The sequence below is a fragment of the Microcaecilia unicolor genome, chromosome 2, assembly GCF_901765095.1.
Source record: "Microcaecilia unicolor chromosome 2, aMicUni1.1, whole genome shotgun sequence".
NCBI lineage: Eukaryota > Metazoa > Chordata > Amphibia > Gymnophiona > Siphonopidae > Microcaecilia > Microcaecilia unicolor.
In genome coordinates this window covers 13,881,007-13,953,095 of record NC_044032.1, presented here as the reverse complement: position 1 = coordinate 13,953,095, position 72,089 = coordinate 13,881,007, and the positions used below count along the sequence as shown (strand labels likewise).

General features: G+C 43.3%; 1 long non-coding RNA gene across 1 annotated transcript; it reads left to right on the top strand.

Moving 5' to 3' along the window:
* The first annotated feature begins 37,538 nt into the window (after nucleotides 1–37,538).
* On the top strand, nucleotides 37,539–51,834 carry LOC115461816. Its single transcript, XR_003940775.1, has 3 exons — nucleotides 37,539–37,548; nucleotides 38,344–38,346; nucleotides 51,735–51,834. It is a non-coding gene; the product is annotated as an uncharacterized LOC115461816 (long non-coding RNA).
* The last annotated feature ends 20,255 nt before the right edge of the window (nucleotides 51,835–72,089 follow it).

Here is a 72,089-nt window from a genome sequence, read left to right as displayed (position 1 = left end):
ACCATGCGTGGTAACAGCCAAGGTAGGCCCATGGACATATCGGGTAAGGCATGAGAAAGGTAGGATTCAGACATACCATGTAAATATATTAAAACCTTGGATAGAAAGAGAAGGGTTTGTTGTAGTCCCTGAAGAGGAGTTGGGTCCTCAACTGAATGATGTACAGGAGGGGGGGAACCCGTTATTGGAGGGTCTCTATCCCCTGGGCAGATGCAATGAGTAAGGGAAATGATAGGAGAGTTTCAGGATGTTATCAACCCCCTACCTGGGGAAACCCATTTGGTTTCCCATGATATCATCACTGAGCCTGGTAGGGTTGTAAGGCAGAGGCCCTATAGAACACCCGAATTTAAGAGGAAGGAAATTATAAGGCAGGTACAGGAAATGCTGGACTTAGGTATCATAGAGGAATCGGTTAGTCCCTGGTCCAGTCCGGTGGTGTTGGTACCAAAGATTGATGGGTCCCAGAGTTTTTGTATAGATTTCAGAAGGGTGAATGCCATATCCCGGTTTGATGCCTATCCCATGCCCCGGATAGATGACTTACTTGACAAACTGGGGCGTGCCCAGTATTTAACTATCTTAGATCTTACAAAAGGGTATTGGCAAGTGCCGCTGACAGAGGAGGCTAAGCCCAAAACAGCCTTTGGCACCCCCATAGGGTTATTCCAATTTAGACGAATGCCATTTGGGTTAAATGGGGCGGCGGCGTGCTGCCAACGATTGGCTGATCAGTTGCTGAGGTGGCATTCTGACTACGCAGCCGCGTACATGGATGATATTGCCATTTTTAGTTCAGATTGGGAGTCCCATTTTCCCAAAGTCAAAGCGGTTCTAGAATCCCTCAGGCGGGCAGGCCTAACAGTGAACCCAAAGAAATGCGTGTTTGCTAGTGAAGAGGTAAAATGCTTGGGATACATTGTGGGAGGGGGAGTTATCAAACCCCTAAGGGATAAAGTGCAGGGAGTGCGTGATTTTCTGCTGTCCCACACCAAAAAACAACTGAAGCCCTGTCCCGAATTGCAAACTCCCCAGTAAGTAGCCTGGAGGAAGCAGGGAGTCACAATTATTTGAAGGGGGGGGGGGGGTGTAAGGAGGTTGGAGGGTCTAAGCAGGCCAGGAGGAGGTATAGGGCCAGACTACATTCCCCACAAGGCCCTGAGAGAAGGAATCGGGGGGGGAGGGGGGGTAGGTTCCAAAACCCGGTAGGGACACCACGTGGAAGGGAGGGGGAAAAGGACTGGAAAGAGCAGCTGCTATGGCAGACGAGGGCCAGAAGGGGATGCCGTGATGACAAAGCTCAATTCCCTTGGGTCAGAAATCAGTACAAGATTCCTTCCACCTGGGAGGGGGAGGAGGTCTCTAACCAACAACCTAGCAGGGAAGCAGAGTTAATGGAGTGTTTGGAGGAAGGAGAGTCTGGAGGGCCCAGCACCAGGTTTGGAGGAACCAGTTGACATGGACTGTAATTGTACTCTGGGGCAGAGTTGCAGGGACTGAAGGCAGTGGGTGGTCACAGGAGTCAAGTAGCTGTGTTGTGGGAGGTGTACTGCCATTCTGCAACCACCCAAGCGGAAAGACTTTTAAAAACTGAAACCCAGGCGGTTGGAACTGGGAGAACTTGGATTTAAATGGAAGGTTTTTTGCTTTGTTTTGAAACTGAATGGGACCTTAACCCCTTTGAACTGAGATTTGTGGAGGAGGGGAAATAAACTGCTTTGAACTAAAAGCTGTGTTGTCTGGAAGGACTTTGTTTTTGGACTGCTGAAGTGAGCCTACCACCCCCTGAGGATTTGCTACCGGGATTACAGATATTGGAGTCCTTTGGCAGTTCTGTGACAAACATGTCCTTGTTACTGTATTTATCACTATGAATTTTCCTTATATTTCCCGTACCTGGATGTCCGCAACTACACGCACTGTACTTGCGGAACAACCAGGTACATCAAGAAGTCCAAAGTATAGTTATAAGGACGTCTTTCTCGTAGAACCAGCGAAGGGTGTTGAGTAAATGTTTTATTTAATGAATTACATTTGTACCCCACGCTTTCCCACACACAGCAGGTTCAATGCGGCTTACATAGTAAATAGGGATATCCTTTTGCGGTTCTGGAAGATGGGCATCCTTTTTACTATACTTTGGGCGTCCCTGGTTTGGGCGTTTTGCACTGCGATAATGGAATGTCTAAGGACGTCCATACTGTTTTTTCGATTATACCTACCAGATTTTGGCTGACTTCGCGAGGGTGTCATACTTGAACGACCTTCCGAAAATGCCCCTCCGTGCCACCATCATAGCACCAATAACCATCCTCTTTCAACCCTATAGCATAAAGAGCAGTATGTAAAATGTAAAGGATGTTGGTCCTTATCTTAAGGTGCTGTGGTGATCTGCATACAAAAGGTGTAGTTTCTTATTGGCAACAGTCCAGGGCGTGTAATGCTTTTTCTGATGCGTGTTGAATCAGTGCAAAAACTCCAGAAGATCCAAAAGGATCAAAATTCAAAATGTTCCTAAAAGCTCAATTTCAGCATTTGAGTGCACAGTTCATATTTTCAGCAAACTTTATCCCCTACTTCTGTTATATCATGCCTAAAGTCCATAATTACAAACAATAGACCAAATATTTCAATGTAACTTCACTGTAAGGCTAACCTGAGGGTAGAGCTGCAATTCCCATCGGGCCCCAACAAAACGTCAGTGCTTGCGCAGTGGCTCTATATATACGTCATAAAATAGTCCAAAAATGCGGGAAACTTCTTAACAGGGTTGTCCACGCAATTTCCCTGTTTAAACCACAAGGGGTCACTGTGTTCCATTTGAAAATATATTGTTCCTTTCGCAGCAGAGCCATCTAAACATCACCACCATGCAAAAGAATGACACGGGTCAAAACAACAAATTTTAACTCTCATTCGTTATGCTTCAACTCCTCCCAGTGTGCCACTAGAGGAGCTTCTTTCTTCCAAGTCTTTAAATTGCTGAGATGTTCAGTGATCCTCTGTTTTATGCATCTTTTAGTGTGGCCAATGTACCATTTGTAATTTAAATGGTCTCTCAGTTACAGGATGAGGTACAGAATCAGTAGTAGTAGTAGTCTGCCAAGCATACTTGCAGTATACATATTGGTTGCAGATAGAGTGACCCTTAATGTGCAGTTGATCCATCATGTGACTGGTCCCAGAAGATGACAATATCTTTCCCAGGTTATGCGCCCTAGTATAGGCAAACCTGGGGGGCGGAGAGGAAACACCAGTGTTTTCTGATGATATTTCTAATTGCTGTATTTTGACAAGAGAATGCAAGTAAACTGGTCATCCCCTTTCTCAATTTTTGGTGTTGGCTTTAATGGCCATTGTCGTTAATGGCCATTGTCGATTGACATTAAGTCTTATGTGCTCTCCTAATGACTTTATTAGGGTAACCCTGCATTGAAATCTTTTTTATTTTTTTTATTTTTATAAATTTATATTCTTTACAAGCATTACAACTTGAACAGGAAAAATCAGACAAGCATAATATTAAAAGGCAAATCTGAAAAAGGTATTATTTATACATCTTATATTAGACCACCTTAGTGAGGGTAGGGAGCCGTTATAAACTCAGGAGATGAGGTTTAAACATAAATTTTATATGTATAAGAAAAGGTTTAACATATTATCCACCAAAATATATATAATATTCCTCTTTCATAGGTCATGATCATGTTGTTCCTATAGGTCTCAAGACTTTTTTTAATCAATAAACTGTCTTAAGTGCTCTGGCATAAGAAAAACATACTTTGTTCTCATAAATTTAATATTATATTTACAGGGGTAATTTAAGTTAATGCTCCAAGAGCTATAGTCTCAGTCCTTAATGCCAAAAAAGCTTTTCTTCTCTCTTGTGCTTGCTTAGTGACGTCAGGAAAGACCCATATTTTTCCTCCATAAAATAATGTTTGCAAAATTTTTAAAGCTAGTTTTCTCACAGATTCTTTCTTGATCTTGTTGAAAAATAAATGAAACAAGTAAAGTTTGTCTCTCAGTTACTGATGTTAAAGATGTTTCAAGAATATCTGAAATGTTTAACTCTCCTTGTATTTGTGGTAAAGTCTGTAAGTTCTCTTTATTTTCTTTTGTAGGCAAATAGTATATCTTGTTCAACGGGGGAATTGTTTCAGGGGAAATTTTTAAATTCTCAATCAGGTAGCATTTAAATATTTCAAGAGGAGTATATACAGGCGTTAGAGGAAAATTAAGTAAACGGAGATTCAACCTTCGGTTGTAATTCTCAAATTGTTCGATTTTACGATGTAATAAAGTGTTATTCTTTATCAGTTGTACTGAGGTTTCTTTGATTTTATCCACTTCTAAATTCATGGAGCCTACTTTTTTCATTTACTTCAGTTTTCATCGTTACAAATGCTGTAGACAAATTTTGAACAGTACTCACTAGCGTCTGTATTCGGCCCACAGAATTCATCATGGTCTGATCCAGATGCTGGAGTTTATCCCAAATGGACTCCAGCGTAACCGCCGTAATAATGGGCTTTGCTGTTGAGAGTCCTGTCGAAAGAACCAAAGTTCTTTGGAACTCAGCTGCAACCTCAACCCTGGGTCCCCGACGCGGTGTACCGCCTTCCTCTACATGGGCGGAAGTTCTGCCCCGATGGTCAAGTTCCACTGGATGCGGCGGTGGGAAAAGAGTCGGGGGGGACAAAGTTATGTCTAGTCCCAGGGTCTCGGCTTTTCCTTTAGCCAGAGGCACAGCGGGAATCTCTCCGACTTCAGGTATGGTGAATTGCCTCGTGGAAAATCTTTCTATGCTTTGTTGCGTGGGCGATGAAGTTCTGGTCGATGGGGTCCCGACCTTCACAGAACCTTTTCTTTCCGTATGAGGCATAATGTTTTGAAGAAAAAAGCAGAATATGCATTCAAAATGCAACAAGCTCAGAAAGGTCGTTCACGAGGATCTCAAGGTGCCGCTACCTTGATCCGCCCCCTGCCGTCCCATTGAAATCTTTTAAATAAATTGCTACAATACACAAATATCAAACTAATTTGTTACCACTTAATTTACTGTGTTACAAAAATATTTATTCATAACCCCCTTCATACAAACACATCAAATCTCACGTTTTCTTCAACATTTCATCCAGTCCAAGCTCAGTTGGTTCTCCTTATTGTTGTTCAAAGTCAAATGAAATGCAACAAGATATCAAAGTTTGCTACTTGGAGATCATTCAGCCATAACTAGTGCTCCATATATTGTCCAAAGTCCAGATTGACTCAATCCATCAAACAAGATTATTAGGATGAAAGTGCAATGCTCCAAGATGTAATATCAGTGCATTACCATTGAATATACCACTCCTTCCATTGTTAAATCCAAAAAACTTCCATGGAGATCATCTGATGTTTATTGATTTCCTCCTACATCATTACTCCAAACAGGTCTCGGTCTCAACACTGGCCGTGTTTCCTTTTTACTTCATCAGGAGCCTTACACAAACAACATCCCACATTAGTCTCATACTTCTACATTCATCCTAACATTATTTAAACGTCTGGTGCACCAAGGACTACTTCCGTATCTGGTACAACAGGCTACACAAATCACATGGCTTCTCACCACACTTCCTCACTCTTTTATGTTGCTATTAATAGAGGCCAATCTACTTCCTTATTCATACCATGTGGTTCCACAGTCTTCCAATTATAAATCATACGTTGTTCTCTACGAACTAATTCCCTCTCAGGGTTTCCCACTTCACCTTGCAGCTGAAACAAAACTACAAACTTTAAATCATCAATCGTATGATTCAATTGTAGCCAGTGACTAACAAGCGGAGTCTCCACTTTATTCAACCTGATATTACTTAGATGTTGAGCTACACGCATCTTAATTCTACGTGTAGTTTCGCCAATATACCACAATTGGCAAGGGCAGCATATACCATAAATTACATTCTGGGTATTGCAATCTGTCCTAGTCCTTAAATAAATCGCTGGCGCAGGCATCGAACATCACTTGTGACCCACATAATTTTCTCAGTCTTAACTGTCCTGTTGAAATTTATTTATTTAACATATCTATACCCCACATTTTCCCACTAGTTGCAGGCTCAATATGGCTTGCATAGTACCATCGGGCTTATTACAGTTCATTAAGATACAATTAATGTAATAATAGGATAGGATCATATAGATAACGTATTAAACAACAAGGTAATAAAGGATAATAGAAGGTCAATAATGACCAGGAGAAGGGGAGTAAGCCGCCTTGAACAGGGAGGTCTTCAGAAGTTTTCTAAAGTTGAGATAGTTCTGAGTTGACTTTAAAATTTTGGGCAGTGCATTCCAAAGCTGTGTGGCTATGAAGGAGAAGCTGAATGCGTAGATAGATTTGTATTTGAGGCCGTTGCAATCTGGATAATGTAGGTTAAGATAGGAATGGGAAAAACTGGAGCTATTTCTGGGAGGTAGATCTATTAGATTTAACACGTATCCAGGGACTTCTCCGTAAATTTTATTTATTTATTTATTGCATTTGTACCCCACATTATCCCACCTATTTGCAGGCTCAATGTGAATCAAGGTACAAACCTTAAAATGGGAAGCCAGTGTAATTTTTTGCGAAGGGGTTTGGCAGATTCAAATTTTGCTTTGCCAAAGATCAATCTCGCTGCTGTGTTCTGGGTGGTCTGAAGTTTCTTAATTAGTTGTACTTTATAGCTTACATAGATTCCGTTGCAGTAATCCAAATGGCTTAATACCAATGATTGACCCAAGTTGCAAGAAACATCTCGGGGGAAAAAAAGGTTTTAAACGTTTAAGATTCCACATTGAGTAAAACATTTTCTTTGTGGTGCAATTCACTTGGGTTTCCAATGTCAGGTTCCGATCAGTTGTGACACCAACCAGCTTATAATCGAAAGACAAAAACGCCTATATTGCGACCTAAATCGGGAGATAGACGTTTATCTCCCAAAAACGATTAAATCAATATAATGGAAACAAAAGTTTCAGTCAGTGCGTCCATGTCGCTCCTACGTTCACTTAAAAACGCCCAAATAAGGGGCGTGTTAGGGGCGGTGATACGACGTGGTCGTGTACAACGTATAACGGATAGCGAAATGAAATGGCTCTGGTTGGGCGGGAACACGGGCGTAATATGTTGGACCCGAAATAAAAGCGACCAGAGCAAGGGGGAAATCGTCTTTAGACCCATTAGCGATTGTGTGTAGTTGGAGAGTGGCGAGATCGTTGGTGGAAGAGCTGAATTGGTGGTTGCAGAGAGAAAGCCGAGCGTGTTGAGTACCTGTTACGTTCGTCTGTGTGCCCTGCCTCTTTTGTGTCTTACCCTTTCCCTACTCCTACTCCTTTGCTCCATCGCCCCTTCCCCTCCCCATTCACTGTTCCCACGTGTATACTCTATTCCCTGACCTCCATTTGTCTCTGTGTTCTTGTACTGTTTGGCGAGTGAGTGGCCAGAGGGCATGGTGGGTGGAAGTGAGAGATCTGTGTGTGTTGGTGTTTGACTACTAATACTTGCACTGGTGGTGGGGATATGGATGCAGTTAATGCACTTGTGGCATGCATGCTACAGGAAGAGGCCACCCACCGCAGGAGGTATTCACGGCCCCGAGTGTTTAGGTCCCGCACCACCTTCCTACAACTCACTGACCAGCAGTGTCTAACAAGGTTCAGGTTTGATAGGGCCACCATTCTTCAGCTGTGTGAGCAGCTGAAACCCCTCCTTCAGCCCCAGACACGTAGGAATAACCCCATCCCTGCCCACCTCAAAATCACTTCCTCTCTCTCTGTCCTGGCCACTGGGAGTTTTCAATCAGTATTAGCTGCTAACACAGGGCTCACCCAGGTTTCTATTTCACACTGTCTCACCCAGTTCCTGGATGCCTTTCTAACTCACACCTCACACTACATCACTTTCCCCACCACCCCCCAGGCCCTGCACAACAACATGGCTGCCTTCTATGCTCTTGCTAGATTCCCCTCGGTCATCGGTGTGATAGACTGCACACACGTAGCCCTCAGACCCCCCCGGACACATGAAGCCACCTACATAAATAGGAAGGCATTTCATTCTATGAACATGCAAGTTGTATGTGATGCCCAGGGGGAGATATTAGACGTGTGTGGCAGGTACCCCGGGTCCACTCACGATGCCTACATCCTACAGCACTTGGGCATCTTCCGCAGGTTTGAGCGAGGGGAGTTCATTGGTGGATGGGTACTAGGTAAGTGCAACATGCATGTACCCATACTATACCTCCTCCACTGGCCAACCCTCCGCCCTGGCTTCCTCCACCTCACTCCACAACCCACTATCCAAATCCCCCCCTCCCCCCCCGTATCTGTTCCAAGCAATACACACTCATCTATTTCATTCTGCTTTTCTCCAAAGGTGACCAAGGCTACCCGCAGAGGACATGGCCCATGACCCCCCTGATCTACCCACAACTAGGGGCAGAAGAAACCTACAACAGTAGACATCGCAGCACCTGGGGGATCATTGAACGGACCTTTGGTTTGTTGAAAAACCGGTTCCGCTGTCTGGACCGGTCTGGAGGAGAGCTGCTCTACAGTCCAGAAAAGGTGGCCAAGATCTTTGTGGTGTGCTGCATGTTGCACAATTTGGCCCAGCGCAGAGGACAGCCTCTCCCAGAGGAGCCACAGCCACCACCAGAAGAGGCCCCTGATGAGCAGGAAGAGGAGCCCCATCCACCCCCAGCCCACAGAGCAGAGCTCAATGCTTACCAGCTTGGCGTAAAAGCAAGACAAAGACTCATTGAAACAAGTTTTCGGTGAAAGTAATTGCACATTTATTTATATTAATTGCATGTGTTCCTGTGTTCACCCCCACCACCCCCCCTCCCACCAACCCTCACCCTACAGCATGTGCCATCACTTTCCCCTTCCCTTCCCTCGTCCCCTCCCACCCCTCCCACGGCCTTCCTTTGCAGCTGGTGCTGCACGGGAAGTCTGTTCACACTCTTCTGAGGTGCTGCTCCCACTGTCCTCTGTATCCCCACAACAGCCTGCGGCTTCGGCTGCGCTGTGGAAATCCGGCCACCTTGTTGGCTGTAGGCTGGCCGCAGGACCCAGAATGGGAGCTGGATTGGTGGGTGCTGCAGGAGTGGGTGCGGAGGTGGACGATCGCAACACCCACCTCTTGGCTGGTGGTCAGTGGAGGAGGAAGTGGATGGCAGGCCCTGCTCCAGCAGCACGGCTGGAGTAGGTGCTGTGACCTGAGGGCGCAGGCGTTCGATGCTCTGCTCCAGCCGTTTGAGTTGCTGGAGCACCTCCTGGTGGGCTAAGTGTTGTGCCTCCAGTGCTTGCCGCTGCAGGTCTAGTTTCTGCTGCCGGTACTCCTCCAAGCGCACGTTGTGGCATAGCAACTCTGTGGCCAGCCGCAGGAGTTGCCTCCTTTGGCTGGATGGCCTCTGGCCTCTGGCCCTCTATGTGCGGCCTCTGTTGGTGGTGCTGGTGGAGGATGAGCCTCTACTGCAGGTTCTGGAGGCAGAGGCTGGACTGGTGCAGGTGGTGGAGGCAGAGGCTGGACTGCTGGTGCTGCAGGGGGTGGAGGCAGAGGCTGGACTACTGGTGCTGCAGGGGGTGGAGGCAGAGGCTGGACTGCTGCTACAGGCGGTGGAGGTTGAGGCAGTCCTGCTGGTGTAGGGCGTTGGCCTTGCAGGCCACTAGGGCCAGCCTCCTCTGAGTCATCACCTGTATAGCACAAGAGTGAGGAACTGTGTTAGTGCAAATAACCCACTTTTGTCTGTCAGCATTCATATACATTGGCATGTCCCCCAATCTGATGACCCAGCAAAGAGATGGTGAGGAGGAATGGAATTGACACCGGTGCGAAAGAGAGAGCCCCACAGGCAGCTGGGTAGAGGTGGTGGACGATCAGCCAAGAGAAGGACACCGCTCACAACTTTGTGGACAAGCTGTTTGTTGTATAATTGTTAAATTGAAGAACATTTCAGCATGTGTTGTGTTACTACTGACTTGCTAGACTGCGTAGAACTGCTTTATGACCCCCATTACAGGCTCCTTCAGTTGAATGCATGTGGCCCACACTCACTAGAGCACAGAGGTGACAGAAGGAAATAGGCACAGTTTGGTGATGGGAAAATAGGAGGGAATAGGCACAGTTTGGTGATGGGGAAAATAGGAGGGAGTAGTAGGGAAGGAAGGCCCCCAAAGTTGTGCCACAGTAGTAACCTACACACACCCATAGGAGCCAACTGTAAAGTATTATTGGGGGTGCTAAGCCCAGTGCATAAAACTCCTCCCTGGACAGCTACAGGATCTTTCCTCAATATTGGGGGTGCTCAAACACCCACAGCACCCACCGAGTCTGCTCCTAGAACACACATGAACACAACCACTACTCAAATAGAGTTTACAATTAAATTAAGATGCGCACACAGGACAAGTAAGAGGAAAGCCAATGACAACGGTAGGTATAGGGAGTAAGGGTACAGAGCAAGTGAGTAGGGGTTAGCAGGTCACAACACCATCATAAAGGTGGCCTGTTATTGTACATAAAGACAGCCAGAGACACTCCCCCCCACTCCTCACCTCCCTCCCCCTGGCCCCAACTTCTATAACACAAGTGTACTGCAGCACAACAGATACCCCAACTTCATAATGAAAAACCTACCTGAGTCCTCAGGCTGGGCCGAGGTGTCAAGGGAGCCAATCCCGTGGATGCCCTCCTGGGGTAGGAGGGAGTGAACCATCAGCTCCATGGGGGTGAGGTTGGCTGTGTCATGTCCTGTGGGATTCGCCCCCACCTTCCTCCTGACATCCCTCCTCAGCTTCCGCCACTTTCTCTTACAGTCCTCCACGTCTCTCCCACAATGGTACACAGCATTCAGGCTGTCATGTACTGTCTCCCATTCCCGCTGCTTGGTGGTTGTAGCCAGCCTCTGCCCTGTGGGAGCAAACAGATTTTCATCGCGCCTCACACCACCCCAGCTGACAGGCTCCGGTAGCTACAAGAATGCAAGCCCAACCTCCGGAAGCTCCTGATCGCCCCCGGGGAGGAAGATGATGGTTTTTTTTGTTTGCTTTATGTTATTTTATTTTCAATGTAGCCCCTCCAGAACTTCAGCCCCGAGATGGAATCCCTTCTTTAGTGGATCTCGGATGAAAACTCCGATAATACAGAATAGTGTTCGCATCAGTAGGCTTGCGGAATACCGTGGTATTAAATCTACCATCCCTAAGGCTTATATGTACATCCAGATAGGTTAGTCATAGTTCCTGCTTCAGAGGACTCAAAGGTGATATTGCCATCACATGAATTAAGATATTGGAGGAACTGATCTAGCAGTTCCCTATAACCACTCCATAAGATGATCACGTCATCTATAAATCTTTTCCAGAGGACAACGTGTGGCAGAAACTGTTCTTCAAAGTCAGCCATGTAGAGGCATGCAATTGTTGGTGCCACCGTTGCTCCCATGGTGACTCCCTGGGTTTGTAAGTAAAAAAGATCCTTCAAATTGGAAAAAGTTTTGATGAACTACTACTTTCATCATGTAGTTAAGTAAATTAATTTTATCCATAGAAATGTCTAGTTGATTTAGGTGATGATCTACTAGACTACATGCCGCATGTTGAGGGATTTTAGTATACAGGGAAACCACATCCAGAGATAGTAGTAATATTGGCTTATTGTCAATATCTGTAGAAGATGAGCAGAATCCCGCAGATAGGAGGGTGTCTGGGTCACACAGGGTTGTAGGTAGAAATCAAGGTACTGCGAAAGAGGTTCATTCAGAGAGTTTCTCCCAGATACTATAGGTCTACCCGGGGACTGCACAAGAGACTTGTGAATTTTAGGCAAAAAGTAAACAAATATTGGTATTCTTTGTTGGTAATAGTTTCTGCATGAACTGCAGAAATCAAATGTGCCTGAAGATCCTCCTGAAAAGCCTATCCCAGGTTGTATTCAAGTGCTCTGTAGAACTCTTCATCGTGCAATTGACGATTAGCCTCATTCCGATAGTCAATTATGTTCTGTATAACCACGCTACCTCCTTTATCTGCTCGATGGATAATTATGTCCCTATCCTTTTTCAGGTCGTCTAATGCCATTCTGTGGGCTTTGGATAAATTTGAGGGTACATAATTCAAGTGTTTTTCCATAGTCTCTAAATCTCTCAGGACCCACCACTAGAAAGTCTCCAGCACGGGATCCGGGGGCCCAGGGGATAAACAGATGGATGGCAACTGGTGAGTTGACAAAAAGGTACGGAAATTTTCTTCAGTGGATGTTTGATCTTGCTGATCAAAATGCAATTTTAGTCGTAATTTGCGAAAAAATCTATAAAGAAAGTGACGATTAGCAAAAGCGTTATACCACCCCGTAGGAACAAATGATAGCCCAAACTGTAATAATTCCATTTGTTGTGGAGATAGGATTTTTGAAGACAAGTTGTAAATTATTCTTTTTGACCACGTGCTTGCCGTCTGCTCCTGTTTGATTCGGGCTGGGGTTGAAGTGTCACTGGTTGGCTGGCTATTGGTTGGCTGGCTATTGCTCCTTGTGATAAAAAAAACTTTCGGCTGATGCGTTGTCACATACCGATATTCCACGTCATGGTATTGGTCGGAAGTACTGGACCTGCTTCTCTTGCAGTGGTGTTGAAACCCTCAACTCCCGAAGAGTCACTGGATGTATTGACAAATCCGATTTTCTTCATTTTGTCATACCTTTTGGACCTTCTGTTGGCATCCATCCAAGGGTAAACATATCCCCTTGTATAGTCCGCTTCATGCAACCCTCTAAGTATTTGTTGTACATGACAATATTCTATTAGCATCTTCATATGGTATTCAGTCCGAATTATTAACTTATGTGTACGTGCTATTTCAGACCAATACAGTCCCAGGCGTTCTTCCCCAGATGAGAACTGTCTCTCCCTGGCCAGCAGTTCTTGGATGCGTTCTGTTGGCAAACCCGATTTTGTGCTCAACCTCATAGCCATTAAAACCCTCCATATTGAAAATCTCAAACAAACACTGGGTTAATTCTGTGATCGTTTTCTACAGGTATGAGACTACAAATACTCCATAAACCTCAATAATAAAGAACAAGAATAAAAAATGAAAATACAAAAATATGGACACAGAAAAATAAACTAAATATCCAAAATAATATGTTATATAAAGTGTAAAGGGTGCTCTGTTTTTGTAGCGCATTACACAGACCAAGGTCTCATGTGACTGTAATGCCACATGTCACCATCATAGCACCAATAACCATCCTCTTTCAACCCTATAGCATAAAGAGCAGTATGTAAAATGTAAAGGATGTTGGTCCTTATCTTAAGGTGCTGTGGTGATCTGCATACAAAAGGTGTAGTTTCTTATTGGCAACAGTCCAGGGTGTGTAATGCTTTTTCTGATGCTTGTTGAATCAGTGCAACAAAAAATCCAAAAGGTCAAAATACAAAATGTTCCTAAAAGCTCAATTTCAGCATTTGAGTGCACAGTTCATATTTTCAGCAAACTTTATTATTATTTATTATTTGTTACATTTGTATCCCACATTTCCCCACATATTTGCAGGCTCAATGTGGCTTAGATAATACCGTGAAGGCATTCGCCAAATCCGGTTGTATTGGGATAGGGAAGATATGTTGTATTGGGATAGGGAAGATAAGATTCGATCAAGTTGGGTTGAGGTAAAAGAGTTCATTAATGTCCAATATGATCTTTAATAGTGAGGTGTTGCAGGGTTGAGTTATTTAAGTTGGGTCTTTCGGATATGCCCTTCCGAATAGGTGATTCTTTAATGACTTTCTGAATTTTAGGTAATCATAAGTTGTTTTCACCAGTTGTGGCAATGCGTTCCACAGGCGCGTGCCTATGTAAGAGAAGTTGGACGCATGGGTTGTCTTGTATTTTAGTCCTTTGCAATTTGGGTAATGGAGATTCAGGTAAGACCGTGACGAACTGGTACTATTTCTGATTGAGAGATTGACTAGGTCAATCATGTAATCTGGGACTACTCCATAGATAATCTTATGGACTAAGGTGCATATTTTGAAAGAGATGCGTTCTTTGATAGGAAGCCAGTGCAATTGTTCACGGAGTGGTGTGGCACTTTGGAATCGTGTCTTACCAAATATCAATCTGGCTGCTGTGTTTTGTGCCGTTTGGAGTTTCCTTGTGAGTTGTTCCTTACATCCTGCATAGATTCCATTGCAGTAATCAACGTGGCTTAATACCATTGATTGAATTAGATTGTGGAAAACACCTCTTGTGAAGAAAGGTTTTATCCCCTACATGGTCCATGTTTCGCATGTGAAGGCATCATCAGGAGGACATAGTAATCGCTCAAAATAGCTGCAGTCAATAAGATTCGTTTAGCAGGATTTTCCTTTGGTAAAGCCACGTTGCCTCGGGTCCTGTAGCCCGTTGGCTTCTAGAAAGTTAACTATCCTTTCTTTCAGCAGCGACTCCATTATTTTTCCTACTACTGATGTGCGACTTACTGGTCTGTAGTTTCCCACTTCTTCCCTGTCTCTACTTTGTGAAGAGGGACCACATCCGCTCATCTCCAATCTCGCGGAACCTCTCCCTTCTCTAGAGATCTATTAAATAAATCTTTGCGAGGTCCCGGCAGGACCTCTCTGAGCTCCCTCAGTATCCTGGGATGTATCCTATCCGGCCACATAGCTTTTTCCACCTTCCACCTTTTTTTTTTGTTACATTTGTACCCCGCGCTTTCCCACTCATGGCAGGCTCAATGCGGCTACTCAGATTATAAACTTTCTTTTGTAAACGGTGCAGTATCCACTCCATTCCCAGATGTTCCCTTGGCAGCCAACCACGCGCCTTCTCCAGGGTTTTCATCCGTGAACACCCACGAGAAGTAATTGTTTTGCACATTCCTTTATCCTCATCACTCTCCAAGAGAATCTGCAACTGTGGATAACTCAAAAGTCCCAAGGGAAGCAGCACTTAAAATGAATATTTTACCTCGGTTGCTATATTTATTTCAGGTACTCCCTCTCAGATTGCCGAGACATTTTTTGTCTGGGCTCCAGGACAGTTTGGTCCGATTTATCTGGAATAATAAAAGACCACGTTTACCTAGAGCCTTTTTATATAAAAGTAAGAGGGAGGGGGGTTTGGGAGTTCCCAACCTATTTGGATATTATTGCGCAGCGCAGTCGAGGGCAGCGGTGGAATGGTTCCGTAAGGAAGACCACAAAATATGGGTGAGCATAGAACAAACATTGGTTGGGTCTCGTGCCTTAGGGCATTTAATGTGGCTACCTGGTAAACATAGAGGGCAGGTGGATAAATTTCCACCAACGGTTCAAGCCACATTCCATTACTGGGATTGTATGTTTGGGGAGCGCCAGCCCTTAGTGTCTGGGTTGACACCCATAGTTGACAACCCGAGGTTCGAGCCGGGATTGGGGAGCACTACATTTCGACGATGGGCTACACTGGGGTTGGAATTGTGTGGGCAACTGCATGTAGGTACAGACATAATACCATTCGACAGACTGGTAGAAGATTACGGACTTAGGCTTGATGACAGATACGCATACCTACAAATACAACACTTTTTGCAGGGACCTAATTATGTAGAATGTATGAAAAGAGAAACACACCCCCTGGAAGAGATATGTGTACAGACACGGACCACGCGGGGTATGATTACTTACCTGTATGAATTTTTCGGGACACGAATTAAGCCATATACACTGCACAGACAGAGGTGGGAACAGGAACTTAGTTTTAATATGCCGGAGCAAGACTGGCTCAGGTTGGAGAGGACGATTTTGAGATCCTCCCGGGCAGTAGCTGTGAAGGAAAATGCCATTAAAGTATTTTATAGATGGTACCTCACTCCACAGAGATTACACCATATGTTTGCACATGTCTCGAAAGATTGTTGGAGAAAGTGTGGAGGCGTGGGAACTATGGGACACATTTGGTGGACCTGTCCAAAGGCGCAGGCTTACTGGAAGAGCGTGCGATCCCGACTTCAGGCCTGGACGGGAAGAGCTGTACAGTGGCATCCTTCGATTTTCATTCTGGGTCGGAGGCCTGATGGTCTTACGGCTAGTCAGTGGGCACTTGTGAGGGGCTCCTTGCATGCTGCTCGAATGAATTTGGCTCAACAGTGGAAGGTGGAGCGGGTTCCCTCACTGGTGTCTTGGATTACGAAAGTAAGATATATTTGTGATATGGAGAGGTTGACAGCTGTCAAGCGCCATTCCTTGCCCAAATGGGAAAAAGTTTGGAAATCCTTTTTGAAAGTATGTGCTTGATGGAGGGTATAAGAGTGAAAGAGAGACGAGGGATGAGGGAGGGAGGGATAGGGGGTAAGAGGGAGGTTTCTTTTGGGTTAGGGGGATAGATATTCAATAAGAAAATTAAAAATTTTTGAAGTGTCAATATAATTCAATTATAATGGCTACAGGACCTTATTTTTTGTGTAAAAAGTGAAAAATTTGATATTTGTTTAAATGTGTGTTGAGTTGACTTGCATAATGTTCTTGCTTAAGTGTTCTGTAACACCATTATTCAATAAAAACTTCTATAAATCAAAAAAAAAAAAGTCCCAAGGGAAAGCACTCAAAAAAAGGCAAACAAAAGCGGGACTTTAACCACAGCAATCAGAGACCGGAGAACGAAGGACTCGACACAATGTTATGTTTCGGCCACTGGGCCTGCATCAGGAGTCTAAAAACAATAATACATTTGTATGTTGCAATATGAAAAAACAATGGAAGAATAATAATAACATAACAATTATAACTTGTATGAATGAATAACAATAAAATGTTGTATTTTATGATATATGCCAATCATAAAAAGTGTAAAAGGTATTAATACATACGTAAAGGCAATGCATTGAAAAGTAACTACAAAAGAAATATGTTTTGCATAAGAAACTGGTGACTACGTACACAAAAAATAAATAAATAAATAAAAATCTACTAGCGACCTATGTGAATAGAGGGATGAATAAATGTCTATTATCTTGATGTGGTTTGATAAAAGGTGGTCTGTGAGAGAAATGTAGGTGGACATAAAATAAGAAATAATTCTCAAAAATATGCTAATGTATGACATATGCAATCGTGTGGGAGAATGGTCCTATAGACTAAGTAAAACTGTAGGACATACTTCATGACCACGTGGGCAAAAGAGTGAGTGATGTGATGTAGTTAACAAAATAAATGTAAAAATTATAAAAAAGTGTGAAAGAATGACGAGAAACTGCCAACTGTAAAGACAAGGAGCCAATATGGTGCTATAGCTCATAGATTAAAATCAGTGAAAAGACAAAAACCCACCAAGGAAATAGTATACATCTAAAATATGGAAAGCAAACTGGTATGTGGTGTGGAATAAAATGCAAACCAAAAGATGTAAAACTCGAAGGGCATGGTAGAAAGCAAATATGAAACAAAAAGTACCTTGAACTGTATTGCAATGTGTGAAAAGAGGAAGGGTTTAAATGTTGAAGTTGAAAAATGAGTGATGTAGAGTTATGTCTGAAATTTTTAAATATATGTACACTTGTAAGAGAGATGAGGTGACATAAAACAAAAATTGATAATGAGTAGTGAGGCCAGTGAAATAAAAGAAGATGAAAAACTCCACTTAAAGAAAATCAAACGCATGATTAGTTCATGGTGTAATATTTAAAATAAATGCTTCAGAAGCATTAGCTAATTAAAAACATTTACTAATAAAAAGATACCATGTATGACTTAACTGTCAACAAACCATAAAATATAAAGACAGACATTATATGGGATTATTGTTGCTGAAAGAACCACCATCATTCAATTGGAAAGATGTATTGAATTGATGATGTATGGTGTTTATAAAAATTTTAAGATGTAATAAATTAATGATGTATGATAGTTATAAAAAAGGCCGACAATCAGTTTTGTTGTTTATTTATTTATTTGTAACATTTGTATCCCGCATTTTCCCACTTATTAGCAGGCTCAATGTGGCTTACAAAATACCGTAATGGTGAACGTCAAGTAAGGTAGGTAGTAAACAAATACAATTAGAAAAGGGTCAGGTAAGGTAGGGGCAGTTGGGTACAATACGGGACAAGGAAATAAGAAATAAAATGTCAATTGCAATGTATGTATAGATACATTGAAGAGTTGAGGCATTTAAGTAGAATCAGTAGGGTAGGCCTTGCAAAACAGGTCTTTAAAGTTTGCTTGAAGTTTAGATGGTTGTGCATCATTTTCACGCTCTTTGGTAATGCATTCCACATTTGCATACTTAAAAAAGAAAATTTGGATGCATAGGTTGATTTGTATCTGAGTCCAATGCAGCTTGGATAGTGAAGGTTCAGATAAGTGCATGATGAACTGATTCTGTTTCTGGCTGGGAGATCTATTAAATCAATCATATATCCTGGGGCTTACCGTAGATTATCTTGTGGACTAGACAGCAAAATTTGAAAATAATGCGGTCCTTGATAGGGAGCCAGTGTAGTTTCAATTGAAGAGGTTTAGCGCTATCAAATCTTTTTTTGTTGAATATCAGTCTGGCAGCTGTGTTTTGGGCGGTTTGGAGTTTTTTTCAAAAGCTGTACTTTACAACCTGTATATATTCCATTGCAATAATCTGTGGGGCTCAATACCATTGATTGTGTCAAGTTACGGAATATATCCCTCAGAAAGTACATAAGTACATAAGTACATAAGTAGTGCCATACTGGGAAAGACCAAAGGTCCATCTAGCCCAGCATCCTGTCACCGACAGTGGCCAATCCAGGTCAAGGGCACCTGGCACGCTCCCCAAACGTAAAAACATTCCATACAAGTTATACCTAAAAATGAGGAATTTTTCCAGTCCATTTAATAGCGGTCTATGGACTTGTCCTTTAGGAATCTATCTAACCCCTTTTTAAACTCCGTCAAGCTAACCGCCCGTACCACGTTCTCCGGCAATGAATTCCAGAGTCTAATTACACGTTGGGTGAAGAAAAATTTTCTCCGATTCGTTTTAAATTTACCACACTGTAGCTTCAACTCATGCCCTCTAGTCCTAGTATTTTTGGATAGCGTGAACAGTCGCTTCACATCCACCCGATCCATTCCACTCATTATTTTATACACTTCTATCATATCTCCCCTCAGCCGTCTCTTCTCCAAGCTGAAAAGCCCTAGCCTTCTCAGCCTCTCTTCATAGGAAAGTCGTCCCATCCCCACTATCATTTTCGTCGCCCTTCGCTGTACCTTTTCCAATTCTACTATATCTTTTTTGAGATACGGAGACCAGTACTGAACACAATACTCCAGGTGCGGTCGCACCATGGAGCGATACAACGGCATTATAACATCCGCACACCTGGACTCCATACCCTTCCTAATAACACCCAACATTCTATTCGCTTTCCTAGCCGCAGCAGCACACTGAGCAGAAGGTTTCAGCGTATCATCGACGACGACACCCAGATCCCTTTCTTGATCCGTAACTCCTAACGCGGAACCTTGCAAGACGTAGCTATAATTCGGGTTCCTCTTACCCACATGCATCACTTTGCACTTGTCAACATTGAACTTCATCTGCCACTTGCACGCCCATTCTCCCAGTCTCGCAAGGTCCTCCTGTAATCGTTCACATTCCTCCTGCGACTTGACGACCCTGAATAATTTTGTGTCATCGGCGAATTTAATTACCTCACTAGTTATTCCCATCTCTAGGTCATTTATAAATACATTAAAAAGCAACGGACCCAGCACAGACCCCTGCGGGACCCCACTAACTACCCTCCTCCACTGAGAATACTGGCCACGCAATCCTACTCTCTGCTTCCTATCTTTCAACCAGTTCTTAATCCATAATAATACCCTACCTCCGATTCCATGACTCTGCAATTTCTTCAGGAGTCTTTCGTGTGGCACTTTGTCAAACGCCTTCTGAAAATCCGTTTAAGTTTCCACATAGCCTTAAAATATTAGGAGTTATTATTGATAGCCATCTTACACTAGAGAGCCAAGTTAACGCCAGTATAAAGAAGATGTTTTATTCTATCAGAAATAGGGAGAGAATAAGCTGGGATGTTTAGGGTTGTAGGCTTGTAATTTTTGTATGCTGATGAGAGGATAAGACAATGTGTTATTTTCTGTGTTTAATTTCAATTGAAATGCGTTAGCCCATAAATCCATGACGTTCAAGCAATGAGCGATGTCATTGGAGATATCAGAGAGATCATGTCTGAAGGGGATATAAATTGTGACATCAGCATAAATGAACGATTGGAAGCTCTTGTCTGGATAAAAAGTTGGCCAATGGGGACATCATTATATTGAAGAGAATTGGTGATAATGGCGAACCTTGGGGTACGCCACAAGGTGCCTTCCATGGTGATGAAATATTTTCATTTGATTTAACTTGGTATGTTCTTTTGGTTAAGAAACCCTTGATCCACTTACTTTACCTCCAATCCCGAGGTGATCAAGTAAACATAAGAGTATACTGTGGTTTATCATATCAAATGCGCTCGACATGTCGAATTGGAGGAGGAAAACACTTTTACCTATTGCAATTTCATGTTTGAATTTAGCTAGAAGAGTGACTAGTACAGTTTCCATACTGTGTAAGGGGTGGAATCCTGACTGTGATTCATGCAGTAATGAGAATTTGTCCATGTAATCCATTAGTTGTTTGGACACCATACTCTCCATCAATTTAACTACTAGTGGAATGGATGCAACAGGACGATAATTAGTAAGGTCGTTCGTTTTTTTTCTTTATGTCTTTAGGTACTGGGGTGAGTAAAATGCCATGATCCTCGGGGAAGAGGTCTTGTTGGAGCATGTAATTTATGTAAGATGTAAGGTCTTCAATGAAGCTTTTGGGTACAGATTTAAGTAGGTAGCTGGGAGAGGCATCCAATTTACAGTGTTTATTGGAGAATTTCTGAATAGCTTTGGTGACAACTTCAACAGTGATCTGTGCAAATTTAGACCAGTAGCGGTCAGCTGGATATTCTTCATTTATTTATTATTTATTCATTGCATTTGTATCCCACATTTTCCCACCTATTTGCAGGCTCAATGTGGCTTACAGAGTTTTGTTATGACATAGTCATTCCAGGATATCAGATAAAATTGATAGTGTACAGAGATTAAGTAAGGGAAGAGAGAAGGAAGGTGTTAGGCAGGATAGTATAGAAGGTGGACTTTAATAACTGGATGGGTTGGTGAGGTAGTTTTGTAAGGCTATGGGTTATCTTTGTAGGCCTTGTTGAAGAAATACGTCTTCAGAGATTTGCGAAAGTTAGTTATTTCATCAATAGTTTTTAGGGCTGTAAGTAATGCATTCCACAACTGCGTGCTCATGTAAGAGAAGGTGGTGGTGTGTATCAGCTTGTATTTCAGTCCTTTACAGCTGGGGAAGTGCAGATTGAGAAATTTGTGGGCTGATCTTATGGCATTTCTGGGAGGCAGGTCCACGAGGTTTAGCATGTAGATTGGGGCATCTGCTTGAATGATTTTGTGTACAATCGTGCAGATCTTGAACGCAATGCATTCCTTGAGTGGGAGCCAGTGAAGTTTCTCTCTTAGGGGTTTTGCACTTTCATATTTAGTTTTTCCAAATATTAGTCTGGCTGCGGTATTCTGGGCTGTTTGGAGTTTTTTTGGTTGGATTCATACCATTGATGAAGTTATCAAAATCAGTGTTGCGTTGAGGAAGTGTATTACGTAAATTTACTATTTTTTCCCTGAAGTAGTTGGCCATTTCATCTGCAGGAGGGATGTCTGAATTGTTTGCTGTGATTTGAGAAGTATCTAGTAATGTACTTACTAGATGGAATAATTTCTTCAGAGCTTTGTAGTCTAGTCCTATTTTAGATTTGTAATAGGATCTTTTACATAGTAACATAGTAGATGAGGGCAGAAAAAGACCTGCACAGTCCATCCACTCTGCCCAAGAAGATAAATTCATATGTGCTACTTTTTTTATTTGTACTGTCCTCTTCAGTGCACAGACCGTATAAGTCTGGCCAGCCCTATCCCCGCCTCCCAACCACCAGCTCTGGCACAGACCGTATAAGTCTGCCCAACACTATCCCCGCCTCCCAACCACCAGCTCTGGCACAGACCGTATAAGTCTGCCCAGCACTATCCCTGCCACCCACCACCGGCTCTGGCACAGACCGTATAAGTCTGCCCAGCACTATCCCTGCCACCCACCACCGGCTCTGGCACAGACTGTATAAGTCTGCCCAGCACTATCCCCGCCGCCCAACCACCAGCCCCGGCACAGACCGTATAAGTCTGCCCAGCACTAGTCCCGCCTCCCAACCACCAGCTCTGCCACCCATTCTAGGCTAAGCTCCTGAGGATCCCTTTCTTCTGCACAGGATTCCTTTGTTTATCCCACGCATGTTTGAATTCCGTTACCGTTTTCATCTCCACCTCCTCCCGCGGGAGGGCATTCCAAGCATCCACCACCCTCTCCGTGAAAAAATACATCCTGACATTCTTCTTGAGTCTGCCCCCCTTCAATCTCATTTCATGCCCTCTCGTTCTACCGCCTTCCCATCTCCGGAAAAGGTTCATTTGCGGATTAATACCTTTCAAATATTTGAATGTCTGTAGCATATCACCCCTGTTCCTCCTTTCCTCCAGGGTATACATGTTCAGGTCCGCAAGTCTCTCCTCATACGTCTTGTAACGCAAATCCCATACCATCCTTGTAGCTTTTCTTTGCACCGCTTCAATTCTTTTTACATCCTTAGCAAGATACGGCCTCCAAAACTGAACACAATACTCCAGGTGGGGCCTCACCAACGACTTGTACAGGGGCATCAACACCTCTTTTCTTCTGCTGGTCACACCTCTCTCTATAGAAGAAAAGAGGTGTTGATGCCCCTGTACAAGTCGTTGGTGAGGTCAGTTTGTCTTATTGTATATTTGTATTTTCTTTGTGTTTCCATGCATTAAACATATTCTTGTCCTTAGACTTTTTTCATTCTCATTCCAGTTTTCTCGTAAGTGTTTTGAGTTTTTTAAGTTCATCATTGAACCAGTGGAAAACATTAAGTCTTTGTGAAATTCTCGTACTAAGGGGAGCAATTTCGTCTAATACGCTACTACATCTATCATCTCAGTCAGAGAGGTAATGTGCGGAATCAGGCCGAGCCTTCCATTCATTGCCATATATCTGTTGCCAAAATTCCAGTGGGTCGATTTGGCTCCTTGTGCTGTAGGTTCTTTGTACTGGTGTACAACATAGTCCCTTCTTCTGCCAATTTAATGAGAGGTTTAATTTGTGATGATCAGGCCATGGAATTTCAAACCACATAAAATCTGTCATTAATTTGTTGTTATTAGTGGATAGTTTGTGAGAGAAGAGGTCTAGTGTATGCCCTTTGATATGGGTAGGATACAGTTGCAGTAGTATTGTAAACCCCCTGGTGGCAGAGCAAGGTATTACAATGATGGTACCAAATATGTCACAGTGTTTCCCCGAAATGACTCAACACCAACCAGGGAGTTTAACAATAAAAAGAAAATATTTTTTTTATTAGTATTATATTTAAATGTTAATTAAATTTTACCAACTTGCACATTCAACATATGTATTTCAATTACAGGTTTAAACATTGGGAGCATTTTCAGATAACTATAAATATTAGGTACATAAATCATGTAAGCACATTCAATTTTACAAAACACTAGAATCTTTAACATTTCTTTTCTCCTGTCTTTCAGATTTCCATAGACCCTCAAGGATCTCAACATGTAACGCTACTCTTTTTTTCCTTAGTTATCTCTCACTTATTGTTCAGGTTTCCTTTACTATTTTCTCTTATGTGCTCTTTTTAAAATAGTCTCAGTCACTTAGCTGCTCTCTCTCTTGAACGGTGGGTGCCTTTTCTTTCAGGTGATGATCTCCAGCATCAACTTTCTTCCAGTCTTTTCCTAGTAACATCTTCTCATCAATACAGCTCCATCCCAATTGCCAGCCTGAGCCGTTTTGTCACTCTCCTGAAAGTTCCATCAGCATGCGGAACACTCAGTTTAACTGCACTGCTCACTGTCTCCACACCAGATTCAGAATGAGCCAGGTAATCTTTTAAAATTTAACCCATAGGGTTACAGTATGAGATCCCAAGTGTAGAGGAAATCCATGCAATCTCGTGTGTTAGTAGACCTGACGTCTTCTAGATGCAGATTTATGTCACCTAGAATTGGATACATAGATGTTTGAAATAAAGTCCATAAGTTTAGATTGACAATCATTCCAGTTGCCGGGCGGTCTGTAGAATAAGATACAATTTAACTGATCGACCAGTAGTGTACTTTGAATTCTGATTGCGGCAATTTCTAATTAGGGTGTTATGGACTCAGCAATAGTATCAATGGTGAAATAGGAGCGATAAATTAGAGACAGGCCTCCGCCTCTCTTTTCCTTTCTGGTCCAATGAATAATTTTGTAACCTGGGGGACAAAGGTCAAGGATTATGGGGTCATTCTGAATATGGATTCATGTTTCATTGATAACTAGTAAAAAAGGCCCGTTTCTGTTTTAAAGGAAACAGGCGCTAGCAAGGTTTTCCTCGGAGTGTGTATGTTTGAGTGAGTCTGTGTGTGTGTGACAGAGAGAGAGAGTGAGACTGGGTGCGAGTGTGTGAGAATGAGAGTATGTGCCAGGGTCCCCCCTTTCTCCCAGTTCCAGGGTCGTCCCCCCCAGTATGTCTCCCATTTGCAGGGGTGTCCCCCCTCCATCCGTTCCTCCTTTTTTCCCAGGTGCAGGGTCCCCCTCCCCCCCCTCCTTTTGTCCAGTGGAAACAAGCTGTAAAAACAGCAATGAGAAGCAGCTCCTAGGTTTCTTTTTTTTTTTTTTTTTTTGAGTGTATAGGAATGACGGCTGCTTTGGGGAGTGGAATCAGAGATTAACCAATGGGCTTCCTTGCTTACCATAGACTTGCTTTGTTCAGTTCCACTCCTGTCTATTGAAGGTCCTGCAGCATGTCATAGCAGCCAATAGTGGCACTTCAGGAATTACATCACTTATCTGCTCCACTTTCCTTTTCCACGGTTCCAGGCAGCCTCAGAATGTTGGAGTGAAAATTATTATATAGGAAGAGTAAGTTGAGGTTTTCAGAGGTGATCCAACGAGGAGCTAAAGTGTGTAATTCGAAAATAAGTTTTTGTTCTTCCAGGAGGATATACTTGTCAAGGTTGCCTCCTCTCCATTTTTTTGTAAAAGTTTTAAAAACAAGAAATTTCAAATCTGTTGCTGAACGATTGGCAATCTGCTAATGATGGACCAACAGTACGGATTCCACTCTCCTGTTGATGCAGCTCCTGTGTTCTATGATACGTGTTGTAACCAGGTGCCTCTCTTGTGCAGCCAAGGATAGAACAATCTCCTCCAGCCACAGGCTCCCGGCACAATGAAGAAACAGATGTCCACCAGTAACTTCAATCTTAAGAACTTTTATTCCATGCAGGTTTCTAGTACACAGTTCCAACAGCAGCAGAGCACATACCAGGATTCAATACAGGCTTACAGGCTTCCGTCTGGGCTCTTTATCCAGTGCACAATAAACAGTAATTCAATTCAGTTGATAACACCCTCATCCTCCCCGTCTCATCTGCCCGCAACCTCGGAGTCATCTTTGACTCCTCTCTCTCCTTCTCTGCACATATCCAGCAGAAAGCCAAGACCTGTCGCTTCTTCCTCTTTAACATCAGCAAAATTTGCCCTTTCCTCTCTGAACACACCACCCGAACTCTCGTCCACGCTCTCATTACCTTTCGCCTGGACTACTGCAACTTACTCCTCACCGGCCTCCCACTTAGCCATCTATCCCCCCTTCAATCTGTTCAGAACTCTGCTGCACGTCTCATATTCCGCCAGAACCGATATACTCATATCACCCCTCTCCTCGAGTCACTTCACTGGCTTCCGATCAGATACCGCATTCAATTCAAGCTTCTCCTTCTTACCTACAAATGCACTCAGTCTGCTGCCCCTCACTATCTTTCAACTTCATCTCCCCTTACGTTCCCGCCCGTAACCTCCGTTCACAGGATAAATCCCTCCTCTCAGTACCCTTCTCCACCACCGCCAACTCCAGGCTCTGCTCATTCTGCCTCGCCTCACCCTATGCTTGGAACAACCTTCCTGAGCCCTTACGCCAAGCCCCCTCCCTGCCTGTCTTCAAGTCTTTGCTTAAAGCCCACCTCTTCAATGCTGCGTTCGGCACCTAACCCTTACCGTTCAGTGAATCCAGACTGCCCCAATTTGACTGCCCCTATCGGACCGACCGTTCACTTGTCTATTAGATTGTAAGCTCTTTGAGCAGGGACTGTCTCTCTTTGTTAAATTGTACAGCGCTGCGTAACCCTAGTAGCGCTCTAGAAATGTTAAGTAGTAGTAGTAGTAATTCAAACAGTACTTTCAGTGCATCATCACAGTTCAGTCACCCAGCAGCATTTTCTACCTTCTATCCTCTTTACCTTCAGGAGAGTTCAATATTTTAGGGACTCCTTCTACCCAAGGGTTTTCCCCTGCATCAGCTTCACAATGAATTCAATACTTTTGGGACTTCCTCTCACCCAAGGAATCTCAGCCTGCTTCAGTACTTTAGGGACCTCTCTGCCCAAGGGTTTTCAGCCTGCAACTGCTTCTCACCTTCCTTGCTGCTCTCCCTGAATTGAACTCAACTCCTTCCCATCTGCCTAATCAATCCCTGGCTTCTGCCTTCACAACCAATCATTCTCCACTCATTAGCTTCTCTACACACCCATACCAGCTGAGCTGAGCATGAGCCTAATGAGGAGCTCCTGCACACAGTGTTTCCTATCTCTCTTTCCCCCTAGTGGCAGCCAATCTACACCTCCTATTAGCTTACACCCATGTCCTCCCTTCTTGCAGCTAGGAGTCCAGTCCGGGTTTTCCATCTCACCCCCTTGCTCCTTGCCTGCAATGCCTTCTGGGACTTGTAGTACAGACTGAAGCTGCCTTAACCCAACTATCCTGGAGGTGACTTTATCACAGTGTCTTAGCCCTTGTTGTTTTGCCCACATACACCAGTGGACATGGGCATATGATGATATAAATGACGGAAGATGTATTGCAGTCTGAAGTGTGTTGCAAGCTATATGATTTTGTGGTGGTAGAGTGAATAAAGACAGTTGTCTCTAAGCTCAGATTACACACACTGCAATGGCCACATTTGCGGTGTCCAAATGCCATACTGTAGTCAACCCAGTAATGTTGAGGAGACAAGATGTTCTCTGAGGTTCTTATTTCTAGAATATGCGATCACCAACTCTTTGTTCTTGAAACATTCCAAGCCTTCTAATATATGCCAATGTTTACGAATGAATTGAGAAATGTGCTTGGCCAAAAAGGAATACTTAAGTGTGCATACAATGTCCGATGTCTTCTTGATGTGTACAGGTTGTAATAAGTCACCACGGTCCTTTTCTAGAGCTTTGGTGTATCCACTTGATATATGCCTCGACAGATATCCTCTTGCAGAAAATCTTTTGCTCATGATTTTTGCTTGGTGGTTCAATTCTTCAAAGTCCGAGCAAATACGACGGAGGCGGAGACATTGGCAAAGAGGAAGATTGCTTTTGAGTTTAGGATTATGATAACTTGATTAATGTAAGAAAGTATTCCAGTCTGTTGGTTTTCTATAAATGGTGGTCTTGAAAAAATAATCATTCTTTGTAACCGAAATATCCAAAAAATGGATTTTGTCCGTGTTGTATTCCATTTGGAATTTAAGATTAGGGTCTCTTGTGTTAGCCACTGGTGATGTCACGTCTGTGGTCGTGACCACCCTCAGACTTACCCTATTTCTGGGAATCAGTGTCTGTGCTGGTTTCTGTCTACTGAGTTGGCTCTGTTTCTGTCTCTGGGTGCTGGCCACTTCCAGCATGGTGCTGATTGCCTCAGTATACTGCACCTGTGTGGGTTTAACCTCTCTGTGCTTCAGTATACTGTTTCTGAGTTAGTTCTATCTCTATCTCTATCTCTGTGGGCTGGCTGCTCTAATTGCTTCACTTCTCTACACTTGTGTGTATTGGGCCTCTCTGTACTTCAGTGGGCTGTTCCTGAGGTAGCTCTGTCTCAGGCTGGGTGGGCTGGCTGCTTCCAGCCTGACACTAATTACCTCACTAGACTACACCTGTGTGGGTTAGGTCTCTCTAGGCTTCTGTATGCTCCATGCCTGTGGCCTGAAGGGGTGACCTCATCTGTCAGGGCCTTCTTAAGGAACTGGTGTTCTAGTCTTCAGTGCCTTTGCATTGCCAATGCCTCCGCAGTGCCTTAGGTCCCGAGGTTAGTGTGCTGTTTGCACAGTTAGCTTTCCTTGTCTTTTCTTGTGGGCTTCCATCCCTTCTGCTTTGCTAGTTACTATCACCTGTGGGCCTTGCCTTCTGGCTCAGGGTATTATTGCTTGTAGGCTTTCTGCCTAGTCTACTACTTACCTGTGGGCTTCTTGCTTTCCTGCTCAGGGTATTTGCTCTGTGGGCTTTCGGCCCTTCTGTGTCTATTGCTCTATGGGCTTCCAGCCCTTCTGTGTCTATTGCTCTGAGGGCCTCCAGTCTTTCTGTGTATATTATTCTCTGTGGGCTTCTTGCCTTTCTGTTAACTCTGTTCAGTGGCTCTGCTCCCTGTCTGAGGTTGGTTTGCGGCTGATGCTGCAGCCATTTCTCTCCTTTCTATCTGTTAGCTACTGTAGCTCCAGTCTAACCCTTCCTCTGGCAAGCGTAGCTGTCATTCCCAATCTTGTATGTAGCTCCTGTGTCCTCTTCCCTGCCAAGCTTAAGCTTCTATTGACACCCTGCCTACCTAGTGTTTGGGTGAACCCGGATCCAGTCAAGCTGTGCCAGTTTCTCAAATCCAGAGAAGGGAAATGAAGAGAAACTAAACCCAGCACAGACACACAGCAAGGGAACACAGAAGAGAGAGAGAAAGGGCAACACAGAATACCCCTCCTCCACAGCACAAGCTCTCAAACACAGATATCTAACAGGCTAAAGGCAAGCACATAACTCAAACGCCAAAGCACCGTACCCTGGGCTAGAAGGTAACAAATAGACCCTGGATACTGACGTCAGCTACACCTCGAGCTGACCAATTGCAGGTAAGTCCCTCCCAGCTACTCTAGCAGAGACATTCCCACCCCTCCCCAGCCTGCTAGCAGAAACATAACAGGATAAAGGTTTTAAAATGGACCCATTACCAGAAATAATGGGTCTGCCAGGTGAGTTCTCCAGAGACTTGTGCATTTTTGGTCATATGTAAATGGTGGGGACAACTTGACATGTAACCTGTAAACTTTCCTTTACTTTGTGAGTGAGGAAACAAGGGTTCGGCTTTAATTGACATCTAAAAGCACAACAAACAGTAATGTTTAACGCAGGGTTCAATGAGTCCAAACAGAAATAACAATTGTGGCACCATTTAACCAACCATGGAATGGTGACTTTAAAAGAATGCAACAGTATATCAACCGCACAGGAATAAATGAAGTGTAAAACAGAGACCTGCACGGGAACGGGATTCCCGCGGGGATGGAAGCAGGTCTGTGGGGAACCCGTGGGGACAGAAGCAGTTCCTGCGGGGTTCCCGTGGGGATGGAAGCAGTTCTTGTGGGGTTCTCATGGAAGTGTACGCTGCACTTGCACCAGCCTCTCACCTACCGAGTACCAAGTTCCTTTGAGTGCTGTATCCTCCTCCTCCTCGCTTTAACAGCACAGATGCAGAAAGTCTCCATTAAGGAGGTGGTAGAGACACAAATGGTGACAGAATTCAGAAAAGCATGGGATGAACACAGAGAATCTCTAATTAGAAAATGGAAGTTATAAAAAACCTAAACTTTAAATGTGTCACGTGACACTTAGATGGTGACTGTGGTGTGATGAACTAGAGCCGATACTGGGAGACCTGTACGGTCTGTGTCTCATATATGGCAATCTGGTTTAGGATGGGCTGGAAAGGATTAGACAGCAACTTTAGTGGCTAGAACACAAGGACAGTGCTGGACAGACTTTTACGATCTGTGTCCTGCAAATGAGAAGGTGAATAGGTTGGAGTGGGCTTCAAGGGCAACTCCAGCAGTTGGAACATAAGGATAGGGGCAGGCGGACTTCTATGGTCTATGTCCCAGAAACGCCACAGAAAGACCATAATCAAGTATATAATATCACATTCATTGTTGATTTAATCATGAATTGATAATGATTGTGACTATTGGGCAGACTGGATGGACCGATCCGGTTTTTATCTGTTGTCATTTACTATGTTACTATTAATCCTCTCTGCTCCCGGGCTGATGCGCAGACCTCGGCTCTAACATAGGCACGAGTATCAGATGTCACCTGACCTACTGCTGCGTGCATGTGGCGATGTCTTAGCACACAGTGCCAGTGAATCAGAGAATTCTCAAATGTGTGCACTAGAGTGTTCCAACTTCCGTTCCTTCCTTGCCTGCAGTGCTGCAACTCAAACCCAGAGAGAGACTGAGAGCCGACAGCAATTAAATTCCTGCGGGGATGGGTTATATTCCCTGTGGGGATGAATGGGGATGGTTTGGATTTCTGTCCCCGTGCAACTCTCTAGTGTAAAACCTCTTACAACTATAAAAGCAGCAAAACTGCAAAAAGCTGACAAGCAGCTGTATTGCGTGTACCGTATAACAGACCATTGCAGTGGTCCCCAAACCTGGTCCTTACTCCTGCAGGCACCCGCATTCCAGCCAGATTTTCAGGATACCCACAATAAATATTCATGAAAGATTTGCAAAGTTTGCATGCAGTGGTCCTGGAGGCTCCCCAGCCAGATTTCCAGGATACCCACATGCAGTGAAAACTTCGCTCATGACACTGCAGCAGCAGTAGACAATCTACTTTTCAAAGGTTTCTGAATTTGACTGAGTCTGAGCTCTAGAATACTTATCAGAAGAGCGGATATTCTGCACTTGATATACATATGAAAGTCTTTTGCATGTCATATGCTTAAAGTTGTGCTGCACAAAGAGAATTCCCTTTACAGATTCAACCAGAAGCTTGTTTCTCTCCTTTGTCCATTGGCTCTGCATTAAGGAAAATCTCGTTCAGTGTTAGCATTATGTGATGGAATCGCAAAGAAAAACTCTGCAATGATAAGAAGTTCTGAGAAACATTCCTCAGTCTTGCATCTGTTGAAGTACTTCACCCATTTCTCATGCGACAATAACTTTACAAAATCTTCAGTTCTGCAACTTGATTTCTTGAGTCAAACCAAAATGATCAAAACATTTGCTATCGTCAGTGTCTATTTCCTTTTCTTTGAGATATGCCACAGTTGCAAGAACTTCATCCCAGCTTGGAATTTTAGCGAAAGCCATCCATGCAAATGCAGTGAACTCCTCCAGTGGCACGGTCCACATTTCCAAATATTCCAAACATGTGGTGTACAGCGAGGCTACTTGTGAACAAATGCATCACAGTGGTCATCCAGTCCATTTTGACGCAACTTCTTTAACAACTCCTTCACCTTTAGTGACATGAAACTCTGTTGTGCTCGACATGTGAGAACAGACTGGACAGATTTAAGGCAGTTCATAACCTCCCAGTAGTGAGTTACTTTCATGTTCAATTTTTTCAATGTCTGAATGGAACACATTCATCAGCGAATGCATATGCCAAAGGTAAATCTCACTCAGATCATTTTCAAAGAAATTTCGGATCACAGCAGGTGGCTTTTCTTGAGACAAAAAGAAAGCCTTCAAGACTGGAAACATCTGCAACATGCGATGGATGCGAGGAAACAAAGACATAAGTACATAAGTAATGGCACACTGGGAAAAGACCAAGGGTTCATCGAGCCCAGCATCCTGTCCATGACAGCGGCCAATCCAGGCTAAGGGCACCTGGCAAGCTTCCCAAATGTACAAACATTCTATACATGTTATTCCTGGAATTTTGGATTTTTCCAAGTCCGTTTAGTAGCGGTTTATGGACTTGTCCTTTAGGAAACCGTCCAACCCCTTTTTAAACTCTGCTAAGCTAACCGCCTTCACCACTTTCTCCGACAACAAATTCCAGAGTTTAATTATGCGTTGGGTGAAGAAAACTTTTCTCCAATTTGTTTTAAATTTACTACACTGTAGTTTCATCGCATGCCCCCTAGTCCTAGTATTTTTGGAAAGCGTGAACAGACGCTTCACATCCACCTGTTCCACTCCACTCATTATTTTATATACCTCTATCATGTACATAAGTAATGCCATACTGGGAAAAGACCAAGGGTCCATCAAGTCCAGCATCCTGTCCACGACAGCGGCCAATCCAGGCCAAGGGCGCCTGGCAAGCTTCCCAAACGTACATTCTGTACATGTTATTCCTGGAATTGTGGATTTTTCCCAAGTCCATTAAGTAGCGGTTTATGGACTTGTCCTTTAGGAAACCGTCTAACCCCTTTTTAAAGTCTGCCAAGCTAACCGCCTTCACCACTTTCTCTGACAACAAATTCCAGAGTTTAATTATGCGTTGGGTGAAGAAAACTTTTCTCCAATTTGTTTTAAATTTACTACACTAGTTTCATCGCATGCCCCCTAGTCCTAGTATTTTTGGAAAGCGTGAACAGACGCTTCACATCCACCTGTTCCACTCCACTCATTATTTTATATACCTCTATCATGTACATAAGTAATGCCATACTGGGAAAAGACCAAGGGTCCATCAAGTCCAGCATCCTGTCCACGACAGCGGCCAATCCAGGCCAAGGGCGCCTGGCAAGCTTCCCAAACGTACATTCTGTACATGTTATTCCTGGAATTGTGGATTTTTCCCAAGTCCATTAAGTAGTGGTTTATGGACTTGTCCTTTAGGAAACCATCGAGTCTTGCAGTGATGAAGTAGCTGACGATATTCCACTTCAACAAATTTGCAGTACTCTTTTTTTTTTAATTTCTTTATTTATATATTTCTTATTTACAATACCAAGAACAAATCTTGTACAGATAAGAAGATTATATTCACAATTCTTTTAGAAAGAAAAAAGAAAAAAAAACATATTTATCTAATAAAGAACACAATTTATAATCGTCTTTATTAGTCCACTAATTAGGAGAGAGATACCAAGCACAATACACAAGGAAAAATTACCTATACTTTTTTCTATTCATTATCGGGGACTATGAAGGGAGATTTACGAGATATATTTAATTACAGTTGAGGTGTAGTTGTAATTACGAAGCTCAGATGTGGAGTAACTGCTTTCTTAGAATCTAAGAAAGTTTTCAAATGTAATGGTTCAGAGAAAATATATTCACTGAGTTTAGTTTCACAACACATTTACAGGGATAATTCAACCAAAATAATCCTCCCAATTGTTGCACGATGGAGAAAAGTTTGACGCTAGAATTAAGGAATATTTCTTTTCTATGCCTGAAAAATAATTTCAAAATCCAGTCCCTGTCTGGCTGTAACAATAAGAGTTGCTAATTCCAATCCCTTCTTCTATTACTTGTGTAAGATTCAGAGTCTCAAATATCAGTTCATTCTCTTTAGAATCAAGTTGTCCATCTTTGTTTGATTTTTTAAATGGTTGTATTTGAAATAGGCAGACAAGCGTGTTCTGAAACTTTTAAAATTTCAAACATATACTTTTTAAATGTCAGTAAAGGTGCAACCATTTCTTGTTTTGGAAAGTTTATATCCCTCAAAGTTCTTGACCTCTGTTGGTTTTCCAAATTCTCAATTTTCCTTTATAGCCATTTATTTTCCTTTATAATATTTTCTTGGACCGTTTGTACTGTTTCTATAGCTGTAGTATTTTTCTCGGATATTTCTTCAACACTTTTAATTTGTTTCTCCATATTTAACATAGTTTCTTTAGGAATTCATGAGGTCTGGGATAGTGACACCATTTTTTGGGACAGGGAAGTTTCCAAAGTTAAAAGGGCATCCCAAATTGTTTCCAATGTGATTGTTGAAGGTTTAGGAACTAACGAAGACTTGCTCAGGACTGAAGAAATATTCTCAGATTCCACCGAAGCAGCCTCCTCCTTCCCGGCAGTTCTCCCCACCGAAACGCTGTCGCCATGCTGGTTAGAGTTCTTCCCCATCAGGGTACTCTGCAATCGATTGCAGGAGTCTGGCCCTGTTGCAGGGATCACTACCCCCACTTCGGAGGGTGTGAAACCCTGTACTATGACATCCTGCACGACTGCAGGCATAGGCGGCGGTTCTCTCAACTCCGGGCTGAGAGAGATGTCAGTCTCAAGCAGGAGGGACGCTTCTCCTTTCTCCGTCTCCTCTGGCAGCGAGACCTCACAGCCTTTCTGCTGTCCCGCAACAACGACAAAGCGGTTCATCATTCCAGTTGCGGAAGAGGCGGCTGCCACAGGACCTGGTCTTTGCCTGCCAGTGATAAAGTAGCTGACGATATTCCACTTCAACAAATTCGCAGTACTCTTTTAAATGTTCGGTTTGAACAGTGTAGATTGAGAAATAGTTGTAAATTTTTAAAACTATTGACTCAATATCAAGATCAAGTGTATCAGCGCCATGCTGCATGCAGTTATTCAAAACATGTGCTGGACAACCAATTCCAACTGATGTACCATTGCCACTGCTTTTTCCTTTCATCTTCTTTAAATTAGCAAACACATTCTTGCCAGCAGCTCTACGCTGGCCACCTCCAAAATTAGTATTACAATTATCTCCTGCAAAGGCTATACACTTCTGAAATAAGCTGTCTGTCCAAGGTGTTCTTAATGCACGTTGAAATTCTTTCTGCAGTTTCATCTGGAGTGCTATGCACATCAATACGTTTTGACTGTAAACCACCATTTTTCCAATCGAAGTAGTAAATAAGAATTGGAAACAACTTCTGAGATCCATGATTACTACCATCTGTCGCGACCCCACAGTAGCGTACACAGCTTAGTGCATTTACAACCACATCAACGGAATGCGGAGCCAGCACACTATTAACAATTGCTTCGGCTTTTGTTAGTGCACATGATATTTTTTGTGCAATGTTGGAGTCAGGTAATATTGTTTTTACTAACCTGCAACTGCAGTCCATTGATTTATAGCTATGTTCCTTCAACAGCCGAAACCGAATCATCAATTTTGGAACACGGTGTTATGAAAAAATCTGTAAGTTTCATAGATGAGCTTTTTCCAAGGAAACATTCTTTTTTTTTTTAAATATTTTATTTATTTGCATTTCAGATTTAAACACAAGCATTTACATCTTGTTACAGTAAATCAGAGCGAAACAATAAAGAAATACTAAAGGAAAAAATATAACTCTTTCTTAGACCACCTAATCAAAAAGAACAATGAGGGCGTTAAGAAACCATGGTGGATTAAATATAACAAAGAAAAAAAGGAAAAATCAAAAAAGGCCTGGAGATCACCACTTATACAAACTTAAATCCAGCTTTTCTTAAATCTTAGAAAACTATCTAGCAACTTTTTTAATTTTTAAAAATTCTTTCAGTTGCTCGGGTTCAAAGAAAACTTATTTTTTTATCTAAGTAATTTACAAGGCATTTACAAGGGTATGATAGAAGAAATCTAGCACCCAGGCTTCGCGTCTCTTCTCTAAGCAGAAGGAAAGCTTTACGTCTATCCTGAGTGGTTTTCACCACATCAGGATAGATCCAAATTCTATCCCCTAGAAACATTTTTGTAGAATTTCTAAAAAATATTTTCAACATAGAGTTTAAATCCTGTTCAAACACCATCGAAACCAGCAAAGTTTTTCTTTCCAAAACTTGTTATATTGGATTGTTCAAGGAAATCCGTTAAATTTTGTAAATCCACTGCTTCTTTCAGCTTTTCTCTTTGCTTGAAATCAGGAAGGTAATAGATCTTACTAATTGGGGGAATTAAGTCTGAAGAATATTGAAGAACCTCCGTTAAATATTTTTTAAACATTTCACTCACATTGAACTCTGAAGATCTTGGAAAATTCAAAAGGCGTAAATTTAAACGCCTATTATAATTTTCAAATTGTTCAATCTTGCGGTGTATCATCCCTCTATCTTTTATAAGCATATCAGTTTTAAGTTTTAAATTAGATATGTCTTTCTGGGTGTCTATATTCACTTTTTCTGAATCTTTCTTAAAAGTCTCAAAAGCAGAAGTTAGTAAATCCAACTTACTCACAACCGGAGCAACTGTAGTAGTAAGTGTATTGCTGTCCAGATGGCTTCTAAGGTTATCGCCTCAGGGGCTGTATGCTCGATGTTAATTTCTTTCCCCCCGGCGTTTCAGCTTGTGCTCCAGCAGTTAGATCTTCCTCCACACCAACATCGGGAGTTTCCGGAGCACATTTCTGAAAGTTGCTGGGCAAGGCGGAGGATTTAATTCTGGCGCGGATAGAGTTGTTGTATTTCCCAGTGAGAGCGGCGTTCCACCTGCTTCTCCCAACGCGGGAATCTCGCTCGAGCCGGTTAATCATGGCGTACTGGTGGCGAACCTATCTAGCGTCGTCTGAAACAAAACGGTATTCACAGCCACTGCCAGTAGGCTCTTCACCGCTCCCTTCCTTTTTGTATGTGGCATTTTAAAAGCCGAAAAAGAGTTTTAGCAAGAAACAAATTACTCCGAGGAAAGGTTCAGAAGCTAGAGAGGCGTCCTCCGTTCAATCCGCCATCTTGACACGCCCCCCCCCACATCTTGCCTCCCTGAACATTCTTAACATGTTTCGATGTTCTGATATGTGCCTCTAAATCAAGTACACCTTTATGCGCAACAGAAATATAAGTCCCAACGCCACATGTTATGCATTCCGCTTCCCTGTCATGTCGACCTGAACGAAAACATGGGTATTTCGCTTTCAACATATCAGTAAATGAACAGTTTCGTTTCGGCATTTCAAGTTCGTAGCTCACGTTAGATGACTGTGCTCACTAGGTCAGTGCAGTGAAAACTCTGTAAACACAAACTAAGAAAACCGTAATATCTATTCCTTGTATGTCCAGGATTCCCAATGTCTCCCTGTTCACTCTTCCACTTTCATCCTGTCTTCTTATCCAGCATATCTCCCCCATGCTGAACCTCATTCCCAGTTCCAAAACGTCTCCTAGTTTCTTCCCCCCCCCCCCCCCCCCATTGTCTGTTAAGCTATAAGGAATGAAAAACAAAAATGAGACTATTATGATGCCTTTGTATCACTCCATGGTACGACTGTACCTTGAATACTGAGTGCAATTCTGGTCACCGTACCTAAAAAAAAAAAAATAACGGAAGTAGAAAAGGTATAGAGAAGACAAGAGTGACGAAAATGGCAAACAGGATGACAGACTTCCCTATGAAGAAAGGATAAAGAGACTAGGGCTCTTCTTCACCTTGGAAAAGAGACAGCTGAGGGGGAGGTTTGATAGAGGTCTATGAAATAATGAGTGGAGTGGAATGAGTAGACATGAATTGCTTGTTTACTGTTTCCAAAAATACAAGGCCTAGGGGATCATATGCAACGAAACTACTGAGCAGTAAATTTAAAACAAAGTGAAGAAAATATTTCTTCACTCAACATGTAATTAAATTCTGGAATTTGTTGCCAGAGAGTGTGTGGTAAAACAGTTAGCTTGCAGGGTTTTAAAAAGGTTTCAATAATTTCCTAAAAGTCCATAAGCCATTCTTAACATGGACTTGGGAAAATCCACTTATTTCTAGGATAATAAGCAGCATTGGGAGTGCTGAAATTTTTTTTTACAGCTGATGCGTTCCAGTACCCCCCTCCCTCCCCTCCCAGTTCCAGGGTCCCCCCTCCCTCTGAATTTTAAAGGTCATCTAGTTATTTTTCTTACCTCAGGTTACGGCGGCGGCAGGAAGTAGCAGTGAAAAGCGCTGCGTGCAGGAGGAGATCATCAGCTGATCAGCAGGCAGGCAGGTGACAAACACTGCCTCCCAGCCAGTCCCAGGAGATAAACACCTGAGCTGGCAGTCAAACTCAGGTCTTCTGTAGGGCTTCCAATCAGCCATTTGGCTACCTCTGATAACACACAACACAAGCCCCCAAACGTAAGGCCTACCAACAACAGCCTCCTTTGCAGAAACCTTACCAATCAAATGGCAAGTCAGCCAGGCACAAACACACCAGGACCTAGTACAGTTAAAGCAGTTTTTCCTTCCACCGAAAAGTTAAGGGGACGAGTGCTCTAACTCACAGGAACCATCGTGCCAGTCAGACACTAACATAGTAACATTGTAGATGACGGCAGAAAAAGACCTGCACGGTCCATCCAGTCTGCCCAACAAGATAAACTCATATGTGCTACTTTTTGTGTATACCCTACCTTGATTTGTACCTGTCCTCTTCAGGGCACAGACCGTAGAAGTCTGCCCAGCACTAGCCCCGCCTCCCAACCAGCCCCGCCTCCCACCACCGGCTCTGCCACCCAATCTTGGCTAAGCTTCTGAGGATCCATTCCTTTATGTTTATCCCACGCATGTTTGAATTCCATTACCGTTTTCCTCTCCACCACCTCCCGTGGGAGAGCAAAGATGGGTCCTCCTCTGTGGAATTGACTGGAGGTATAATGTGGATCCAGCTTTTGCTATTTTCTCCATCCATGTGCAGTTTTCTCCTCCCTCCTCCATCCACCCACCCATGTCCAACTACCCTCCTCTCCCCTCCCAAACAGCAACCCAAAATCTAATTATTTAACGCAAAGTGCCAACAGGGCAATTTTGTTGGATTATTTGTAGTAAATAATTAGCAGATTTTAGTACACACAGCTTCAGCTTTAGAAATGTTAATTTCTTTCTTCATCTCTCTCTCATACACCCCTGAATAATTCACTGCTGAGTCACTTTAAAGTTGAAGTAACAAAACATCTGTTTACTCACAGTTTGTAGTTAGATTATAATCAGACAGGCTTATATATACATATTACTATACATTTGTATTATCAGCTCCTTCCATGTGCTTAGATGGTAATGGATGCTCACACCACCATAGATCCTCTCAGGTTAGGAGAGATCATGAGCTCCATGTGCTCCATGTGCTGTGTCTGCTGCATCTAACCCCCACAGGAAGTTGCATAGCTGTGTGACCTCTCTAAGTAATTCACATCAGAGGTCACAGAGTAATCACAGAGAAATAATAGGTGACAGGCAATGCATGTAAAATACAATTACATTCCAACAAACCCCTTCTCATGCATAACTGTCATGCAATTATTTATTCATACAAAGTCCAAGCTTTATACGCAGATTCACAAAACGTTCTCTGGGTAACGGTTTGGTCATGATGTCAGCTGTCATCTCACTGGTGTGACAATAGTGTAGACTGATGACCCCTTCTTTCGCCAACTCTCGCACGTTGTGGTATTTCGTTGCGATGTGCTTGGTGCGTGACTGAACCTTGTCATTCTGCGACAGTCGGATGCAGCTCTGATTATCTTCCATTAACTGGATTGGTCTCTTTTCAGCTATACCAAAATCCAGCAAAAGTTTTTCAATCCACATCAGTTCTCTGCACGCTTCCGATACGGCCACGTATTCAGCTTCTGTAGAAGACAAACTCACAATACTTTGTTTATGACTGGCCCATGAAATTTGTACATTTCCATACATAAACACATATCCACTTGTGGATTTATAATCAGAATGATCCCCTGCCCAATCTGAATCACAGTAACATATTAGTTTGGATTACTATTGGCTGAAATCTTTAATTTACAATCAATGGTACCCTTTAATACCTTACCATCCTTTAACTGCAGTCCAATCTGATTTGGTAGGTGAGCTGACCCTTCTGCTCAAAATTCCTACTGCATTTGCTATATCAGCCCTGTATGTGGTAGCTAGATATAAAAGCTTACCTATGGCTGATCTATATTGGATGTTATCTGGTAAAGGTTCTCTTACTGTTTCATCCTTCAGAAAATCAGTGATCATGGGAGTGCTTACAACTTGGGCATCTTGCATACCTAAACTTTCAATAAGCTCATTTATTTTCTGCTTCTGGCTTAGAAGATAAGAACCATCATTTTGTTTCTCAATTTCTATACCAAGATAGTATGACACATTACCCAGTTCTTTTATCTCAACATTGTGGTTTAAACACTTTACAATGTCCTTGTACTCTTGCTCACTTTTGCTTGCAATGAGCAGATCATCAACAAAAGCTAAAATGTATGCATATTGTCCATTTGTGCACCTAGTGTACAAACATTTATCTGCTTCACCTTGCTTAAATCCTAAATTTGTCAATATTTCATGCAATTTTTCATTCCAACATTTTGCACTTTGCTTTAATCCATAAAGACCTTTGTTTAATTTACACACTAGCTGTCTTTGTTTTGTATTTATGAAACCTGTTGGTTGTTCCATGTACAAGTCTTCAGTTATATCTCCGTGAAGAAACGCTGTTTTCACATCAATGTGGTTGACTTGCATGCCTTTTGAGACTGCAATGCTCAGAAGTGTTCTGATTGTCGTGTGTTTCACTACAGGTGCAAACACTTCATCAAAATCTTCTCCATATTTTTGAAGATATCCCTTTGCCACTAATCTGGCTTTATACCTTTCCACTTTTCCTTGTGCATTCCTTTTTAACTTGAATACCCATTTGCATCCTATAGCTTTCTTGCCAGGAGGTAATTTTGTAAGAATCCAAGTATTATTTTTATCCAATGCATCAATTTCTCTTGTGCAGCTTTATGCCATTCAGCAGCTTCTTCTGCTGACATTTTCTCAATCTCATCCCATGTTAAGGGCTCTTGAGCTTCTGCTGACTTTGTTAGGTACGACAGTCTTGGGGGTGGAACACCTTTGTTTTCCCTGGATGAGCGTCTGACAACAGGTTGGTCTGACCTTTCTGCATCCTCTAAATCTGAGAGTTCTTCTCCAATTGATTCCCCTTCTCCAACTGTACTGTCTTCTTCAATGATCCTTTCTGTGTCTGTTTCCTCTGCCTGTTCCTCGTTAGATACAGGTGAGTTGCTTTCAGACATCTGCCTTGGTATGGCATTTATATACACTGGCATGTCTATTATGGTTCTAGTTTCATATTCTGGATGATAAGGCTCATCTGGGATAATCCAGCCTTTATCAACCCTTTTGTTTTCATCAAAATATGTAACATGTCTTATGCCAACAATGCCAGTTTTCAGATTCAAAATTCTATATCCTTTGTGTCCTGGAGCATAGCCAACTAAAATGCCCCTTTCTGTTGTGGAATCCAGCTTATGCCTTCTTTGCTTTGGTACATGAGCATATGCTGTACTCCCAAATGTTCTTATGTGTGACAGGTTTGGCTTCCTACCATGCCATGTCTCATGTGGTGTGCGCTCAGCGCCTTTAGTTGGCATTCTGTTTTGTAGGTACACTGCTGTGAGAATGGCTTCCCCCCATAGTCTTTTAGGGAGATTGCTATCTGACAGCATACATCTGGTCATTTCCACAAGTGACCTAAATTTTCTCTCTGCAACAGAATTTTGCTCTGGTGTATAAGCTACTGTTGTGATATGTTGAATGCCTTCCTGTTCTAGAAATGTGCGCATGCTTTGTGAAGTGAACTCACCACCATTGTCGGTCTGAAGAACCTTTGGTTTTCTTTCAAATTTATTGCTCACCATGGCTACGTATTTCTTCAGCATGTCTGTGACTTGACTTTTCTCTTTCAGCAAATAGGCCACACAATATCTAGAGAAATCATCCAAGAATATCAGCACAAATCTGTTATTTCCCAATGATGGGATATTAAACGGTCCACATAAGTCACTGTGTATTAAGTCCAGCACTTTATTACTCCTATTTCCTGTGTATGCAGGAAATGAGGGTCTCACACCTTTTTGAGTAACACAGTCTATGCATTTCTCCATTTTGCCAGCATCTGCACTTATCTGAATGCCGGTGGCTAGTTGCCCACTGTGAAGATCCTGGATCACCTTAGAATCACGATGTCCCAGGCGGCGGTGCCAGATTTCCGGACTACATTTTCCATCATTCTTCCTTACTTGCGCCATATGTGAGGCTTCACCTGAAATGTTCAGCTTATAAACATCATTATGCATAAAAGCTTCAGCATACACTTCATCATTTTTAGAGATTGTGCACTTACTGTTTTCAAAATGAATCACAAATCCCTTCTTATCTAATGTAGATACACTAAGCATATTGCAAACTGCTTGGGGAATATACAAGACATCACTTACAGGAATTTCTTTAACTTCGTTAGACACTTTGCATTTTAAGAATCCAATACCTTTTGCTTGGATCTTAGCAGTCCCTGCGTTTGCAGTTTTAAGAATACCTTCCTCTGGACACATTTCCTGAAAGAAATTCTTACAATTGGTTAAATGGCATGTGCTCCCCGAATCCAAAATCCAAGTACTTTCATTTGAATTATTATTTACCATAGTCAAAGATTTTTCTGCCATTAGAAAGCCCTGGTGTTTATCTTTGTCCTTCATACATTTCCTGGTTTGAAAATTCTTTAGTTCCATTGGCTTAGGTGAGCTAGAGGGAGTGTTTTGTGTTTCCTTACACCATTTAGATACATGTCCCTCCTTTCCACATGAGTAGCAAATCAGCTTGCCCTTGGGTGGAGTTTTCCCATAGCTCCGCCTTCCTCTGTTCTTTGCCAAGAAATTTGTTTCATTTCTCTCTGACTTGCTTTGAGAACACATCTCCTCAGAATCATTTATTATGCATTCCTGCCTTAGTTTTGATGTTGCCTGTTCAAAAGATTGCCCTTCAATGGCCTCATTTACAGACCTAAAAACATCAAACTTCTTTGATAGTGAGGTAAAAAGAAATGCTCTTTTCAATGCATCACACATGGGAATTCCAGAAAGTTCTAACTTTTGAAATGAAGACATAAGATGCATAATGTGATCATTACATTTACTTTTATCCCTTAATTTGGTTTCATTCAACTCTGCCAACCAAATTGGTTGCTGCTTTGCATATGTAGTTGCATACATAGTTCTCAGTTTATATAAAATGTCCTTTGGTGTATCTTTTCCCTCCACTAATATGGCTTGTTTTTCTGAGAGAGCTTCCAAAAGCATGCACTTCACATAATAGTTTGCATTGTCCCATTCAGCCATATTTTCAGCTATTCTGTCTTGGTCTAAGCATATATTTAATCTTTTTGCTCGAAGGAGACACATGAATCTTAGTTCCCACTGCCGATAATTAAACTCAGTTAATTTAGGCACCTTGAGAGAATAGAACAATGGTGAATTTCTTCCCTCAGCCATTTTCCTAGCCTTCTGTCTGCTGTGTGGGGGGAGAGAGAGACAGACTGAATCTTTCCTTTAAAACTTAAGAGAAAAATGTGGCCTTTTTTTCTGCCTGGTAATATTTCTCTTCTTTTTCAATTCCTGGACCTGGGCCCATAACCCTTTTGTTGGATTATTTGTAGTAAATAATTAGCAGATTTTAGTACACACAGCTTCAGCTTTAGAAATGTTAATTTCTTTCTTCATCTCTCTCTCATACACCCCTGAATAATTCACTGCTGAGTCACTTTAAAGTTGAAGTAACAAAACATCTGTTTACTCACAGTTTGTAGTTAGATTATAATCAGACAGGCTTATATATACATATTACTATACATTTGTATTATCAGCTCCTTCCATGTGCTTAGATGGTAATGGATGCTCACACCACCATAGATCCTCTCAGGTTAGGAGAGATCATGAGCTCCATGTGCTCCATGTGCTGTGTCTGCTGCATCTAACCCCCACAGGAAGTTGCATAGCTGTGTGACCTCTCTAAGTAATTCACATCAGAGGTCACAGAGTAATCACAGAGAAATAATAGGTGACAGGCAATGCATGTAAAATACAATTACATTCCAACAAATTTAACCTGAATACCAGAACTTTAAAAGCATTTGGCATGCTTTTGAATAATTAATATGATTTCTGCTGTTGCATGCATGCTGATAACTTGTGTAATCTTGGCTCATACTTTGTAAATTTGAGAGCAACACATGCAGCACTCAGGTCATCTGTTAGTCTGTTTCTGATGTCAGATTTTATGTTCAAGAAGTTTTTATTGACGATCAGCAGAGTACACAAAACTGACATGTCTCATGTTAACATTAACATTAGTTTCATTTCGTATACATCAGCGAGTCTCTCCTACTGCTTGATCAAGCTTTGTATTTTCTCCCTCCCAACCCCTTATCCCACAACTTCCCATCAACGTTAACTACTTACTTCAGGACATTATTAAATTAAAACAGCACTTAAGGATACATAGAAAACCATTTTGCCTAATAGAATGGCAGTACGCTACAATATTGTCAACACAGATGCCTAAATATGCCTTGTTTATTAACGGTTACAACAATCCACTCTGTTGTGTGTTGCTGTTTTTTCAGAGCAGTTCTCTTCCTCTTTTGATAAACAAATATCCTTCCCTTCCAGGTCTCTCAACCCCATTATGCCTTATACCTGCACATTTATATTGCTATATTCAATCAGTGAAATTGCTGCCTGAATAACTTGATCCCAGGACCTCTTATTAGAGGTAGATTATTTTCAATTTTATAATCTTCCAGTTTCTAACCTCTGGTTCATATACATAGTCCCTTGTAAATGCCTAGTCTGCCCCCCATCCCTCCCTTCTCCCCCCCCCCCCTTTCCCAATTCTGAATACCTCAGGAGTCTGTTATGACTTAGCTCCATTTAGCTTCATGAAATGCTGACCCTGTCTGGTCTCTGGGTACTTAAAAATTCAATAGTAAACTTCTCCCTCTAGGGGTCAAGGTGTCCCACAAGGGTTCCCATTGGGCCTGGAACTTCTTGCCCTGCCTGCTATCAAGATCTCTAATTTCACACCTGTCCACTCTCATTTGTTTTATAAGCGGTGCTCTCCATAGCTGCATTGGTGGTTCTTCATTCATTCTCCAGTACTGTAAGATAGTCGTGAGCCCAAAATACATTGCTATTCTAATGAAAGCCTTAAATCCCTCTGGGGGGGGGGGGGGGGCTCGTGAGTAAGTGAATACGTTAAATAGTATCAGTGGATCTCGGCTGACAGTGCAATTCCACATCCCTTCTATCCCTCTGAGTATCTTGCACCAAAACCGCACCACATGCCTGCAATGCCAAAACATATGCCCCAAAGTGGCGGAAGTGCCCCGGCATTTTGGACAATCCCAGCTCTCTGCAAACCCCGCCCGATAAGCTCTGTGGGGGGATATGTGTGTCCGTAGTAACCATCTGTATAGTCTCTCTCTCTGCGGTACGGAAAGCCTCCATCTATACACTGATTTTAGAAACATTGCACATGTGTCCACCGAGATGTCACATCCGAGATCTCCAGACCACTCTGAGGCCAACTTAACTATATCTAACTCCACCATCATATCTTTTAATTGTTGATGGTGAAACCTCAGTGGCACCGGCAGTTGAGCCCCCAAAGTATAGTCTTCCGATATAACCTCCACAACATCTTCTGTTAAATCAGTCCACCACTCTAATGTAGCTATATAATGTTTTAACTGATAATATGCAAAATTGTCTTGTCCACAAGGTGGGTGAGCCCTTAGGTCCCGCAAGGTCCAGAAGGACCTCAGAGGACAGCCGTGCAACCCCAAGTCTTCACCCGCGGCGACCGCCGTTCACCAAGGGTTGAGCCCCCAGCTGCGGGCGGTCAACGGGACTTCAGGAACCGCGGGATTGATGGACTGACCTGGCTGGAACCGGGAGAGCAGTGGGCAGGTGGAAAAGAAATGTCCACAAACTGGCAGCAGATCAGGGCAGACAGCAATTGTGAAGTCGGAGTCAGGCAAGAGGTCAAGGCAGGCGGCTAGTAGAGGGGTCAAAGTCAGGCTAGAGGTCTAGGCAGGCAGCTAGGCAGGGATAACCAGGAAACAGTCCAAAATCCAGAAACAGCAATACCAGGGAAACGACGAGACACAGGAACCACGGAGAATGGCCTCGGGAACAGAACCTGAAGCAAAGTGCTAGCTCAGTTCCCTTCCTTAAATACAATACACTATCAGCCGCCCCGCCCCCGTAGGTAAAGCCGACCAATCCGGCCCTGGGTAACAAAATAAAATAAAAATAATATGAAACTCCCAGGTATTGCAGAGATCATCCCCACCAACATTAAATACAATTTTTTAAAAAATATTTTAAGCTGGGCACTAAGCCCACCCCCCACCCAGAAAGAAATCCACCAGCATTACATAAAACTAAAAAGCCTGGGACTGAACTGAGAGGGCCCAACTTCTTCAGCTGACACTCCATTAGGCACCGCAGGCAGCCATCACGCTGCAACACGTGCTCACCATCAATAAAATTAGTTCACAACAAAAGCCTTATAAAACTTCATCCCATCAATAAAATGCTTTAAACCAGCTACATTAAGAAAAATGCAACAATCATGAAATGAGGTAAATGGTCAGGAAAGACCATTATAGCGGGAGTTACGATTTAGAAGAAGACGAATAGAAGGGAAAAAAACAGCCTTGAAATATGAGAATGAAAGGACAGTTATCCAGGGTAACCCTGATATCCTGAAACAGTGTAGAAAAATGAGCACAAAATTCAGAGTTTACCCACCCCCACTCTCAACTCCCACTGCCAGTTAAACTTCAAAGTTTGGGGATATTACCTGGGCTCTGTCTTGTCGTCCTCTGGTCTCTCCTCCAACTGCAAGTCAAGTCTGCCACAAACTCTTTACTGATTGAAGGCCTTCTCTATTATGTCAACTGACCTGGGCTCAAAATCCTGCTTCCAAATGAAAGCATTCAAGTCCTTCTGTGCATATTTGTGCTCCCTCACTTCCAACTGAAAATCAAGTCTTCTGCCGAGTGCAGACGATGCGGGTGGCTCGGCGGGGGATGGAGTGCAGCACTGCAGCTGAAGAAGGCAGGAATCGTGGAGCATGGCGGTTGCACTGAAGACCAGAGGGCGGGCATACACACTGACATGCTGACGGCTGGCGCATAGGGTGCCACAGGGGGAGGAAGACGCGACGCCGTGACGTTTAGTCCAGATGGGCTGGACTGAAGACGGAGCAAACTCAGGAGAGAGGAGCCTTACAGTGGAGAACGCAGCGGAAATGTAAGTTGCGCGCCAGCGACACCCGCCCCCATTTTGTACTAACTCGCCTTTTTTGATAGCTCTACCTTCGAGAAGGTAATATACAACGAGCAAACTAGTTATTAGCTCTGTTGAATGTGATTAACTTTTTCTCTTTTTCACCAGGAATTAAATAAGCCACCGACCCTGAGGCAGTTAACGAAACGCTGGCCATCGTAGGTCATGGTTATATACGAAGGTGAAAGAGACATAAGAAGGCAGCCCAGAAAAAAAGCAAGACGCTATCTGAGCTAAGTACTTCATTAAATATATTTATGGTTTAAGTAGCTTTGGTAAAAAGAAAAAAAAGAATTAAGTAAAACTAGCTATATATATACAGAGGTTTTTGGCCCATGATGATGAAGCCCAGCCCCTAAGCTAAGATATAAATACTAGCAGGGGGTTTCTCGAGGCCTTTTCCTCTGAGTTAAAGAAACAAAAAATTATTTAAAGAAACAAAAAATCATTTATACATCAGACGAAGTATACTTTAGAAGGTCCCCTTCTCTTGTCTAAATATTTTGTTAAAAGGGAGATCACCTCTTGCTTGATGTTTAGCTAGATTATAATCAGAGCGACATTTACATAGAGTTTGAAACATGCTATTGGTTGAGCGAGAAGCATATTCAAGTTCTAAGGACCGAATTCTGATCTCCAGAATAACAAGCTCAGCTTTCTGTGTTCTGTACCACATTGCAGAGAAATTAATAATGATACCTCGTAAATATGCTTTTACAGCATCCCACCAGTTACATAACGAAGTATCTGCTATCTTATTAAAGAAACAATACTCCTCTATACCTTTAACAATGGTTTCCTTAAAACCTTTTTCATTAATTAATTTGGCATTAAATCTCCAAACTACAGGAGGTTTCTCAGGATCTGCACTTGATACTGTCAGGCTTATAGGTACATGGTCAGATATAGTCATCGGCAAGATACTTGCAGTCATAACGTCTGGAAGTAAATCACTAGATACTAAGAACATATCTATCCTTGAAAAGGAGTTATGAGATATTGAATAAAAAGTATAATATTCAGTTAGAGGATGTAATATTCTCCAATCATTCAAATTCAGATCCTCCATAATTTTCAACAAGAGTGGTCGACATTTAGACGAGGAAGCTTTGCACTTGGATTTCCTATCTAACATAGGGTTCAGAGTAACATTAAAGTCGCCACCTATCAAAACAGACATATGAGGATAATTAACTAAAGTATCAGCAATTTCTCCATAGAAGTGCGGATCATCATTGGTTGGAGAGTAGATATAGCCAAAAAAAAAATTGTTTAGTCCCCAGGGAGGTGATAACGTAGGACCATCTACCCTCTGAGTCTGAATTAGAGGAGATAATAGAGAAAGGTATTGAAGAGTTTAGAAAAATAGCAGTACCATTTTTCTTTCCCTTTGCCGGAGAGTATGACCCAAGGATATACTTATGATATGACAGTAACCGTATCGAATGTGAATCCAAATGAGTTTCCTGGACAAATAGTACCCCAGGCGACAGCTTAAGAATATAGGGCCAAAACTTATTTCTTTTAAACGGGTTATTTAGACCTTTTATGTTAATGGAAATAAAATTAAGAGGGCTGGCCATACTAAATCAGGAAATTCTTGGGCATTGAGTGTGGCTTGGTGTTACTTATATCATTTTCTCTCAATGCTCAATGGTAAGGACGGGACACAGAACTCAGCTTTTTAAACAAGAGCCACATACGTAGACTAACTAAGAGTATAAAAATTAAACAAAAATAGGTAACTTTCTAGGTGCCATCACAAGCCTAACTTGTCTGTACACTGTGGTACCATTTCATACAACTTCTGTGATTTGCCATGCAGTTTCTTGTTCATTTACTCAAGCGACATGCAAAGCCTGTCAATTTCTGTATACAAACTTGCACCAATTTCTAGTTTTTCCCCTATGGCTGTCAGAAACTACTTTTTGTCCCTCTACCACAGCGTCTGACGGCCAATTTTTTTTCTTCCTTCAACTATGAGTTGGTAATATACAACATCAGGATTTTGTTGTTGTTTTTCTTTTTGTGTGTGGTGTTTTCATAACCAAAACCACAATTCATTCACATCATCCTCGCTTTCTCTACTCCTGTGGGTCAGGTCTGCATCTCTATACTTTGCGCTCATCCTGCCACATGCAAGTCTTCCGGCCTTCTGTTGGGGTGCTGTCCGTGCTTTTTCCACCCACCGAGACCTTTTACTCCACAACATCGGTTGTGCCCTCCCTGTTATTCTTTTTAGATTGTAAGCTCCTTGAGCAGGGACTGTCCTTCCATGTTAAATTGTACAGCGCTGCGTAACCCTAGTAGCGCTTTAGAAATGTTAAGTAGTAGTAGTTTTACAGTCGCTTTTTTGGATTCTATTCGATCTGTGAGTTCGTTGTTCCTGGGTTGTTTCTTACAGTTTTACACATGTATTTTAAAATCTGGAAAGAGCTTCAGTTACAGATTTTGTTCTGTTGAAGTTTCTGTAATGGTGAGGAAGGTTTCCTGTTTGTATGGACCTATTTGGCTTTGTGATGAGACATATACTAAGGTACAGAGGGGCTGGTTGTCCAATACCACTCACTGAAGTCAGTGATCTCTATCTCCACCTTCTGTTGAAGCCACTGTTTAACCTGTACATGAAGCTTGCCATGAGTTGTTCGCACTAACCACATGCACAATCACCCATACATTGTTATCAGAGTAATACAGCCACTGTGTAAATATAGAGAGTAACAACTGGTGGATATGTTAACAGAGATCCTTTTATGTAAAGCAGGAAAGGCACCTGATACTGAGCAGAAGGCTAGGGATTTAATGTGATAATGAATGGTTTACTTTTCAGAAACAGCTGTAATTTGGATGGAGTTAATTTGTGATAAGTAGTGTATTTAGGAAAGCTATTTAGGAAGTGTCAATCCTGGGGTGGGTGGATGAGTGGCTTTAAACAACTTAGGGCTAGATGCACTAAAACAAACGAGCCAGTAACATGGGTTTTAAACTGGTTGTAGCCAGTTTAATGTGCAAGTAGTAAACCGGGACATGCAGAAAAGGGCATTGTCCTGTCACGGTAGCAGCTAACGAAAACAGAATGCAGATGAGCAAATTAGTATTATAATGTGTATAATTCGTATTACAATGAGATGCACTACCGTTTTCCGATCCCCTCACTGTGGAAAACCTAATGGGAGGTCTGCACCTCTCGTTGGGGCTGCTGTGAGGGAATCGGAAGGAAAAAAAAAAGAGAAACCCTCCTCCTCGGTCTGCTCTCTACTCTTTAAATCAACAAGTCAACTTACGTCCTCGGGGGGGGGGGGGCCATGGGCAGCACATCCACCGACTCCAACACCTCGATCTCTTCTGCTTCTGAGCTCACAGCCACTGCAGGGGAGGAACTGCCCGCCCGTCTCCCATTCTTGGAAGCCACCCCGGATCTTTAAACAAATTCAAAACTAACCGGTGCTTGGCAAACTTTCTGCTGCACAGCCTCCCCTGAGCTGCATGCTGACGAGCTGGCATCCAAATTGGGTGCACATTCTGCTCTCGCGCTGCCTGGGGAAGCGCGTTCGGAGCACAGATCTCAAGTCTGGAGGGTCAGCTTGGGAAAACATCCATTCGTCGATCAGGGGGCGTGGAAAGTGCAAACAGGGAGTAGCTGGGTGTGGAGGGAGGAGGGAGCATGGCTTCTCTGGGAAGCTTTGCTGACACTGCTCTTTGCAGCAGCCATGCTTGGCAGAACCACAGTGAAGCGATCCACTCGGCACTTCTTGTTGTTTTTTGAGTGGATGTCCTTGGCATGCGCAGAGCAGCCAGCATAACGCTTGGCTGCTCTTCGCATGCTCAGCTGGCGAGCTAGCAGCTCATTTGCATGCGATTTCCTTGATGCAAAGCACTTTTATCAACCAATGCATGAATAGAAAACACTTGAAAAAACAAAGGGCTAATTTTTTTTTTAATGCTTTTACTTTATTAAGAGCTACAAGAGACAGCAGAATCAGATAAATCTCTAAAGAATAACATGCTTCACGTGTTAGTAGAAATGAAGGAAGATCCCTTGTAATGACAGAGAGGAGCAGAGAGAGAGAGTTCAGCGGACTTTGCACATTCCATCGGCTGATATGGAGCTGCAGGCCAGGACCCTCAGCATTTAAAGCCCGACGGGCAGGACATTCGTAAGAGCACCAGAAACACCCAAAACTTGTTTCAGAAGAAGGACAATGTTAGGCACTCCAAGTTTACAGACAGCTGACAGCACTTTGTTAGCAACATTCAAATTAGCTATGTTATTCACTGTGTTCATGAGTATGTCCACAATTTTATCACAGTTCTCACCAATTGTACCCAGAAGGTTTCCCACTGAATCTACACCAGTGCCTTTCAAAAGTTCATCAACAATACAGCCACCATGTCTCAGAAGGTCCTCGACTGATTGGCAGAGCTCTGCATATGCACTATCAGCGTTGCTTTCCTGATAATTACAATGTGCCTGGACAACCTTTGCCAAAGCTAGAAGACTGCTGTCTACATCTTTGACCAGAATTTTATTCAGACAGCGAGTAAGACTTGACACATCAAGTGCTCCACTGCTACCACCGAGGAGACTAGCAGCTAGACCGCCACTGCCACCACCGAGGAGACCACCAGCTAGACTATCGACAAGGGCATTGGTATCCTGGTAGCAGCAGCTCAGGGCAACCAGCAGAAAGGCTACTGTGATCTTCATGGCTGGGTTGGTTGTAGATTGAGTTGAGCTCCAATACACAAAGGGATGTAGGTAGAGAGCTCTATGCTCAGAGCTCATATATATACTGTGAATGTCCCCCTCACTCTGCCCAGGATCTCAGGTGACATTTCACCTTTTACCATCATCTTTAAAGAAATTTCGGAAGCCTTCAGGACTAATTTTAAACGTACCATCAATGAACCAATGATTATTTTACTCAAGAATTTGCAAATTTTCCATTGTCCCAAACATCAATATTCGATTGTCATCACCAACACCTGAATCCCACAAAAGAAAATTTGACTTTCTAAAAGTAGAACAAAGTCCACTTGGAATATCAATTTCACCAACACATCGAGGATCAACATACAGATGACAAACACGTCTCCGTCTACACTCTACAGCCCGTTGCGAAGCAACATATGCTGGAAGATGAACAGCAGACTCCAAGGAAATCTCATTGGTACACTGTTGAATAATCTGCCTAGGCTTCTCCATTCCATATTCAGCATGTCTCCTCATCTCCACAACACTATGCAATGCTTCATTCTTCGAAACATCAGGAGCATGATTATGTTCAGAAACAATGAAAACTGTTTCACCTTGTAGTCTAATGCGCCCTTTACAAAAATTCACCAAACAAAGCCACAAAACACTCCCATCCACATTAATCCGTACTTTACGATAACGATAACTATCTTTCAACAAAATTGGTGTCCATTTTTGCGACTCCACAAACTCCATCATAAGAAACCTAGAAAAAAAAAAACAAAAACCCCACAAAATATTAATAAAAAAACAGAAAGAAAACAAAAAACCAACCAAAGTGACAATATAAACAAATTAAACCCACCAAATCAAATATCCAACACCAATTTAAAAAGTGCAACCCCCCCCAAAACACATAAGAAATACTATTAAATTTTATAATGCTGCAATTCTAAGATAACTTCATACCAAAAATATACATAAACAATAAACAACACATCATTAACTACCAAAATCTTACCAATGACGCCTTGTATCTAAACCTCCCCCCAAAACCTTATATTAAATAATAAAGAAATTATTCTACATCATAAACAATGAATAATAATACAACTTATTACATAAAAAGAAAAAATTAAACTATACAAAACCAATATAAACATATCATTACCATATTTTCACTAATTCATTTGGGTTACAAATCCAAAACAAAGCAAATACAAAACTACACCACAATGCCCTCAAGCCTTAATAAACAAATGCCCTCAAGCCTTAATAAACAAATTTCTCTAACGAACACCTACACAAATTTACATCTTCCCCTTCCCCTCACCACCACCCCCCCCAAAAAAAAACTTAATCATCCCTTTCAAAATTAACCACTCTACAAAACAAACCTCCTAATAAACACAAATAATACCAAAAACATAAAAAACCCAAAACATTTCAATTACCATATCCATAAAATCACACAAATAAAATAACCAAACAACCATAACAAATACATAAAAATACCAAAATAAATACCAAAATATACAAATGAAAACCACTACTTACACAACCTAGGCACCTCTTCCACACGAAAAAACAAGGCAAACAACTAAAAAACAAAACAGTCACATAATAAGCAACCATACCAAACACACACACATCTAATATAATAATTTGCACCTCCAACGTTCTGAAGCTGACTCCGTGGCAGCTTTTACATGGATATAGCATTCATAAGCAAAATGGAACTTTTACTTTTTATTATATTTTTATTTAATGTAAGAGATGTGTCTGTTCCATTTTTTAATTTAGATAAAAGTTTTATTGTTTATTTTCAACTTAGGTAAAAGTTCCATTTTGCTTTTGAATGCTATATCCATGTACATTTTAATGTGTTTGTAACAACAATTCTTTGGCTGAGATAAGAGTTCTATTCAGCTCTTGAATGTTGTTTCCATGGTCATTTATATGCGTTTGTAATATTTTATGGTCTTAAGTTATACATAGATATACCAGTTTGTGTCTTTTGTTTATTTATATTGTTATTATTATTATTATTATTACTTGCGTTGTATTATGTTATCTTTTGTATTAGTTAAGCTCAGTTATGATAATTTAATATGAACTGTTTTAGGGACTACACGATTCGTGTCGAGTCCATTTTTTTGAATAATAAACTCTTGCTGTGAACTGTTCTTGAGTCCAGTAGAAGTTTGATTGGCATAATCTATTATGTCGCCTTCGCTGTGCCCTTTTCTTGGATTTTCCATTGCGGAGGTCCGCCGCCTTCTGTGTTTGGCGTTGTAATGATCAGACCATGGTATGGGAGACCAATCAGTGTCGGATATAATGAAGTTTTGGTCGGTAGAGAATTTATAAGAGGTAACATCAAGTGAGTGATCCTTGATGTGAGTGGGTTGTGATGGAGGTAGGATGAGGTCACATAGGTAAAGAAGATCCATGCATTCTTGGGTGTGGACAGACTTGGAATCCTCTAAATGTAGGTTTAGGTCGCCTAATAAAATTACATTAGGTTCGTTGATGCACGAGTTAGATATAAAGTCCATGAAAGTAGAGTAGTTGTGGATCCAGGTACAGGGGGGTCTGTAAAATAGAATACAATTCAGGTGACCGCATAGCGTAGAGCTGTAGAGTTTGATTGAGGCGATTTCGAGTTGCGGGGTGATGCTTTCTGAGATGGGTAGAGGAGAAGTTGGATCTAAAGATTAATGCTATACCTCCTCCTATTTTCTCTTTTCTAGGCCATTGTAAGATTTTGTAGCCAGGAAGGTAGGGGTCGAGTATGATGGGGTCTTTAGAGTCACGGATCCAAGTTTCTGTGATGAAGAGCAGGTCAAGATTGTCAGACTTAATCCAATTTGTAATAATTTCAATAGCTATTATAAAATTGAAAAATAACTATCATTATTAAACCAAAGAAGAAATATAAAAATATATGCATAAAAAATGACAATACTGAATATAAAATAAAAACTAAATAATAAAAAGTGAAAAATAAAAACTACAAACTCATCCTAAAAAAAGGTGGCTAAAAAGAGGCGTGTCCTATCATTACTATGTTACCTCATAGAAAAGCAGACAAATCTGTTTCCATATTTAAGCCATTAGGATGTAAAGTCTGTAGGTCAAAAATGAATTGTTGTTCTTTTCTTAAAATGAAAGTATCAGTTGGACCACCTCAGTATTGTTTGTATACAAATAAAATACAAAAAAGTAGATCTTCAAATGTGTTTCCCAAAGTTATTGAATGCATAACTAATGGTTTCTCTAGTACCTTTCTTTTTAAAGCACTCTTATGTTCACTAATCCTGGTATTGAATTTCCTCATAGTTTTCCCTAAACCACACGGACACAAAACTGCATAAATCACATTCTTAGTTTTGCAATTCGAAAATTCTTTAAGTTGTACTTTTTTGTTTGAAGAGGGAACACAGAAGACCTTCATATAGAGGACATGAATTGAGGTTGCAGGAGGGCTGACCCAGGAATAATGTCAGGAAATACTTTTTCACAGAGAGGGTGGTAGATACCTTGAATGCCCTCCCCTGGGGAGGTGGTGGAGATGAAAACGGTAGCAGAATTAAAAACTGTGTGGAATCCTGTTTAGAAGGAATGGGTCCACAGTAGCTTAGCGGAGATTGAGTGGCAACACCAGTAATTGGGAAGCAAAGCCAGAGCAGGGCAAACTTCTACAGTCTGTGCCCTGTTCGTAGCAGGACAGATTTGGATGGGCTGGAGTGGGACTTCAATAACAAATTCAGAAGTATTAAAACAAGGACAGTGCCAGGCAGACTTCTACAGTCTATACCCTGAAAATGGCAAGGACAAATCCAGATCAGGTATAGATACGCCGAAGTATCACATCATACCTTATGCTATGTTTATCTTGTTGGGCAAACTGGATGGAGGGTACAGGCCTTTATCTGCCATCATCTACTATGTTACTATGTTTAGTTTAGCCACCCATTTATTTATCCCAACTGACTCTACCACGCATCTTGTCCCCATCTATATTTCTGCATTTAGCCCCCCCAGCTATATGGTAAGCTGTATTGTAGAAAAGCATTAGCATCGTAGCAATGTTATTTGAATGTTCTAATTGTGTGCTTATTAGACACTAGGCCACTCCTCCACTCTTATTAGAAAGCAGGCAACTAATAAAAATGAATACATCTACGTCCAGAACAGAACCCTACCATTCAATACAAATGGGATATGTAAACGCCAGATCTGTGGTAAACAAAACACAGACTATAATAGACTGGATCACTGCAGATAACCTTGACTTCCTATTCATCACAGAAACCTGGATACACGACCTTAAAGACCCAATCATCTTAGAATTATGCCCACCAGGATACAAAATTACCCATTGGACAAGAAATGGCAAAAGAGGAGGAGGAATAGCCATAATTTACAAATCTGAATTTACAATCACAAACACAGCTGAATCCATATTGCCACAACTCAAAATTGCCTCAATAAGAATCAATAACCCAAAACTGCAGGAACAACTTAACGCAGTCATACTTTATAGACCACCAGGCAATTGGCAAGACGCCCAAACACACTTCATGGACTTTATCTCGAGCACCTGCATCTCTTCCTCAAACCTCATCATAATAGGAGATATCAACCTACACCTTGAAAATATCACCACAACAAGTACACAAGAATGCAAAGAATTCTTACAACTATGGGATCTCCAAAAACCAAATTCACAACCTACCCACACCAAAGGACACACATTAGATATCATCAAACACAAATTTGATCACAATTTAAACCTTATACTAACAGATACTAAATGGACACCTGTACTATGGTCAGACCATTACAAAGCACATATCACCCTCCTATGAAGAATGAATGACACAACCAACAAACAAACACGAAAAACTTACACCACGAGAGGAAAAATAGATCCGGTAAAATTCTGGCAACATATCTACCATGACGGATGGACAATAAAGGCAGATACAATCCAATTCCTCTCAGAATGGGATAATAGATGCAAATCAATACTAGACAACATTGCCCCAATCCAAACCAGAACTTCGCATAGAAAGAACTCAATTCCATGGTTCAATGAAGAACTGAAAAAACTCAAAACACAGGTTCGGAAATTAGAACGTGCTTGGAATAAAAAGAAAGACGATCCCACACTTAACGCTTGGAAACAACTCCGAAGGAAATATAAATATACCATAAGACAATCCAAAAGACTATACTACAAAACTGCTGTTATTCGTGACTGGTGTGGTGTCTAACAATTTGTTCACGAGTTGGAAGAGTTTGTGTGTGTCTTTGTAATTTGGTCCAATTTCAAAGACGCACCAGGAGCTGATGACCTTGCGAAGTACTTCAAGGAGAAAATCATACAACTACGACTCAAAATTCCTGTTAGCCCCATCAAATACACCACACTCCTAGACTGCCTAGACCCAGACCCCGGAGTATACCCAGCAGATAGGATTTGGACTGAATTCGAAATATTATCAGAAGATCTCATCTCACAACGCTTAAAAGATTCACCAAATCTCACTGCAAATTAGATATATGCCCAAATAATCTTATGAAATCGGCCCCTCAACAATTCATAACAGACCTAATGAACCACGTGAACTTTATGCTACAAAATGGACTCTTCCCAAGTGAGAAAGGAAACATTCTACTCACCCCCATACCTAAAGATGCAAAGAAAAATGCCAATGAATTAACTAACTAACTATAGACCAGTAGCATCCATTCCCTTAATTACCAAAATAACAGAAGGGATGGTGACGAAACAGCTCACAGAATAGCTATACAAGTTCTCAATACTACATGACTCCAAGTCAGGATTTCGCTCTAATCACAGTACTGAAACCGTACTAGTTACGCTTATGACCAAATTCAAACAAATGATAGCAACCGGCAAGAACATACTACTCCTACAATTCGACATGTCAAGCGCCTTTGATATGGTTGATCATGGAATATTATTACACATCCTCGAATACTTCGGCATCAGAGGCAAAGTTCTCAATTGGTTCAAGGGGTTCCTAACTACACGCTCATATCAAGTGACAGCAAATTCGATAACATCAGCCACATGGATACCTGAATGCGGAGTTCCACAGGGATCCCCCCTCTCACCGACCATATTCAACCTAATGATGACACCCTTGGCCAAATTACTATCGAACCAAAACCTCAACCCATACATATACACTGATGATGTAACGATCTTCATCCCATTCAAACAAAACCTAAGTGAAATTTCCAACGAAATCAACCAAAGTCTACATATCATGCATTCTTGGGCAGATGCATTTCAGTTGAAACTCAATGCAGAAAAAAACACAATGCCTAGTACTTACCTCGCAACTGCCCCAACTTGACATTTTGTCCTTTAGATTGTAAGCTCCTTCGAGCAGGGACTGTCCTTATTTGTTAAACTGTACAGCGCTGTGTAACCCTAGTAGCGCTCTAGAAATGTTAAGTAGTAGTAGTAACACAACATGGACAAATTCACCACCGTCAACACACTAAAACTAAATCTACCAATCTCGGACTCCCTAAAAATTCTAGGAGTCACCATTAATCGGCACCTGAGAATCATACGAATAACATAACCAAAAAGATGTTCCACTCAATGTGGAAATTAAAAAGAGTAAGACCATTTTTTCCAAGGACCGTCTTCCGTAACTTGGTACAATCACTGGTACTCAGTCATTTGGACTACTGCAACTCACTCTACGCCGGCTGTAAAGAACAAATATTCAAAAAACTCCAAACAGCCCAGAACACGGCAGCCAGACTAATATTCGGAAAACCAAAATATGAAAGTGCGACACCCCTACGAGAGAAATTACACTGGCTCCCACTCAAAGAACGAATCATGTTCAAAGTATGCACCCTAGTTCATAAAATTATCCATGGAGATGCCCCAGCCTATATGTCAGACCTAATAGACCTGCCACCCAGGAATGCAAAAACATCTTCTCGAACATTCCTTAATCTTCATTTTCCCAACTGCAAAGGTCTGAAATACAAATTAATGCACGGCTCTACCTTCTCCTATTTGAGCACGCAACTCTGGAACGCGTTACCACGCAATTTGAAAGCGACCAACGAACTGGCCAACTTCCGTAAATTACTAAAGACTCATCTCTTTGAAAAGATATACCACAAAGATCAAAACATGTAAAAACCTCTGAATATACCTTAGAAGCTTCGTAACGCGTCTAATGTCTTATAATGTCTTCTGCTATACCACTATCTGTATTCCTAATGTATGTTAATGTGTTCTGACCATGTAACCCAAAATCCTTCTGTAAAACCAAATGTATATCCTCTTTTCATTTCCAGTATCCATGATGTATTGTAAGCCACATTGAGCCTGCAAAGAGGTGGGAAAACGTGGGATACAAATGCAACAAATAAATAAATAAATACTCCACTCTTATGCTTTCATCGTATTATGTCTCTGTTATTTGAATTTCAGTGCTGTTAAATGTGTATGTTTTTGATCCTGTTTCATGGGAGTCTTATTAGGTTTCAATTTGCTGTTTTCAAGTTTTCCTCTTTCACTGTATTTATGTTTATACTTGTACATTTTACTATTGTTATGCTATTAACAAAATTGTAAGTTTGATGTTAAACTGTAAATAAATGTTATTATGTTACTGTCTTTATGCAGTTCCCCATAGCCGGTTGAGAACTGAATATCGTACAGAACAGGCTATGTATTAGCCAGCGCCACAAACCCAGAAATTCAATGTCGGAGCTCAGACGTGGCTTGGCATTGAATCTACAGGTTTAATACCAGCATAGATCAACAAAACCCTGATTGCTGCCGGATGAATATCAGGCCTTTTGTTCCTAACTGGTGACCACAGACACAGGTCAGGAAAGCTAATAGATTTCTGTGCATAATGACCCTTAGCTGCTGATATTTCTAACATTTGGGAATTTTTTTAATTGCTTCTTATTTTGATATACTGCAGAAAGGTTAGGCAATTAATACTTTTCAAAAGGATATACGCCGGTACTGCTCAGAGCCTAGGAAATAAAAAGACCTCTGCATTTTTGTTTCTGTATGAAAATTTAATAACATTTCTGGAAAAAAAAGAAATGTTTAATTAAAGCTTCATATTATCTATAGTGCAATGTAGTATAGAAAATACAAAATACATGTACATATTGTGCAGAGGAAAGAATATTCTAATTCAGTGTGTGTGAATTGACTCTCCAGCTTATAATCGAAAGACAAAAAGAACACGGGCGTAATATGTTGGACCCGAAATAAAAGCGACCAGAGGGGAAATCATCTTTAGACCCATTAGCGATTGTGTGTAGTTGGAGAGTGGCGAGATTGTTGGTGGTTGCAGAGAGAAAGCCGAGCGTGTTGAGTAACTGTTACGTTCGTCTGTGTGCCCTGCCTCTTTTGTGTCTTACCCTTTGACCTTTCCCTACTCCTACTCCTTTGCTCCATCGCCCCCTCCCCCTATCCCTCCCCATTCACTGTTCCCACGTGTATACTCTATTCCCTGACCTCCGTTTGTCTCTGTGTTCTTGTACTGTTTGGCGAGTGAGTGGCAGCTGGAAGTGAGAGATCTGTGTGTGTTGGTGTTTGACTACTAGTACTAATACTTGCACTGGTGGTGGGGATATGGATGCAGTTAATGCACTTGTGGCATGCATGCTACAGGAAGAGGCCACCCACCGCAGGAGGTATTCATGGCCCCGAGTGTTTAGGCCCCGCACCACCTTCCTACAACTCACTGACCAGCAGTATCAAGGTTCAGGTTTGATAGGGCCACCATTCTTCAGCTGTGTGAGCAGCTGAAACCCCTCCTTCAGCCCCAGACACGTAGGAATAACCCCATCCCTGCCCACCTCAAAATCACTTCCTCTCTCTCTGTCCTGGCCACTGGGAGTTTTCAATCAGTATTAGCTGCTAACACAGGGCTCAACCAGGCTTCTATTTCACACTGTCTCACCCACTTCCTGGATGCCTTTCTAACTCACACCTCACACTACATCACTTTCCCCACCACCCCCCAGGCCCTGCACAACAACATGGCTGCCTTCTATGCTCTTGCTAGATTCCCCTCGGTCATCGGTGTAATAGACTGCACACATGTAGCCCTCAGACCCTACCCGGGCACACGAAGCCACCTACAGAAATAGGTAGGCATTTCATTCTATGAACATGCAAGTTGTATGTGATGCCCAGGGGGAGATATTAGACGTGTGTGCCAGGTACCCCGGGTCCACCCACGATGCCTACATCCTACAGCACTCGGGCATCTTCCGCAGGTTCGAGCGAGGGGAGTTCATTGGTGGATGGGTACTAGGTAAGTGCAACATGCATGTACCCATACTATACCTCCTCCACTGGGCAACCCTCCGCCCTGGCTTCCTCCACCTCACTCCACAACCCACTATCCAAATCCCCCCCCCACCCCTGTATCTGTTCCAAGCAATACACACTCATCTATCTCATTCTGCTTTTCTCCAAAGGTGACCGAGGCTAACCGCAGAGGACATGGCTCATGACCCCCCTGATCCACCCACAACCAGGGGCAGAAGAAACCTACAACAGGAGACATCGCAGCACCCGGGGGATCATTGAGCGGACCTTTAGTTTGTTGAAAAACCGGTTCCGCTGTCTGGACCGGTCTGGAGGAGAGCTGCTCTACAGTCCAGAAAAGGTGGCCAAGATCTTTGTGGCGTGCTGCATGTTGCACAATTTGGCCCAGCGCAGAGGACAGCCCCTCCCAGAGGAGCCACAGCCACCCCCAGCCCACAGAGCAGAGCTCAATGCTTACCAGCTTGGCGTAAGAGCAAGACAAAGACTCATTGAAACAAGTTTTCGGTGGAAAGTAAGTGCACATTTATTTATATTAATTGCATGTGTTCCTGTGTTCACCCCCATCCCCAGCACCCCCCTCCCACCCCCACCACCCCCCTCTCACCAACCCTCACCCTACAGCATGTACTATCACTTTCCCCTTCCCCAGTCCCCTCCTACCCCTCCCACGGCCTTCCTTTGCAGCTGGTGCTGCACGGGAAGTCTGTTCACACTCTTCTGAGGTGCTGCTCCCACTGTCCTCCTCCATATCCCCACAGCAGCCTGCGGCTTCGGCTGCGCTGTGGAAATCCGGCCACCTTGTTGGCTGTAGGCTGGCCACAGTACCCAGAATGGGAGCAGGTTTGGTGGGTGCTGCAGGAGTGGGTGCGGAGGTGGACGACCGCAACGCCCACCTCTTAGCTGGTGGTTGGTGGTCAGTGGAGGAGGAAGTGGATGGCAGGCCCTGCTCCAGCAGTACGGATGGAGTAGGTGATGTGACCTGAGGGCGCAGGTGTTCAATGCTCTGCTCCAGCCGTTTGAGTTGCTGGAGCACCTCCTGGTGGGCTAGGTGTTGTGCCTGGAGCACCTCCTGGTGGCCTTCGCGTTGCGCCTGGAGGAGTTCCTGGTGGGCTTGCTGCTGTGCCTCCAGTGCTTGCTGCTGCAGGTCTAGTTTCTGCTGCCGGTACTCCTCCAAGCGCACGTTGTGGCGTAGCAACTCTGTGGCCAGCCGCAGGAGTTGCCTCCTTTGGCTGGATGGCCTCTGGCGAGGAGCTGGCCTCCTATATGTATCCTCCTCCTCACCAAAGTCATCTGGTGCTGGAGGTGCGGCCTCTGCTGGTGTAGGATGAGCCTCTACTGCAGGTTCTGCTGCTGCAGGTGGAGGAGGCAGAGGCTGGACTGGTGCAGGTGGTGGAGGCAGAGGCTGGACTGCTGGTGCAGGTGGTGGAGGCAGAGGCTGGACTGCTGGTGCTGCAGGGGGTGGAGGCAGAGGCTGGACTGCTGCTACAGGCGATGGAGGTTGAGGCAGTCCTGCTGGTGTAGGGCGTTGGCCTTGCAGGCCACTAGGGCCAACCTCCTCTGAGTCATCACCTGTATAGCACAAGAGTGAGGAACTTTGTTGGTGCAAATAACCCACTTTTGTCTTTCAGCATTCATATACATTGGCATGGCCCCCAACCTGATGACCCAGCATAGAGATGGTGAGGAGGAATGGAATTGACACCGGTGCGAAAGAGAGAGCCCCACAGGCAGCTGGGTAGAGGTGGTGGACGATCAGCCAAGAGAAGGACACCGATCACAACTTTGTGGACAAGCTGTTTGTTGTATAATTGTTAAATTGAAGAACATTTCAGCATGTGTTGTGTTACTACTGACTTGCTAGACTGCGTAGAACTGCTTTATGACCCCCATTACAGGCTCCTTCAGTTGAATGCATGTGGCCCACACTCACTAGAGCACAGAGGTGACAGAAGGAAATAGGCACAGTTTGGTGATGGGAAAATAGGAGGGAATAGGCACAGTTTGGTGATGGGAAAATAGGAGGGAGTAGTAGGGAAGGAAGGCCCCCAAAGTTGTGCCACAGTAGTAACCTACACACACCCATAGGAGCCAACTGTAAAGTATTATTGGGGGTGCTAAGCCCAGTGCACAAAACTCCTCCCTGGACAGCTACATGATCTTTCCTCAATATTGGGGGTGCTCAAACACCCACAGCACCCACCGAGTCTGCTCCTATAACACACATGAACACTACCACTACTCAAATAGAGCTTACAATTAAATTAAGATGCGCACACAGGACAAGTAAGAGGAAAGCCAATGACAACGGTAGGGATAGGGAGTAAGGGTACAGAGCAAGTGAGTAGGGGTTAGCAGGTCACACCACCATCATAAAGGTGGCCTGTAATTGTACATAAAGACAGCCAGAGACACTCCCCCCCCACCTCCCTCCTCCTGCCCCCCACTCCTCACCTCCCTCCCCCTGGCCCCAACTTCTATAACACAAGTGTACTGCAGCACAACAGATACCCCAACTTCATAATGAAAAACCTACCTGAGTCCTCAGGCTGGGCCGAGGTGTCAAGGGAGCCAATCCAGTGGATGCCCTCCTGGGGTAGGAGGGAGTGAACCATCAGCTCCATGGGGGTGAGGTTGGCTGTGTCAAGTCCTGCGGGATTCGCCTCCGCCTTCCTCCTGACATCCCTCCTCAGCTTCCGCCACTTTCTCTTACAGTCCTCCACGTCTCTCCCACAATGGTACACAGCATTCAGGCTGTCATGTACTGCCTCCCATTCCCGCTGCTTGGTGGTTGCAGCCAGCCTCTGCCCTGTGGGAGCAAACAGATTTTGGTGCCATTGTTGTATCTCCTGCACCAGGGGCTCCACTTCACCGTCGGAAAAATTACCCTTCCGGGTTGGGGGCTGACGCGGCGGCATTGTACCAATGAGGTTTGGAAAATACGGAGTGGGCGTTTATATAGTCGCCAGGAACGCCCATTGAGACGGGGGATAGGTGTGTCTGATATGGGCGTTTTTTTTTCGATTATACACATAATTCCTAAGCGTGCCCAGGTCAGATAGCGATTTGGAGCACATGATTTCGATTATGGGTAGATAACTATGGGCGTCCCCACCTGCCTTCCCTTTCTTCATTGCCATTTACCCCGCCATTTCCTGCACTGGGACCTTGCCGGTTGTTCTTAAGAATCGTTTACAGGGTTTTACCCTCACTTATAATAAGGTTTGTGTTTGGCAATGTATGCTTGGGTACACCTGTGTATTGGGGGGGGGGGGGGGGGGGGGTTATTGCTGGCCCTCAGCCACCACGCCTTCCGTTTCCACTCTTCCACATCCCATGAGGCTCCCTTACTTTCTCCCATTCTCTCTGCCTGGTTGTAGCAGGCAGTCTGTGGGGCGACGAAATTGCTACACTCGCCCCAAATCAAGCACCCCTCGGTAAGGGACATTTCAATGAGAGAGATGTGCAGCCTTGAAACAGACGTTCATGGTAAGCTCTCATTTGTCTACCATCTCTTCTCTTTGTGCTCATAGGCAAGGAGTGTGCATTCACTGTATGTAGTCTGGAGTCAACTCTTAGCTAGCTCTCTTTTCACCAGGTTCCTGTGCACTGTACTGTGGGGTTGGCAGGTCCTCAGTGGTGTGGGCCAGCTGTTGTATTGGTTCCCGGTAGGTTCCATCTTCCTTGTTTATGTGGTGAACTCCAGTCCCCATTTATAAAGTGGCCACCCATTCTCAAGGTCCATAGGAGGGGGAGGGGGAATGATATATGCATTGGATGTGTTTAGCACATTATGGAACACCTTCCTAAATTCCTCCATAGGTAGGGAACAAGAACATTTTTTATAATTGGTAGCCTGGAAAGTAGGCTCAAGGTGGCTACAGGTACTGCCACTGAGGCCTTAAGACGTGGTGGTGAGGGAGAGGGTTCCAACCCAACCCAACCCAAAGTACCTGCAGATGGCTACAGCCTGGTGCCTGCTGTGGCCTAGTGGTTAGAGCACCAGCCTTGTAATCACAAGGTTGCCGGTTCAAATCCCACTCTGTTGCTCTGTGTGATCTAAGGCAAGTCACTTCACTGTTGGTTGGCTCAGGGACAAACTTTGAGACAGACCTGGAATACCTGAATGTAACACACCTTGATCTACTACTGGAAAAAGTGTGATCACAGCTGCAAATAATGAGCACCATTTTTATTTGTGCCCTTCTGTAACTCAAGTATTACATTGCAACTGTGATGAAGTAACCATCCATCTAATGGGTTTCCCATTGTTTTCCCTTTTCTCCTCAGCACTATATACCATAGCTGATGTATTGAATGTGAAAATATGAGCCAGCTGTTTGTAGGTCCTTCTTGGCCCCCCCCCCCCCCCCCACCACCAATGTGGCTTGTGGGTAAGGATGTCTGGCCATCAGACAGCAAACACTGTGTATGTGCTACCTGGGGTTATGTGGAAGTGTCTACTTGGCAGATCACACGTGCTACACAATTAATCTCTTATTGATGGCACTCTGTGTTGTGGGTCAGTATGGTGGAGGGGAGAGAGGGAGAGAGGCTGGCTGGCCATTTGTGTTCATGAACACTAATATCCATCCAGCCTCCCCAGCCCACCCCCCCCTGCACATATGGCCATGCAGGTTGGAATGAACAGGTGGCCTTCTGTATGGCCAACATTCTCACACATACATCAACTTTCTCATTCACACTGCATATTTCATGCTATGCATATTGCTGCCTCCTTCCTCTCAACTCAACAGCACCATTTGCTTATATGTAATGCACAAGGGAGAGAAACACACAGACACCCTGATAGTTAAAGTGTAATAAAAACATTTATTTCCCCCCCACCCCCAGCCCTACAGAACAACCCCCAACAATGCCCTCCTCCCCCCACAACTCCCCACAACCCCAACAATTCCCTCCCCCCCCCAACAATCCCCCCCCCCCAATGTAAGTCAAGGGCGGGCACGCCCTCTGAGTAAGGCCCTCTGTAGCAGGGCAATGAGCAGCCCCAGCAGTACCCTTAGTGGGCCCTGGAGCTGCTCATTGCCCTGCCGTAGGGCTCGGACCTCCTGCAGCAACTAGTGCTGGCCATCTACCAGCTGCTGCAGGAGGCGCATCATGGCACCTGCGCCTAGGGCTGCTGGAGGTGGCCCAGGGGTTGGAGCTGGCCCAGGGGTTGGAGCAGGCCCAGGGGATGGAGCAGACCCAGGGGATGGGGAGGGAGAGGGCTCTGCTGGTGGTACAGGTGGGGAGGGGGCCTCCATATAGTCCTCATCTATTACGAGGACCCCCTCCTCCGAGCCCGACGACTCCTCCTCCTCCTGTGCTGCCGCCTCCTCCTCCTCCAGGTGGGCCTCCTGGCCTGGATCCTGCTCCTGCTCCTCCTCTTCCTCCTCCAGGTGGCTTTCCTGGCCTGGCTCCTCCTCCTCCTGCAGGTGGTGGCCCTCCTCGTCAGCGCGCTCCGCTTGCTGGTGGTGGAGCCCTGTGTATGTAAAAGGAGTGTGATTGAGATCAGCACATACAAGATGGCTTGCATAGTGCAGTAGCTGGGTGGCCTGAGGCGGGGGATGGGCCACGGTGTGGTAAGGCGTGGCCTATGCCCATGGGGAATGAGATGCATCAGATGACATGACAAAGAACCCTGGAACCTCCTCTGACACATACCACACAGGACATGTTGTCATACCAAATTCATTGCTGACCAGCATGCTTGCATTGTGAGATGCGACGAGGGGTTGATGGGCAGTTGTTGTTGGTTTTATTTGGGGGGGGGGGGGGGCAGTGGGAAGGGTGTTGAGCACAAAACTTTTATGTGAGTTAGGCCATGACATCCACTAAAGGTAGGGCCTCAGGCAGGTCTACCAGGACACACTATTCAGCCACCCCAGAAAGGGGAATAGTAAAGTGAGGCATGTCATCTCATTCATCTCGGGGGGGATGGTCGTTGGAAGTTGCAGCCACACTCATGGGAGGAACCCTGCAACCTGCATCCTTGATCTGGGACAGATATGTTATTACTTACTAGTTGGCTATTAGCCACATGGGAATTGATATTGTACAGCACATTCGCATTATTCAAGAAGTGTATTTACAAATCTGTACAGGTGTCCTGTTTTTGAATACTTACGCGAGCCCTGAGGTGCCGTCGCACTGCCCGGATGAGCTTGGGCCTCTCCCGGCTCCTCAGGGACTCAAGGTCCCGGTGCACTCCGAAGCGTCTGTAAGATATGTTTGTAGAGCAGGGGTCAAGGGATGGTCCTTTTTGTCCTCTGCACACATTGATTTGTTATTCAAATAGCAGAGAGAGAGGGTCAACAGTGTTGGGGGGGGGGGGGACCACCTCCATTGGTACTGAATCATAGGAGCCATCTTTTTACCATTTTGGGGGGGTGCAACCCCCAGTGGAGATCACCCCTCCCTCCATACATACAAGGCATTTATTTTATATTGGGGGTGCTCAAGCAGCCACCGAGTTGGTTCCTATGCAGATGATGCCATAGAGGTGGCCATGAGGCCAGAAAGTACCGTTTGTATGCATTATAATTTATGCTTGTAAAACTACTTTATATGTGTTATCATTACCATGTTATAAAGTATGGTATACGTTTAATTGGTATCATGTTTCCACTACTCGGATGTGTTGTAAGCCACATAGAGTCTGCAAAGAGGGGTGGGAAAATGTGGGGTTCACAGGCAAGAAATAAATAACGAAATACATTCTTGTAGGGATGTGGGAATGGTCGTCCTTTCAAGAACATACATTTTATTAGTGATTGTGCATGTTCCTATATTACTCATTATCCTTGCATGCACACTCCAGTTACTGGTGGTAACATTGATGACGGAGCTGTTATATGTATAGGTACAGGAGGGGGGGGGGGGTGGCCCAAAACCTTACCTTTCAAGCCTGTCCCTAATGCGGGACCAGGCTCGTATGGCCTGGAGCCTGGGGGACAGGTGGTGATGCTGCACTAAGAGCCTGTGCCGGTGCCTTAGGCACATGCGCACCAGCAGCAGGCTCTCCTCCTGGCCGAAGTTCGGCTCACGTCGCTGCGCCATTTTTCCACGTGTTGGAAAACAAGTGTCTTATATAGACGTCCTTGCGTGAGGGACGTCGTTTCATGCACAGCTCCTTATATGGATGACCATCCCATATATGGCCCTATCAGCACGTGGACGCCTTCGTAAGCATAGACGTCTTTGACGTGCACATGCCTGGTTGTTATGCGTTTCGTAAGAATGTCCTAATTCATACTTGGACGATCTTTCAATTATGCCCCTCTCTGTCTTCTAATGCATGGGAGAGAATCTTCTTTATTGTGTTTCTGCTGATATATGAAAGTCATCAAAATGCTCTAATTAAAAATTTCTAAATTAACACTTTCCTCCCTGCTGTTCTACTGACGCGTCTTTTCTAAGCGTCTTTTCTTTGTGCACTTTGGGAAGGATTCAAGTACTTGATTTTCTAAACATGAAAGAAGATGACGACGCATAAGTATACTTGGCAAGGGAATTTCCATTCTCTTCTGTGGTCGCACTTGGCAATCTTGTATCTTCCAGATGGTTCACCTAGAAACATAAACACAAACGAGGTTGACCCAAAACCGCCCACAACCAAACTTCTTACCACCACCCACCCCATTGTCTGCAATACGCTAAACAAACTCACCTTTCATACCACCAATGGCATCTTCCGACGTGTCGACACCACCACACAGTCCGACCACCTGCTCACGACCAAGGGTGGGGAACACAGCCTCCTCCAGGGGAGTCAGCTCCAAGGCATATCGAAGGCCACCCCCTGTACCCTTTCCATGCTTCCACTTCTTCCGTGCTTTGGCTTTCACGATACCTCTGAAGTCTTGCCAACGATGCTTACACTGCTCCACAGTGCACATCTGCACACCGACAGCAGTCACATCATCTGCAATCATCCTCCATATTTTGTTTTGAGAGCCTGGACTTTTTAAAAAGCTAACCAATTCTTCGCATACACGATGCACCAAAACTTGTAGCTCATCCTCTGTGAATTTTGGCACACGCTTCCGTTTACCATTGCCATCAGGGCCCTCATGTTTCCTCATCCTCCTCACGCCGTGGCACATTATCCTCCAATGCTTGCAGAAAAATAAAATGGAGGAGATGTTAACATGTTGAAAATGCACACTTATCACCCTGCATAAGCTCATCTCTAAGCTTGAAACGGCACTTACTAATGAAAACTTGAAAGCAGAAAGGAAAAAACAACGTGGCACACACCACACACCTTAAAAAAATAAAATGGAGGAGAAGTTAACAGGAAAATGCAAGAAAAGTCACCATTTAACACCATTCATAAGCTCATGGAAACGTCTTACTTACCAATGAAAACTTGGAAGCAGAAAGGAAAAAAAACAACAGAAAATAACGCAGGGGTCAAGCAACGAGGCAGGACACAACTCGCCAGTAGCCGTTGTGATCGAAAAATCACTTATGCGCTTATAAGGTCCGCTTAGAGAGTGACTGTATCTTACACGCCCTGGACGCACGTCTATGATGTGTGACATGCGTACACTAGCCATGGTGATACCGTGGGTTTCCCGAATGAATATTGTGCGCATGCATTTCCTACAACCGCTAGCGGGATTTCACCAGATTAGCGATACTTTCATGCATCCGACCTTTTGAATACCGCGCCAAACATTTGCGCGTTGTTTTTTTAGAGCATCCATCGTTTTTTTAAATCGGTAAGTTTACTACGTGACTTTTACGTTTTCGGTTCTTTTACGTTTTGTTGATGCGTCTCCCCCTGAACAAAATCAGTAATCTAACACAGCAGGCAATAAAAGTCTTGCTTATCAGTAAGTCGTAAATACCAGACACCAATTTATTATTTATTTATTGCATTTGTATCCCACATTTTCCCACCTATTTGCAGGCTCGATGTGGCTTACAATATATCATGAATAGTGGAAATACATAAGAAAATATACATTTGGTATTACAGAATGATCTTGGGTGTCATGATAATAACAGAACATGGTAGAAGATTAACAATCAAATATTATAAGACAATTCTGGGTGAATGTATAGGAGTTCATATTTGTTGTTCTTTGTGGTATGTCTTGTTAAAGAGATGGGTCTTCTCAGGTAAGAAAATGTTGATGCATGCGTTGTTTTGTACTTTAGACCTTTGCAGTTGGGGAAATGCAGATTAAGGAATGTGCGGGATGACTTTTTAGCATTCCTGGTTGGTAGATCTATCAGGTCTGACATGTAGGTTGGGGCGTCTCCATGAATGATTTTATGAGTTAGGGTGCATATTTTGAACATGATGCGTTCTTTAAGTGGGAGCCAGTCTAACGTTTCTCGTAAGGGTTTAGCACTTTCATATTTGTTTTTTCCGAATATTAGTCTAGCTGCAGTGTTCTGAGCTGTTTGGAGTTTCTTGATTATTTGCTCTTTGCAACCAGCATAGAGTGCGTTGCAGTAGTCTAGGTGACTTAGAGGCATATTTTCAAAGCACTTTGGGAGGCTAAGTGCTTTGAAAATGAGCCTCTTAGTACTAATGATTGTACCTGGTTACGGAAGATGGTCCTTGGGAAATAAGGTCTTACTCTTTTTAATTTCCACATTGAGTGGAACTTCTTTTTGGTTGTGTTTTTTGCATGGTTCTCAAGTGTTAGGTGTCGATCAATAGTGACTCCAAGAATTTTTAGGGTGTCCGAGATTGGAAGAGTCAGTTTTGGTGTGTTCATGGTGGTGGGACTCGATATACTGCTTTTATCCAAAGCGGCTTACTTGGGGCAACGGAGGGTTAAGTGACTTTTACCCAGAGTCACAAGGAGCTGCAGTGGGAATCGATCCCAGTTCCCCAGGACCAAAGTCCACTGCACTAACCGCTAGGCTACTCCCTTCTCCTCCTCTTCATCCTATCACTCACTCCCTCAACCAATCAACCCAGGCCTCCTTCTCCTCTTTTCCTGATATCACGGAAGAGGAAACCGCCCATCTTTTGTCCTCCTCGAAATGCACCACCTGTTCCTCAGACCCCATCCCCACCAACTTACTTATCACCATCTCTCCTACTATCACCCCCCCCCCCCATCTGTCATATCCTCAACCTCTCTCTGTCCACCGCAACTGTCCCTGACGCCTTCAAGCATGCTGTAGTCGTACCTCTCCTCAAAAAACCTTCACTTGACCCTACCTGTCCCTCCAACTACCGTCCCATCTCCCTCCTACCCTTCCTCTCCAAAATACTTGAACTTGCCGTCACAGCCGTTGCATTGATTTTCCTCGCCTCTCATACCATCCTTGATCCGCTTCAATCTGGCTTTCGCCCACGTCACTCGACAGAAACGGCACTATCCAAAGTCTGTAATGACCTGTTCCTCGCCAAATCCAAAGGTCATTACTCCATCCTCATTCTCCTCGACCTATCCGCTGCTTTTGACACTCAATCACGACTTACTTCTTGACACTCTGTCCTCTTTTGGGTTCCGGGCTCTGTCCTCTCCTGGTTCTCCTCTTATCTCTCCCATCGTACCTTCAGAGTACACTCTCATGGTTCTTCCTCCACCCCTATCCCGCTCTCTGTTGGAGTCCCTCAGGGTTCTGTCCTTGGACGCCTTCTTTTCTCTATCTACACCTCTTCCCTGGGCTCCCTGACCCACTTCTCCTCTACCTCCTCTCTCTATTTTGGTTGATAACACCCTCATCGTCTCCGTCTCATCCACTCTCTCGTTACCTCTCGCCTTGACTACTGCAACCTACTCCTCACTGGCCTCCCACTTAGCCACCTATCCCCCCTTCAGTCCGTTCAGAACTCTGCTGCACTTCTTATCTTCCGCCTGAACCGATACACTCATATCACCCCTCTCCTCAAGTCACTTCATTGGCTTCCGATCAGGTACCGCATTCAATTCAAGCTTCTGCTACTAATCTACAAA